Source organism: Stegostoma tigrinum, chromosome 7 (genome assembly GCF_030684315.1).
Source record: "Stegostoma tigrinum isolate sSteTig4 chromosome 7, sSteTig4.hap1, whole genome shotgun sequence".
Taxonomy (NCBI): Eukaryota; Metazoa; Chordata; class Chondrichthyes; order Orectolobiformes; family Stegostomatidae; genus Stegostoma; species Stegostoma tigrinum.
The window spans coordinates 3,186,425-3,258,513 of NC_081360.1; the positions used below are offsets into that span (position 1 = coordinate 3,186,425).

Genomic DNA, 72,089 nt, shown 5'->3' on the forward strand with positions numbered 1-72,089 from the left:
TGATCAATGATGGAATTTGAACTCAATCAATACTAGCATTGATCTGATGGAATGAATGTGAAATGTCTGTCAATGTACTTGCAACAGACAGTTCCAGAACAGGGAGCACATCAACTTTCCAGGGACTCCTGAATGATTCTGTAGTAATCTTTTGCTGATTCTGGAAATCTTTCTTTAGACTGATGTCATGACACATTGAAAATCAATAAAAGGTCCAACTAAAGGAACAACAATGTTGGAAATACTCAACAGATCAGGCAGGTGAAATTAAACACAATGATTGTTTCAACTACATGAAATTTCATCAACATCTTTTTGAAGCAGGATGAATAAGTAGGAAATATAAAAGGTAACTGATTGGAGGCAATTGTATGAGTGTGGAAGCTAAAGTCAAAATCAGAAAGAGAAGTAAAATACTGTGGATACTGCAGATCAAACTAAAACTGAGTGGTTTGGAACTTCCTCAGTTCTAGCATCTGTAGAGATAAACAAGGAATTAATGTATTGACTTCAAAGTCACTCAAAGTCAGCTGAATGTGAAATGATAAATCTGCTTCTCATTTCAGAGTGTGTTTTCAGTTGAGTAGAATAGACTAAAACAATGTAATAAAGTGTGAAGCTGGATGAACACAGCAGGCCAAGCAGCATCTCAGGAGCACAAAAGCTGACGTTTTGGGCCTAGACCCTTCATCAGAGAGGCGGATGGGGTGAGGGTTCTGGAATAAATAGGGAGAGAGGGGGAGGCGGACCGAAGATGGAGAGAAAAGAAGATAGGTGGAGAGTAGAGTATAGGTGGGGAGGTAGGGAGGGGATAGGTCAGTCCAGGGAAGATGGACAGGTCCAGGAGGTGGGATGAGGCTAGTAGGTAGGAAATGGAGGTGCGGCTTGGGTTGGGAGGAAGGGATGGGTGAGAGGAGAAACAGGTTAGGGAGGCAGAGACAGGCTGGGCTGGTTTTGGGATGCAGTGGGGGGAGGGGAAGAGCTGGGCTGGTTGTGTGGTGCAGTGAGGGGAGGGGACGAACTGGGCTGGTTTTGGGATGCGGTGGGGGAAGGAGAGATTTTGAAGCTAGTGAAGTCCACATTGATACCATTGGGCTGCAGGATTCCCAAGCGGAATATGAGTTGTTGTTCCGGCAACCTTCGGGTGGCATCATTGTGGCACTGCAGGAGGCCCATGATGGACGTGTCATTCTAAAGAATGGGAGGGGGAGTTGAAATGGTTCGCGACTGGGAGGTGCAGTTGTTTGTTGCGAACCGAGCGGAGGTGTTCTGCAAAGCGGTCCCCAAGCGTCCGCTTGGTTTCCCCAATGTAGAGGGGACCACACCGGGTACAATGGATACAGTATACCACATTGGCAGATGTGCAGGTGAACCTCTGCTTAATATGGAAAGTCATCTTGGGGCCTGGGATAGGGGTGAGGGAGGAGGTGTGGGGGCAAGTGTAGCACTTCCTGCGGTTGCAGGGGAAGGTGCCAGGTGCTTCTTCCCACCCCAAGCCACACCTCCATTTCCTACCTACAAGCCTCATCCCACCTCCTTGACCTGTCCGTCTTCTCTGGACTGACCTATCCCCTCCAGACCTCCCCACCTATACTCTACTCTCCACCTATCTTCTTTTCTCTCCATCTTCGGTCCGGCTCCCGCTCTCTCCCTATTTATTCCAGAACCGACCCTCACCCCATCCCCCTCTCTGATGAAGGGTCTAGGCCCGAAACGTCAGCTTTTGTGCTCCTGAGATGCTGCTTGGCCTGCTGTGTTCATCCAGCTTCACACTTTATTATCTTGGATTCTCCAGCATCTGCAGTTCCCATTATCACAGACTAAAACAATGGGCTGATTGTAAGAATCTGAGATGGAGGTGAATCCTTTGTTGAGCACGCTGACTTGCCATCATTTAGTGTTAAAAGCTGTATAATTCAGAAAATGAAATATATATCTCTTGAGGTGACATGGTGGTATAGTGGTCAGCACTGCTGCATCACAGTACCAGCAGCCTTGATTTGATTCTAGCCTCCGGCATTTGTCTCTGTGGAGTTTGCATAATCTCTCTGTGTCTGCATGGGTTTCCTCCAGTTGCTCTGGTTTCCTCCCACAATCCAAAGTTGTGCAGGTTGGGTGGCTTGGCTATGCTAAATTGCTCCTCCTGTCTAGGGTGTGAAATGCAGGGCTAGGGTAGGGGTGGGTCTGGATGTGATGCTCTTTGGAGCGTTGGTGCGGACTGGATGGGCCAAATGGCTTGCTTCCACACAGTCGGGGTTCTATGATGAAGTTTTAAATCCAGCAAAAGTTTGGGATGAATCATGTGCTATATCCCTGATTGCTATTTCCTGATCTGCGATGAAACCTTGTGACCATTGTGATGCTGTCAGGGGAGAATGCAGTCTCTTCAGATCTTTACCTGGTGTCCACAGCAGTGACAGATCTCATAATGAATACAGCAACCAAGACATTGTATGAATTCTAATGTAATTTTCTATTTAGTCTTCTGTCCAGTACCCCTGCAAATACATTTAACTCTGTCTTAATTAACTTAGCAACTGACAGTTCAAGTTAGTTCATGGTAACTTTCTCTTTTGCTCAAGTTGTGACCATTTCGTGGCTGAAACAAAAAGATTGCATGGATAGAATCACAGTGGTTGTTGTAGGAACAATGTGAGCTCTGAGATGTGTGAAAAAAAATACCTCTTATCTCACTTATGAACCAGATATCAAGGTTGAACATATCCTGAGGCAGTATACCATGAAAGCAAAATTCTATACTTCTGGATGGACAATATGTGACAAGTTTTACTGAATTGCAACATGTCTTCCATTCTTCCCTATTTCCCTGCTTAGGAATATTTTATCTATCAATTTTGCATGAAGGAGATTCCATGGCCACAGCACGGCAGAGACACAGTGAGACCAAGAAATGGAGAACTGGTGGAAGGTACTCAGACAGCACCTTTTAAACCCACAACCTCTTCAATCTGAAACGACAACAGCAGCAGGTATATTGGAACACTATCAGCCAAGCCACCAGCCATCCTGATTTAGAAATACATCACCGTTCCTTCACTGTTACTGTATCAAAGTAATAGATTTTCCTCCATAAGGGCATTGCGAGTCAACCTACAATTCAAGGACTGCAGTGGTTCACAATGGCAGCTCACCACAGCTTTCTCAGAGGTACTTAGAGACGTGCAATAAATATTTTCCAAACCAACAATGCCACTTACAATCCAGTACAGCAGAGGAGGTGGTCCTTTGGCCCACCATGCCATTCTTATCTAATTCTTTCCATGGTCAATCTCCCTCTATTTTGCACCTGTTCACATGCCTGATTAAATTCTTCCTAGACAGTGCTATTGCATCTGCTTCTCCCACCTCACCTTGGCAGCACTTTTCAGGCACTGAGAACTCTCAGAATTAAAACCTTGCATCGCACATCTACTTTAAACATTACCATTCTCATCTTAAACCTATGCTCCTTAGAAGGTGGCATTTCCACCCAGGGAGAAAAAGCTCTTGACAGTACACCTTATCCACACTTTTCGAAGTTTTATATGCTTCTATAAAGTCACCCTTCTTCCTCCAGTGCTCTGGTGAAAAGAAAACAAGTTTTTACAACCTGTCCTGGTAACTAATACACTCCAGCCCAAGCAATATCCTGGTAACCCCTTTTGAAGCCTCTCCAAAGCGTAACATCCTTCCTATATTATTCTGACCAAAACTGCACACAACATGTGGTCTTAATAAACTTTAATATAGCTGCAAGGTGACTTTCTAAATTTTATACTCAGTTTCCAACTCATGAAAGCAAATATGCCATATACTTTCTTTACCATCTTATTTACTCGTGTCGCCACTTCAGAGAGCTATGGATTTGAACCTCCCAAAATGTAAAACCTCACGCTTGTCCAGACTGAACTTCAAATGTCATTCCTGCGCACAACAGTCCAAATGATCTATGTTCCGCTGTATCCTTTGACAACCTTCCCCATAATCCACAACTCCACCTAATTTCTTGTCCTCTGTAACTTACTAATCAGACTACCTACATAGTTTTGAGAAGATTTGTAGCTCAGGTTGAGGTTCTGGATGTGAGTTTGCTCGCTGAGCTGCAAGGTTCGTTTTTCAGACGTTTCGCTGAATTCCTAGAAGCATGGCATTCCAACCAGAATGCCATCAACAAACACATTGATTTGGAGCCCATCTACCACCCGCTGAGAAAAAGAACAGGAAATGACATCACCAGCCCAAGGAAACCTAAACAGATAAATAGAAAGCGGGATATAACACCAGCGCTTCACCAGAGGCTCACTGATGATGTTACCTGGAATGGTGATGAAACGTCTGAAAAAGAACCTTCCAGCTTAGCGAGAAAACTCAGATCCAGACCACCTACATTTTCATCCAAATCATTTATCTATACGTTAAAAACAACAGAGGTCCCAGCACTGATCCTTGTGGAACACTGTTGGCCACAGAACTTCAGTCAGATAAACACCCCTCCACAACTGTGTCCTGTATGACCAAACCAATTTTGCAGTGAATTTAGCATCTCACTGTGGATCCTATGTGAATTAATTTCTTGGACCAGTCTACCATGAAGGACGTGCTCCAACGCTTTAGTAAAGGCCATGAATGTAACGTCCATTGGCCTAACCTCATCAAATTTTTGTTATTTCCTCAAAAAACGCAATCAAACTTGTGAGACATGATCAGCATAAAGTCATGCCGCCAATCCCTATTATGATTGCAGTCTATTCTACAAATGTTCCTGATAAATGCCACTCTATGGGCTTAAATTGATCAGGTGTAGATCCTCCTGTGTGCCTGGGCAGAAAGGCAAACTAAATCCTCCCAATCAGATTGTGGTCGCAATCATTTTCCACTTCCAAGCTGCATTTATGATTCATATGAGATTGTATGACAACACAGGTCATGTTTAGCGGGGCAGATGTGGGCTAAGTCTGGTTATCAAGGGACTTCCGTGAATTTTCATCTTCTCAGAACTTAGAACAGTACATCACGGGAACTGGACCTTTGGTCAACAATGTTATGCCGAACATGCTGCCAAATTAAACTAATCCCTTCTGCTTGCCCTTGATCCATATCCCACCATTTCTTGCACATTCATATACTTATGGGGCTAAAAGCCCCTTAAACACCCCTATCATATCTGCCTCCACTACCACCCCTGACAGCACGTTCCAGACACCTACTACCCTGTGGAAAAAACTTGTCCCCAACATTTCATTTGAACTTTACCCCTCTCATCTTAAATGCATGTTGCCTAGTATTAGACATTTCAGCTCTGGGAAAAAGCTTCTGTCAACTCCACCTGCGCATCTCATAGATCATTAGAATCCCTACAGTGTGAAAACAGGCCCTTCAGCTCAACAAGTCCACATTGGCCCTGAAAGCATCCCATTTAAGCCAAAACCTGTATAACCCATCTAATCTACGCATCCTTGAACACTACGGGCAATTTAACATGGCCAATCCACCTACCCTGCACACCTTTGGACTGTGAGAGGAAACCGACACAGTCACGGGGAGAATGTGCAAACTCCACACAGACAGTCACCCAAGGACAGAATTGAATCTGGGTCCCTGGTGCTATGAGGCAGCAGTGCTAACCACTGAACCACCGTGCCGCCTGTCATTATTTTATAGACTTCCTCAAAATCTCCCGTCAGCCTTCCTGCTCCAGAGAAAATAACCCAAGTTTTTCTAGTGTCTCCTTATGGCACATACCCTGTAATCCAAGCAGCATCCTGGTAAACCGCTTCTGCACCCTCTCCAAAGCCTCCATATCCTTCCTGTATTGTGGTGAAAAGAGTTGAGCACAGAAGTGTGGCCTCACTAATGTCTTACAAAGCTGCAATATGACATCTTGACTCTTGTACTCAATATTCCTTTCTTCCTTGCACTCTGTGTCAAGTCCATGAGCTTCTGCACTTTCCCACACAGCTCTTTCATTTACAAACTTTATCTCAACATTACCCAGCCCTACAGCTTTGCCATGCCAACTATTATGCTGCACTGTCCCCACATGAAAACCGGGGTGGCAGTGAACAATGATGTATTGCACTTCCACAGTAACCCAAAGAAGTGGCAGGTGGAGTGCAACGTTGGAAAGTGTGAGGTCATGACTTTGGTAAGAAAAATAAAAGAATGGACTATTTTCTAAATGGGGAGAAAATTCAGAAGTCTGAATTGCAAAAAAACTTGGGAGTTCTAGTCCAGTATTCTCTGAAGGTAAACTTGCAGGTTGAGTCAGTAGTCAGGAAGGCAAATGCAATGTTGACATTTATTTTGAGAGGATTTGAATATAGCAGGGATGTAATAGTGAAAAGGCCCTGGTCAGGCCACATTTGGAGTGATGTGTGCAGTTATGGGCCCCATATCTCAGGAAGAATGTACTGGCCCTGGTGTGGGTTCAGAGGAGGTTCATGAGAATGGTCCCAGGAATGAGAAGGTTGCCATATGAGGAACGTTTGAAGACTCTGGGACTATACTCATTGGAGTTTAGAAGGATGAGGGGGGAATCTAATTGAAACTTACAGAATACTGAATGGCCCGGACAGAGTGGATGTTGGGAAGATGCTTCCTTTAGTAGGAGAGACTAGGACCCAAAGGCACAGCCTTAGAATAAAGGGAAAACTTTTTAGAATGGAGACAAGGAGAAGCTTCTTCAGCCAGACAGTGGTGAATCTATGGAATTTACTGCCACAGAGGGCTGTGGAGGCCATGTCATTGAGTACATTTAAGACTGAGATAGCTAGGTCCTTGATTATCAAGGGGACAGGGTTGCAGTGAGAAAGCAGGAGAATGGGGTTGAGGAACTTATCAGCCACGATTGAATGGCGGAGCAGATTTGATAGGCCGAGTGGCCTACTTTCTGCTCCTCTGCCTTATGGGCTTATTAGGTTCTGGTTGAGACATCAAAGTGCAAAAAAGCAAAGGAAAGGCAGAGATATTGTCCCAGTCACTGAGCAGAACAGTCTCAGGTGCTAGGAAACTTGTAGTGTTCTTAGAGCAATAATGTACTCTGTGAACAGGCAAAACTGCATCTTGATATAGTGCTTTTATTTAACTCTGGCTCATTTTGCTAGGTCTGCAAATATCTATTGCTATGGGTAATGTGAGAATTGACTTTTGGACTAAAATGCTCTCTGACTTGGTCATTCGCAGTTGTTTCCCATGTCAGTGAATTGGTATTCAGGTTAAACTCACAGGCCTTGACTTGAGAAAAATAAAGCAGTCACATGCATATCTTTTTGATTCTGGTTGCCGTTGCACTCTAATGAAAAACATAAGCCTTAAATGTGTCAGATCCTTTCCAGGCACACAGCGTTCTCAAAATCTTTCGTTCAATACATCCAAGTCATCCTCATCAAATTCAAAACTATTAAATACTTTGATAGCTTCATCTCTTCCTTTCTTTTGAAACTGCTGTTTGCAATTAGGTAGAGCTGGCGGGTGACTTTGTTTTACTTCCGATGCCATGTTGGATATTCGGGGATGGTGTTGGTGGGAATGTGTGGCATGTACCAGGGATGAAATGATAACATTGACAGCAAGTGCTAAACATGCAGAAAAAGATGAACAGTTACCTTAGAACGAGCATATTTGCAGAAAATCGGGTAAAGCATACACTGACAAAGACGAACAAATGAAGCTGTGTTTAAGGAACAAAAACAAGTTGTTGGAAAAACTCAGCAGGTCTGGCAGCATCTGTGAAGAAAAATCCAGAGTTAACGTTTCAGGTCTGATGACCCTTCCTCAGAACTAGCTGTTTTTAAGATGTGTTTAATGATGGGTGTATCATTCCTGGAAACATTGCAATACCAGCACGATGCACAGAGTGGATGGAGCAAGCCCCTAATTCAACATCCTACTTCAGATATCAAATTAATATAAGATCCTTAATCAAAGGAAATATCAGATGTTAAAGCTGATGAGAACAGTTTTTTTTATTATTGCAAAAATATACTTTATTCAGAGATTGAAATCTTTATGTAATTACACAGTTAATTTAGCTATTCTGATCTATACTGTCGTTACTTACAGACAATAAAATAAACATTGGCATTTGTTTCTCTCTATATTTTTGGCATTAGGACTTTACACGGTGGTCTTTCCCAGCTGCCCCAAGCTGTATTGCATCCCCCAACGCTTAGTCCTGTACCTTGGAATGTGCCAGTCGCCAACACTCAGTTGGAGTCAACGCTTTCAACTGGAAGACCATCAAGTTTTGGGCAGACCAAGGCGCGAGTTTCACCACGTTGATGGTCCTCCAGGCACAGCTGATGTTGGTCTCAGTGTGCATCTTAGGAAACAGACAGTACAGCACAGAGTCTTGTATCATGGAGCTGTGTGGGACAAACCTTGACAAAAACCACTGCATTTCCCTCCAGACTTCCCTTGCATAGGCACAATCCAGAAGGAGGTGTTTGACAGTCTCAACCCCTCCGCAGCTACTTCGAGGCAGTCAGCACAGGGAACCATTTAACAGGATCCACCCTCTCCTCCCAAAGTGTCTTGAGGATGCTACGTGCTGACCACTGCCTGATGGGCTTGTGGTCAAAGGTGTTTTACTTCACAAATTTCTCCATGAAGGACAGGTGATACAAAGCGATCCAACTGTTTGGAGTGTTCTGTGGCAATGAGGCCAAGCCTCTCTTTCGCAACGCCGAGGACAGGTAGAACCTCAATAAGCAGTAACACTTAACATTTGTGTACCGAGGAGCTATGCACAAGGTGGCCTTCACGGTGAGGGTAGCGTTGGGCATGTTTTTCTCCCCTTTGTCCAGTTTTTTTGCATATAATGTCACTTTGCACTTGGTCCATCTTTGACCTCCAAATGAAGTGAAAGATGACCCGGGTGACTGTAGTGGCATAGGTTTAGGGAATAGGCCAGATTGTGCCACATACAACAGCACTGAGAGTACTTCACACCTGATGACCAGTTTTTTTCCCCTCGGTGGAGACAGACCAGTATTCCCGTCTGCCTAGTTTATGCCTCTCTTTGGTGACGTGCTCTTCCCAAGTTGTCGTAGATGCCCCAGCCCCTCCAAACCAAATGGGAATGAAGGAATTGGTTGGCCCAGCTCCCAAGAAATATGGCCTCGCTCTTGCCCCTATTGACATTGGCACTTATGGCCAGTTCAGATTGGTTGCAGATGCTCAAAAGTCTGCTCACTGACTGCGGATCTGAACAGAAAACAGTGACGTCATCGATGTACAGGGAGGCTTTGACCTGCAGGCCCCTGCTGCAATATGACAACAGACAATAGCTGCTGGAGCAGGCTATTCGGCCCTTCGAGCCAGCACCACCATTCATTATGATCATGGCTAATCATCCACAATCAGTATCCTGTTCCTGCCTTATCCCCTTAACCCTTGATTCCACTATCTTTAAGAGCTCTATCCATCTCTTTCTTGAAAGTATCCAGAGAGTTGGCCTCCACTGCAGAGCATTCCATATATCCTCCACTCTCTGGGTGAAGAAGTTTTTCCTCAACTCTGTTTTAAATGGCTGACCCCTTATTTTTAAACTGTGTCCTCTGGTTCTGGACTCACCCATCAGCGGAAACATGCTTCCTGCCTCCAGAGTGTCCAATCCCTTAATAATCTTATACGTCTCAATCAGATCCCTTCTCACCCTTCTAAACTCAAGTGTATACAAGCCCAGTTGCTCCAATCTTTCAACATATGATAGTCCGGCCATTCCGAGAATTGACCTTGTGAACCTATGCTGCACTCCCTCAATAGCAAGAATGTCCTTCCTCAAATTTGGAGACCAAAACTGCACACAATACTTCAGGTGCGGTCTCACCAGGATGCTGTACAGCTGCAGAAGGACCTCTTTGCTCCTATACTCCATTCCTCCTGTTATGAAGGCCAGCATGCCATTAGCTTTCTTCACTGCCTGCTGTACCTGCACGCTTGCTTTCATTAACTGATGTACAAGAACATCTAACTCTCGTCCTTCCCCTTTACCTAACTTGACTCCATTTAGATAGTAATCTGCCTTCCTGTTCTTGCCACCAAAGTGGATAATCACACATTTATCCACATTAAACTGCATCTGCCATGCATCTGTCCACTCACCAAGCCTGTCCAAGTCACCCTGTATTCTCATAACATCCTCCTCACATTTCACACTGCCACCCAGCTTTGTGTCATCAGCAAATTTGCTGATATTACTTTTACTGCCTTCGTCTATATCATTAATGTATATTGTAAACAGCTGTGGTCCCAGCACCGAACCTTGTGGTACCCCACTGGTCACCGCCTGCCATCCCAAAAGGGACCCGTTTATCACTACTCTTTGCTTCCTATCAGCCAGCCAATTTTCAATCCAACTCAGTATTTTGCCCCCAATACCATGTGCCCTAATTTTGCTCACCAACCTCCTCTGTGGGACTTTATCAAAGGCTTTCTGAAAGTCCAGGTACACTACATCGACTGGTTCTCCCTTGTCCATCTTCATAGTTATATCCTCAAAAAATTCCATAAGATTAGTCAAGCATGATTTCCCCTTCATAAATCCATCCTGACTCTGACCTATCCTGTTACTGCTATCCAAATGAGTCATAATTTCATCTTTTATAATTGACTCCAGCATCTTTCCCACCACTGACGTCAGGCTAACCGATCTATAATTTCCTGTTTTCTCTCTTCTTCCTTTCTTGAAAAGTGGGACAACATTAGCCACCCTCCAATCTGCAGGAACTGGTCCTGAATCTATAGAACATTGGAAAATGATTACCAATGCATCCACGATTTCTAGAGCCACCTCCTTAAGTACCCTGGGATGCAGACCATCAGGTCCCGGTGACTTATCAGCCTTCAGACCTATCAGTCTACCCAACACCATTTCCTGCCTAATATAAATTCCCTTCAGTTCGTCCATTACCCTCGGTCCTTCAGCCACTATTACATATGGAAGATTGCTTGTATCTTCCCTAGTGAAGACAGATCCAAAGTACCTATTCAACTCTTATGTCATTTCCTTGTTCCCCATTATAAATTCACCCATTTCTGACTTCAAGGGCCCAATTTTAGTCTTAACCATTTTTTTTATTTTCACATACTTAGAAAAGCTTTTACTATCCTCCTTTATATTTTGGCCAGTTTTCCTTCATACCTCATTTTGTCTTTGCGTATTGCCTTTTTAGTTATCTTCTGTTGCTCTTTAAAAGCTTCCCAGTCCTCCGGCTTCCTGCTCATCTTTGCGATGTTATACTTCTCTTTTATCTTTATACAGTCCTTAACTTCCCTCGTCAGCCATGGCCGCCCCTGCCTCCCCTTAGGATCCTTCTTCATCTTTGGAATGAACTGATCCTGCACTTTCTGCATTATATCCAGAAATACCTGCCATTGTTGTTCCACTGCCATCGCTGCTAGGGTATTGTACCATAGAACTTTGGCCAACTCCTCCCTCATAGCTCCATAATTCCCTTTGTTCAACTGCAATACTGACACTTCCGATTCTCCCTCTCAAACTGCAGATTAAAACTTATCATATTATGGTCAGTACCTCCTAATGGCTCCTTTACTTTGAGGTCCCTGATCAAATCTGGTTCGTTGCACAACACCAGATCCAGAATTGCCTCCTTCCTGGTAGGCTCCAGTACAAGCTGTTCTAAGAATCCATCTCGGAGGCAGTCCACAAATTCCCTTTCTCAGGGTCCAGTACCATCCTGATTCTCCCAGTCTACCCGCATGTTGAAATCTCCCATAACAACTGTCGTGATCCCTTTGTGACAGGCCAATTTCAACTCTTGATTCAACTTGCACCCTACATCCTGACTACTGTTTGGGGGCCTGTAGATAACTCCCATTAGCGTCTTTCTACCCTTAGAATTTCTCAGCTCTATCCGTACTGACACTACATCTCCTGATTCTATGTGTCCCTCGTAAGGGACTGAATATCATTCCTCACCAACAGAGCCACCCCACCCCCTCTGCCCATCAGTTTGTCCTCTTGATAGCACGTGTAGCCTTCAATATTCATTTCCCAGGCCCTGTCCACTTGAAGCCACGTCTCTTTTATCCCCACAACATCGTACTTGCCAATTTCCAACTCAGCCTCAAGTTCATTCACCTTATTTCTTATGCTTCGAGCATTCATATATAATATTTTTAATTTGTTTCTCCCCTCACCCTTCCTATCAATCCCTATTTCACTTGGCCATACTGTGCAATCCTTTCTTGAGTTTTCTGCTCCGTTGATTCTGTTGTCTTTCTTAACTTCTCTTATTCTCACTTTCCCTTTAACTTGATTTTAAATTTCCAGTTTGGCCCCTACCCCCCATTACCTAGTTTAAACACACCTGTGTTGCAGTGGCAAACCTGCCTGCCAGAATGCTGGTCCCCCACCTATTAAGGTGCAACCCATCCCTCTTTTACAATTTATCCTTACCCCAAAACATACCCCAGTGATCCAAGAATTTAAATCCTTTATTTCGGCCCCAGTTCCTCAGCCACATGTTCAAATCCATTGTCTCCCTGTTCCTCCCTCTCCAGCCCGAGGAACTGGAAGCAAACCGGAGATAATCACCCCGGAAGTCCTGCTTTTCAGCCTGCTTCCGAGTTCTCTGAAGTCCCGCTGTAGAATGCCCCTCCTTCCCGACTTCATTAATGTTGACATGCACCACCACCTCTAGGTCTTCACCTTCACCCTTGAAGATTCCCTGCACTCTATCAGTGACATCCTAGATCCTGGCATCAGGAAGGCAACACACCATCCTCAAATCCCACCTGTTGCTGCAGAAACCCCTTTCAGTCCCTATCACTATGGAGTTCCCTATTACCACAGCTCTGCGTGATGTCTGACCTCTCAGCTCTGCGTCTACGCCAATTTTTGATTCGCAGACCTGTCCACCTCTCGGACTGGCAGTGTCGTCTGTCTCGACAGTTTCCAAGACAGCCAACCTGTTTACGATAGGTACTTCCCCTTGGGTCTCTTGTACTTCATTCATGTCTTCCTTCCTCATCGACATCCCTCTTCTCTCTTCAGGTATTCTCGGTGTAATGACCTTGCTGAAGGTCCTGTCCAGAAAATTCTCGTTCTCTCGGATAAGCCTGAGGTCATCTAGTTCTTTCTTCAGGGCTGCAACAACTCCTTCAAAAGCTGAATGTGTACACACTTACCACAGGTATAGGAGCCAGAAACATCATCAGTGTCCCTGACCTCCGACATCATGCACGCAGCACACTGAATCAGCTTGGCAGTCATGTCTTCACCTCTTCAACAGTGCCATAATCTCCTTACTGAACCTCTTCGCTGAAAACTCGCACTTTACTCACCAGGCACTTCCCTCAACCCTTGTTGTTTGCTGTGAGTCTGTGGACTCTTAATTACATTAGAGGAGCAGGGTGGGAGGGAGGCCCTACCGTGTAGGACCTGGGGCCGAGAACCACCTACTTAAATAGCACTCACTTCCCTTCCCAACTGCCTGTCTGCTTTGACCTCGTGTCCGCCCAGTTCCCGCCGCTCTCTATTGCAAAAAGAATGGAATAGTCACCTCTCTCAGGCTCTCATCCTTCCTGATGGACTCGGCAAAGGGCTGTATGCAGCATACAAACAAGGCAGGAGCGAGTGAGTAGCCCTGCCTGACTCCAGATCTGATTGAGAAAATGTTGGTATAGAGCAGTTGGATTCAATTGCAGATTCCCTCCCCAAAGACCAATTTCATAGAACATAGAACAGTACAGCACAGAACAGGCCCTTCAGCCCACAATGTTGTGCCGACCATTGATCCTCATGGATGCACCCTCAAATTTCTGTGACCATATGCATGTCCAGCAGTCTCTTAAATGACCCCAATGACCTTGCTTCCACAACTGCTGCTGGCAACGCATTCCATGCTCTCACAACTCTCTGCGTAAAGAACCTGCCTCTGACATCCCCTCTATACTTTCCACCAACCAGCTTAAAACTATGACCCCTCGTGCTAGCCATTTCTGCCCTGGGAAATAGTCTCTGGCTATCGACTCTATCTATGCCTCTCATTATCTTGTATACCTCAATTAGGTCCCCTCTCCTCCTCCTTTTCTCCAATGAAAAGAGACCGAGCTCAGTCAACCTCTCTTCATAAGATAAGCCCTCCAGTCCAGGCAGCATCCTGGTAAACCTCCTCTGAACCCTCTCCAAAGCATCCACATCTTTCCTATAATACGGCGCCCAGAACTGGACGCAGTATTCCAAGTGCGGTCTAACCAAAGTTTTATAGAGCTGCAACAAGATCTCACGACTCTTAAACTCAATCCCCCTGTTAATGAAAGCCAAAACACCATATGCTTTCTTAACAACCCTGTCCACTTGGGTGGCCATTTTAAGGGATCTATGTATCTGCACACCAAGATCCCTCTGTTCCTCCACGCTGCCAATTTCGAGAGAACATCTCCCATGTATGTGTCTGATATCCCATCAAAGGCCTTCTCCTTGTCCAGGCTGATGAGGTAGCCATCCACATACACACACACGCACACACACACACCCCATTCTGCACGTAGGCGATAGTATCCCTGATGAGCACAAGGCTCTCAGCAACCTTCTTGCCTGGTACGGCACATGTTTGGTCGAAGCAGTCTCTCTGTTTTTCTCCCAAAAGGACAACTACTATATACAATACATATAAGAAAGAATAAGGTGTCCCTTATGCATCCCAAAGATATAACAAAGTCTGACACTGAACTGCATATTAAAGGATAATGTCAGACCATATACCATCTGAACTACAGGGCTGCTTTCTTATTAGAGAGAGGCAACTGATGGTTGTTTAACCTGAGGGACACCACACCTCAGATGAACAGAGAGGTTGTAGAAGTGAGTCAGTGGCAGTAACTTCAAATGGCGTGAGATTTAAATCCACACTTTTGGCAGCATGAAGAAACTTACAAATACTCCGAGACAGTGCCTGGCTTTCAGAACTGCATTCCAGCAAACTGTAGTGTTTCCTGTCATTGGTTGAAAGGGCTGTTTTTATTCCACTGAAGCCCTCAAGACATTGAATAACTATTTAGATGAACACTTGGGTAATGTGTTGGACACTGGGTTTAAAAATGATCTGTTTGATGACTGACAATGGTATAATGGGCCAAAGGCCCTGTCCAAGCTGCTAAAAACTCAGTGACTCTATCATTTTTCAACTGAACAAAAAAAGTCAAATGCTGTGTCAACAAGAAAAGTTTCAAGCGTTGCATGCACTGTCCTTGATGCTTTAGATGTTGGGATTCAGACCTCTTACTGTTGTTCCCTGGGTTTGATTTCCAGTCATGGAATGAAGATTTGTTGTTTCTGTGCAAAATATTAAAATGAACATGAATTTCTTACAATATAACAGCAAAGAGAGCAGCATTGTCAGAGTTAGTGAGTGTTTGACATCAGAAATGAAACCACATTGAAGGAAGTGCTGAAATCCATTGCTTTCATCTGTTCAGATGCAGTACTACAAGAAAAGGTTTGCTCCTTATTGAAAAATACAGTTGTTTTGGCAATTTAATAGGTTGAATGTGGAAAGATTGGTTCCCTTCTAGGGCAGTCTAGGACCAAAATGCCCCATCAGATGGGGTTACATACTTAAGCCAGAGATGTGGAAGAAATTATTCTTTGAGACGGTTGTGAATCAGTGAAGTTCTTTACAGCAGAGGTTTGTTGTGGCTGGCCCATTAATTCTCCTCAAGGCTGAGATCAACAGATCTTCAACCAGTAAAGTTATCAAGGGTTATGGGGAAAAGCAACAAAGTGCAGTTCAGAGTTATCAAATTAGACAAGAGCTCTTTCAACGGTGGAGCAGACTTGATGGTCTGAATTGTCTGTTTCTGTTCCTAACAGGTGGTCTTAATATGAGTTTGCAAAATTCTCTGCAGTAAAATGTGCGACAATGAAAAATGCATGGACCTCCTCAGAACCCTGAGCCGAGGTAAGCTATGCCACGAACAGCACACAAACAATAGTTGATGTGGGTGATTGATCCAGAGTGGTCTGTATACCAGGATAAACAGGAAAACCAGTCTTCAGCACTCACGCTGAGCCTGGCTCCACCAACACTACAGTGAATGTTCACAAACCACTATTGCCCTTCGCTCTTCCTTAAAACAAGAACAGTCCCCTCTGTTCTTGTTTTAAATTGATTGCATGTCAATAAATTGCAGCATTTCTGATGTGGAACTGTAACTTGCAGTGAAGCAATTCTGACTGGTCCACATCATGATTCTGCTTCGAAACATCAGGCAGTGTTTCATATTTATTATTATCAATCTTAATCTTTAATAGGCCATGGCAGTGAAAGCACTGAATCCTCATCACGAGACTACCAGGGAAGCACTCTGTTTGTATCACTCTGGAAACTGTCTGATGCGGCATTACATTCTCCTATCTTTCTGCACATGATCCTCTGAGCTCTGTCTTGGTTTTGTACATTGTCATGGTTCACGGTACACAGGCTATCCAATCATCTATTACATTGCAGTTAGTAATGCATGAGACTTTCTCAGATGGCAATGTACTGACTCTGGACCTCAGTGCTTAGAATTTTAGCAAGGCATTTGATAAGGTTTCCCAATGGTAGGCTTATTCAGAAAGTAAGGAGGCATGGGATTCAGGGAAATTTGGCTATCTGGATACAAAATTGGCAGTCCAATAGAAGACAGAGGGTGGTAGTAGATGGAAAGTATTCAGCCAGGAGCTTGGTGATCAGTGGCATGAAAAGATCTGTTCTGGGACTTCTGCTCTTTGTGACCTTTATAAATGGCTTGGATGAGGAAGTGGAAGGGTGCGTTAGTAAGTTTGCCGATGACACGAAGGTTGGTGGAATTGTGGCTAGTGTGGAGGACTGTTTTAGGTTGTAACAGGACATTGACAGGATGCAGAGCTGGGCAAAGAAGTGGCAGATGGAATTCAACCCGGAAAAGCATGACGAGATTCGTTTTGGAAGGTCGAATTTGAATGCAGAATACAAGGTTAATGGCAGGATTCTTGGCAATGTAGAGGAACAGAGGGATCTTGGGGTCCATGTCCATAGATCCCTCAAAGTTGTTACCCAAGTTGATAGGGTCGTTAAGAAGGTGTATGGTGTATTGGCTTTTATTGGCAGGGGAATTGTGTTTAAGAGCCGTGAGGTTATGCTGCAGCTCTATAAAACCCTGGTTAGACCACACTTGGAATGTTGTGTTCAGTTCTGGTCACCTCATTATAGGAAGGATGTGGAAGCTTTAGAGAGGGTGTAGAGGAGATTTACCAGGATGCTGCCTGGACTGGATGGCAGATCTTATGAGGAAAGTTTGATGGAGCTAGGGCTTTTTTCATTGGCGAAAAGAAGGATGAGAGGTGCCTTGTCAGAGGTGTACAAGATGATGATTTCCCAGGGTGGAAATGACTATCACAAGGGACATAACTTTAAGGTGATTGGCAGAAGGTACAGGGTAGATGTCAGAGGTAGGTTTTTTACGCACAGGGTGGCACGGTGGCTCAGTGGTTAGCACTCCTGCCTCACAGCGCCAGGGACCTGGGTTCGATTCCACCCATGGGTGACTGTCTGTGTGGAGTTTGCACATTCTCCCCGTGTCTGCGTGGGTTTCCTTCGGTAACTCCGGTTTCCTCCCAGTCCAAAGAAGTGCAGATTAGTTGGATTGACTGTTCTAAATTGCCCCTGGCATTCAGGAATGGGTAGCTTAGGTGGGTTACAAGGGGATGGGTCTGGGTGGGATGATCCGACGGCCGAATTGTTGGGCCAAAGGGCCTGTTTCCACACTGTAGGGATTCTTTGAAAAAAGTTGTGGGTGTGTGGAATGCGCTGCCAACAGTGGTAATGGAGTCAGATCCACCTTTAAGCGACTCCTGGAAAGACACATGGATGGTAGTAAAATGCAGGGTCGTTTATCTTAGTAGGATAATAGGTCATCACAATATTGCAGGCTGAAGTGTGTGTACTGTGCTGCAGTGTTCAATGTTCTAAAAGCAGCCTTGCAATCAGAAATGTGCTTGTAATGCCTCATTCCTGTTTGTCCTTCCAGGAACTTGAGGAAGACCATTCAGACAGACAGGAAGCAGCTGACATAAGCAATGTGGCAGATTGAGTGAGGTGAGGCAGTATATAAGTACAGATTGATAGGGAAACAATGGGGGAAGTAACAGGGACAAGGGAGCACTGAACGATTCTTTTCTTTACTGGAACCAGACTCTGATTTTGAAGTCTGCAATGGAACAATATAAGCCAAACGGATGAAATCCTTGCTTTCTGGGGGTTGGTCTCACCTGAGGCCTAAATCACTCTCGAAGCAATATGTCTGTGTGTTTCCCTCTGCTGGCGAAAATGAGGTTGTGTTCCCCAAAGGGGCATGAACAGAGTTTTACCATGTCAAACTTCAGTCCCATTCATTGTATCATTTGAGATTGAAATGTTATAGGGAAAATGTATAGATGGACATTGAAACATTAAAGCACACAAGGCTACAGGCCAAGTGCTGGAAACCACGATGATGGGCTTATTTCCGTGCTATAAAAATGTAAAACTTGATCATTTTGGAGGAGAAGTTTATCTCCAATCGAAAATAAGGCCAAAATCTATATTAGTAAGAATATAAGTGTGCATTTCTACTATCGTCACTGGTGGTCTGGTAATTGTGATTTGGCGCAGTCACTACCATGGCTCAGATTCGATTTCTGCTCAGGGATTCAGGACTTATTGTTCTTAACAGAAATAAAATGACACAGAGCTGTCTCTGATGGGAATTTCTTCAACGTCTCGGGTCAGTTAATGTCCCCGAGAACATCAGAGTCATTCTCCCAGCCTCTTAAAGATGGGGATTTTTCTTTGACTGTCTCTGCTTAGTTGGACAATTCACCTTCATTCTCCTGTCCCCAAAATAAAATTCTAAACATTCACAAAACTGAGACTGGGTTTTTTTTTTGTTTTGTATCCTTTTCATTTCCAGGAGCTGCAGTGATTAGTTTGGTGGATGTGGGAAATTAAACATGAAGTTTGTGGGACTATTTCACCTTCCCCACCTATGATGTTCTTGGTGTCATTTCCTGGTGTGAAACATTGAAAGGATTCTCATTCCAGCAGTTCAGAAATTCAAAACTCATCTCAGCTTCAGGGCAATGAGAAATATTAGTTTGGAAGTGTAAAGAGATTATGAATTGCATTTAAGCCAGGTAGGAATCAAACCTACAATTTCTGGTTCCCTGATCAGGAGCATTATCTCTTGGCCCCTAGTCCAATGCACATGCAGTGCTTACATGCGGCAGAGTTGTGGTTTTAACAGGGACATGAGCAGCAATGGTAACATTCACAGGGTGAACAACCAGCAAAGATAATCACCATCACTGCTTCACTTCAACGGTCCCCACTCTGTGAATCGGTGAGTTTTACTGGCAAAGAAAACACATTTGACCTCAGGAGGCTGCGTTAGTGTCGCCTCTTTTTCTGCTGGATTCATCCTGAAGTTCCTTTCCTTCGTCCACAAGAAATTCTGCTTCTCCTGCTCTTCTATTCTCATCTCCTCATTCCTGGTTTGGTAGGAATAATGAGGTGAGACAGGATAAACTTCAGACTTAGGCGGGGACGGCTGTGGTAATGGCACAGACAGAAGAAGTGATCACCCTCATTCTCTGCTGTCACCATTTATTCATTTTATACCCACATTAAAGATATCACTATAATCCTATAATTGTGGTGGTATTTTTTTCTGGTGGATTAGGAATTCTATTTAGAATTCTAAAGATTCACAATCTTTTGAAGGAAGAAATGTCTCTTTAGCTCTGTCCTAAGTGACAGACACATTACCTGGGGAATGTGAGCCCAGTTCTCGACACTCCAGCAAGGAGGTAGGTGTAACAGCAGAAAGGGGAAATGAGGGATATTGACAAAAGGAGAGTCAGAGAATGTGAAAGGGGGTGAGGTGGATACTCAGTGACCAATAGAGATATATATTGAGGTAGACACTGAAAGGATGAATTCTCCATTCAACATGGCTGCTAACTGACACAACGGAAAAGAAAAAGGCAACTGTCTAAGCAGAGCCTTTCACCATGTCAGGACAACAGATGCAGCATCAGAGCCAATGAAGTCCCTTTATAAAGTTGTAAGTTTGACAGTTGTAAGCTAATGAGAGACAGTGATTTTGATAAATATGCTGATTTGGCAAATAAAGCTGATAATTCCCCTGACATTATAATATAGAAATGCATAATTAATCTGGTACTGACAAATGGTCACTGGACCTGAAACATTAACTCTGTTTCTCCCCACAGATGCTGCCAGACCTGCTGAGTTTCTGTATCAATTCCTGTTTTTGTCCCAGATTTCCTCAGTTCTTTGTTTTATGTTAACCTGAATAACATTTGGAACAAAACAGTTTACCTGCCAGCTCCTGAAAAATCAGACAGAAGTGCTGTCACTACAATAAATTAGCTGAGCTAATTTTCCATTCCCTGACCTGGAGTCAAACCAGGGCCACAGCAGTGAAAGCACCGAATTGTAACCACTAGATCACGCAGTGACAGCAAGCGACACTGTCACGTATTTTCCCATGTGCTGCAGATCAGTTTCTGGTCTTCGAGATTTTACAGAGTGGAAGAAGACCATCCATCTCATTGTATCAGTGTCAGTACAGGTCATCAAACCTCTTCGATTTTAGTCCCAGTTTCCAGCATTTGGTCCATAGCCTTGTGTGCTCTGTTGAGGGTGCATTGTCAATGAGCTTATCCCTGTAATCTCAAACCACAGAACAAATGGGACTGAAGTGGTAAAACTGATGTTAGTACCTCTTGAGGAACTCACCCTCATATTCACCCACAGAAGGAGACGCACAGACACTTCCCCAAGAGTGACAGGGCCCTCAGGATTATACTCACGTCCGCTCTCTGTCCCTATGCACAAGTTTCTCTAACAAAAGGCAGCTTTAGGTAGAACACAGGCAAAAATGAGAACTGTTATTGTGAGCTGGCATATGAAATGGACAGTGAGCTGAAATTGTCCCACAATCTGCTCACACTTTCAATTTCGAAAACTCACCAACCCAATCCCTGCAGCTCCTGGGAATCTGACAGGACAGTGCCTGGCAAACATCCCTCACCAAAAACAACCGACATAAGGCAAATTCTAAACATTTTTATGTCGCATTTCTTTCTGCTTCTGCCCCTGTATCACCTGTAGCCCCCTCTGACCGCCAAGCTCTGAGGCCAGTGAGCTGCTTGATACAAACACAGGCAGATTGTGAAGCCAATCTTTTCCTGGAAAGCAGGGCCAGGGAATATAAAGCACAAGGGATTGAGAAGCAGTGGGTTTGCACACAGCTGGTTAAAGAGATGTCAGTATTGCATCTTCCCATTTTGTCCTGGATAATGATTCCAGAAATATACACAATGCCAGTTATCCCCATTCCAAATGTCTCAATGGATAATATATCTGACAGACAGATCAGGGAGAGTTGATTCAACCCCTTCCTGGCTCGCGTGTATTTTGCAAACATTATCCTATCACTTCACAAAATGAGCTGACAACAGCTGGTCATAGATGTCTCCAACACAGAAAAAGGCACTTAAGCCCTTCAGGTTAGCGCCAGTTGCACTCTCAACCCTAGCCTTTCCAGGCTCAAATCCCAGCACTCGGCTTCCAGCCTCACCAAGGTTTAACAATGTACATGTACATGTAAATGCATCCTAACTCCTATGAAGGTTTCTGCTTGTTCTGCTTGCCAGGCAGCAAGTTGTGTATTCCCACTACTGGCGATCTGGGTGAAATGTTTTATTCCTCCCTGCCTTCTGTGATCCCTCTTGCAAAACAAGGAGACAGGGAACAAATTTCCTTCTTATTTGCCTTCAGCAGTCAACCATAGTCAGCAGAATTCGAGCCTGGGCAGGGACACACCAAAGGATTTCAAGTCTATCACCTTAACAACTTAGGCCATGGCTCCAGAAGCACACAACCCACACTGTTTTCGAGGTCTTCCTCCCTATGGAGCTGATAAAAGAGTGACTCTATTGGTTTGTTTGAATCCAATCATTTCTCAGATTTGTAAAGAGGTAAATTCAGTACATGGTGGGTCTGGTTGTTTCATCCCAATAGATAGGATAAACATTCATTTAAAAACAACATAAACTGCAGGGAAAATCTCAGCAGATCTGGCAGCATCTGTGAGCAGAGAATCAGAGTCAACGTTTCAGAACTTCTTCAGAACTCTGTTTTCTCCCATAGCTACTGCCAAAACTGTTGAGTTTCTCCAGCAGTTTCTGTTTTTGGTTCACATACCCAGCATCCTCAGCTCTTTACGTTAGCCTTTAAAACAACATCAAAACACCTTTGTAGTTTCTGATTGGATAAGATTTCCGTTTGGGGTAAATCTTCCTGACCGCATCAAAAACCCTCATTTGTGTAGGTGAGGAGCATGAACCGCCAAACTCTCAATAAACGGCCAAAAGCACTAACCAGTTGCACTACACGGATTTGCCAGCATGTAGCTTGCATGATTTCTTAAAACAGGCTGCTAGTGAATTCAAGCTTCAGACTGCCTTTTTTGGATGACAGTTGTCCTCCATTAGTTTTACTTTTCCAAACTAAAGTCGGGGACATTTACTGTGGAGACATGGGAACAAACTGGTTCCACCCTCTGCAGACACATCCGTGTCATCGAGAAACAGCTCTCCTACAATCGCGGCTGTCTCCTTTTGAATCTTACAGTGTCCTGTCTATTCCCAAGTTTTCTCATTGACCCAAACCTGAGATGAGACTTGAATTTCTGATGTACAGGAATGAGAATCCTTTCAAGGTCTCAGATCAGTTCATGCCCTGAGAACATCAGACTCTATGTTACAGCCTCTTAAAGAAGGGGCAGGTGTCTTGACTGTTTGTGTCACTCAGAAAGTTCATGCTTCATTCTCCTGTGATTCTGGTACTCAGAGGGTTTCTAAAGATTTCCAAAGCTGTATGCTGGGTTTTCTGTTTTGCTTCCTTAACATTTTTCCACTAAAATTTCCACTTTTAAATCTCTTAACAATCCTCTGCCATGCACCATATCCAGGGATGTGGAAATCCTGTTTAGTGGAGAGATTCCTCAGGCCAGGAATGTTCTCTTTCAAGCAAAGAAGGTTAACCAGAGATTTCTTGGGACTGTTTATAATGAAGGGGGAGGAAGTGGTTGAGATGGACGGGTTGCTGATCAGGAGAAACTGTTGCCACTGACCAGGGTCAGCTAACAGAGGATTGAGTTTGAAGATATTTAATGAAAAATAGCATTTATGTATAGAAATAGTAGGAACTGCAGATGCTGGAGAATCTGAGATAGCGAAGTGTAGAGCTGGATGAACACAGCAGGCCAAGCAGCATTTCAGGAGTAGGAATGCTGATGTTTCAGGTCTAGGCCTGAAATGTCAGCTTTCCTGCTCCTCTGATGCTGCTTGGCCTGCTGTGTTCATCCCGTTCTACAACTTGTTATCTCAGCATTTAAGTAGATATGAGTTTTCTTCTGTCCACCTCCTGACCATGTGCTGCTCTCTTACCAGATTAATTTTTCCACAGCAGGTCTAGCAATATCTTGAAAAGAGAAACAGAGTGAAGGTTTTGAGTATGATAAGATTCTGGTTTAGAGGTTGTGTTTCCTGAATGTCAACAAGCGACCAGACCTGAGAAAATGTGTGCTTGTTTGGACCGGATTTTCTAGCATTTGAGCAATAACCCATCCAGCAGGAAGTAATTTAAAATCTACAACATGTAGAAACACAGCCAGTGGGATTGAAATCTCTGTGGGGAAGCCCTGATGAATACCTAATCCAGCATCTTAACCACTTGGCCGTGACTGTCAACCCCAACGTGGCAACTAATATTTCTCATGGAAGGGTTGCAATAGGAAAGGCTTTTCCTGTCCACGCCATGACCCTAATATTTACTGGAACCCTGTATTTGATCAGATTGGATGAGACTGCTGGGAGATTGATTTGAACTAAATACATTGATGAAAGATAGAATGGATGGGAAGAATCTGTTTTGACAAGTGGAGAGATTAATGATCAGGACAATGAATCAAGGAAAGAATGATGTCCTTGTATTTTTATAGCGCCACTCGCCACCACCTGAATCACAGCCAATGAGGTACTTTTGAAGCAGATTCATCATCGGCAAATCTAATGTGCAAATCAGGGCAGTGTGTTTTACCAAAGGTCAGAAAAGAAATCATTTCAAATACTCACAACTGCCGCTGGAGATGCTATTGAGGTCCTACCTAACTTTAGGTGTTTGATCTGCGCTGATTTACACTTGTGTAGTCTCAGGGGAAGGGGTTGCCCATTTAAGACAGAAACGAGGAGGATGTTCTCCCATTCAGAGGGGAGCAAATCTGTGGAATTCTATACAGCAGAAAGGTGTCAGGGACAGGTACATTCAAGGCTGAGATAGACAGACGTTTAGTCACTTAGGGATACAAGGGCCATGGAGATAAGGCAGAAGATTGATGTTGAGGATTACCAAATCAGCCATGATGTCATTACACCATGTAGCTGACCTGATTGGCCAAATGGCTCACATCAGTTCCAATATCTTAAGCGTCATTTGGAAAATGCTAGAGACCATTGTAAAGGAAGAAACAGCAGGACTTTTAAAGAAATGATTACATTCAAACTGGGTCAACATGATTTGTTGAAAGGGATGTCATAATTGACAATTTTGCCAGAGTTCTTTGCTGATATTACAAGCAGAGTTGATCAAGGGAGCCAGTAGATGTAGTGTATTTGAAATTTTAGAAGGTACTGAGTAAGAGGCCATATAATAGTTGGTGGGTAATAAATGAGCATGGCCTCCCCATTGTTTAATTAACAGAACACATAGACTTGGGATTATTGGCTATTTTTCAAGTTGGAAAGATGCAATTAGTGGCATGCCAGAATGGTCAGTCTTAGGGCTTCAATTATTTATCTCTTTATTAATGACTTAGAAGAAGTACTAGAGTGTAAAGTGTAATGTGTCTGATTTTGCTGATGATGCAACATAGATGGAGAGCATGTTGTGATGAGGACATGGGAACCTGCAAAGGGATATAGGTAGTTGAGTGAGTGGGCAAAAATTTGACAACTGCAGTTTCATGTCGGGCGTGTACGGAAAAATCTTTTGTACGAAGAATCAAAAGGGAGATGACTATTAAAATCGAGAGAAACTTCCAAAAATGTATAGTGCAAAAAGATGGCCTCCTTTTCTAATGCTCACAATAAAAGAGATGGTTTCCCAGGAAAGGACTGAAACTAAGTAACCTGTAAATGAATCGGCGACCAAGATATGTCTTGTGTTGTTCTATGGGACATATTTGACATCTTGTTTATAGCTCTCTAAACTTTATTTACAATGGAGCTGGGTGTTGGTGAGGGGGGTAATTAAGGTCAGCATTGATTATTGCCATTTCTTTAACTCTCACACACAATATTTTTTCTTGTACCTTTCATTGCACATTTCGGTTACTGTTGGTGGGCCTGTAGAATACACCCACTGGTGACTTATTTCCCTCACTATTCATCATTTCTATCCAAACAGATTCAACATCCTTATCTTCTGAACCAAAGTAATCTTTCACCATTGTACAAATGTCACCACAACCTTGGCATTTCACATGCAAGTGTATGTCTTCTTGCAATATTAAATGATCATTTACTGAAACAGGGGGGAGGCAATAGACACTGCCGTGACTCAGATTCAAGTTGAGGTTGCTGCAGTACATCTTTCTTAAATCCAAAAGATCTGTTACCCACTCTGGTCAGTGGAAATAATTTCTCACTATCAGCTTAATCAAACTGCAAACCCCACCCCCAATATTATAAATAGTGCCAAAATTGTCAGTTGGTAGGTGGAAACATGGAAAGTAAAGAAAACAGAAAACCCAGTCTCCAGCTTCTTGAATCTTTCAAAACACTTTGTGAACCAGACACAACGGACAGTGAAGGGTGAAATGTCCAAATCAACAGAGCCAGTCAAGGCATCCTTCCCTTTTTTAAGATGATGAAACGTTGACTGATGTTCTCGGGGTCATTACCTGATTTGAGACATTGAAATAATCAGGATTCCTTGAAAAGATCAGGAATTCAAACAGAATCTCTGCTGCAGCGCCAATCAGATACTTGGAAGCAGACAAGAGGTGGAAAGGCTCGACAGAAATGGCCGGGTTCAGGAGAGCTCATTCCCGGTGTCACGGATGTCTCTGCAGTGGGGTGATATCAGACTGTTTCTGTGTCTCCAGAGTGAATGCCACAGTCTTTATTTTGTAAGAGTAAAACTCTCAGAGTACAGCTGTTTTCTTGTAAAATCACAACCAGTCTGAAACTCACTGAATCATAACTTACAGAAAATGTGCCAGATTCGCAGTCACCATCCCTGAATATGTCCTGTTTCACGTACATGACAGACCCAACAGGGATGCTGGCACGGTGTGGTACAGTCAGGAGGAAGTTGCCTTGATGTTCTCAACATAGACTCCAGATATCAATAACTCTCACCCATTCATTTAAACACAGGTAAGGAAACATCCTGCTGATTGCCAAGTACTCTACTTCCTTGGGTGAAGAATCAATTCTCCTCCATGTTGAAGAGCACTTGGATGGAACTCTGGGGCTGGTAAGAGTGCAAAATGAATTGGTAATTTCAGTGTTCATCATCCAGAATGGTCCGGCAGCAACTGGTCGAGTCCTAAAGGACATAGGTGTTTAATTGGGTCTCTAGGTGGTGAGAAAAGCGGGAAGAAAGTAACATGCAAGACCTCATCCTCACCAATCTGTCCTCTGCAGATACACTGGCCCATGACAGTGATGGCAGGAGGTGACCAATATGTAATTCTTGTGGGGACGAAGTCTCGCCTTCACACTGTGGATATTATTCATTTTGCTAAATTGAACAAACTGTGAACAGATCTAGAACACAGGTGTGGGGACCTATGAGTTGGTGTGGATGATCAAAAGCAGCAGAATCAGACTTGAAAGATGACACAGTTATTGCTTGTCACTGGTAGAACAGAATTGGAGTGTATGGGTTTGAAATGTTGCTATTCATGTGTTTTTCTCTGTTTACCTTGAGGAAGAGCAAATCATTATCGGTTTTGTTTGAAACCAAGAGCTATTATGAATACTGTATGGTTGGTTAATTGTTTTCATGTTGGGTTTGATAGAATATTTGATGCTTGGGCCTAAACGTACAGGGTATTTGCAAATTGTCAAATGATTGGAGAATATTTTCTTGTGGCTAATATTCTTAATGATGGGTTGGAAATGTGAAAATTTCAATTCATAAAGTGTTTTGGTTAACAATTGAACATGTTGGCTAAATGCAGCACAGAGACTGGTGTGAAACAAACATTTAAAATCCCCAAAACCTGGCTGTCAGTGAGTTCAAACTTCCAATTACAACTACCGAAATGACAATTTTGCGTTATCAGTTTTACTGTTCCAAATAAAGGCTGGGGCACACGTTGTGGAGACACGGGAACAGTCTTATCTCAGCCAGTACAAACACCACCTGGAACTAGCTGTGTGTGTGGATGCCTTCAGAATGATTCTGAAGCCTGTCTACAACTTCCTCAGTTAAATTTCAAGTGTGAATTATGTCTGTTTTCAGTATAACGAACTGAATTGGCCAAATGGAGTCTTTTTCTGCAGTAATCGTGCTGTGATTTCATTGGAATATCATTGCTTTAGGCATTTTGAGGGTGGATCAAGCAATAAGTTTAAAACTCAAGGGCTCCATTTCAATGGTGTCGACATTGCTTCTCATCATTTCGGACTTTAATCAGCTGCCCACAGAAATCATTATCTACCTTGATGGGTATTGAACTTTGAATGAGAAGAAGGGAAGGTGCCTCGAGCTGTTTAATTTGGAGATTTTGTATTCACATGAAATTATTGCACTTAGCCGTGCAAATGCTTCCTGATGCAGGCCTGTCTGACTCTCAGTGAGATTTTTTTAATAAAGTGTCCCCGGAGCTTCCAGCTGCATCATGACATCATATGGCATGAGCAGCAATTGGCCTTCAGCTGTTCTGATGCAATAACGGTGCTGGTTCCTGGAACATGAATTTGAATTAGTCGTGGGTCATATGGTACTGAATCATACAATTAAATGTTATTACACTTCAATATATTTACATTTCTTCATTAGAACCACAGGGACTTCAATGTCTGGTCTCAGGTTTAACAACTCTTGGGATTTCACAGGCGGCATCCAGATCTACCTCGTGGCTGGGAAAAGGCTTTCACTTTTGAAGGTGCAACATATTTCATCAAGTGAGTGGAATTTATTGAATGTTTTTGTTCCTGTTCTGTTTGGTACTGATGGTTTTCACCTGTCCTTTTCTTTCTCTACCTCCACAAATGGGTGTCACCCCTCAGCACTTTGGTTTACAGGTCATTGGGCACATTGTTGGGGTATCCAAACTCTGCTGCCAATGGCCCATTCACACATCACACTGACGCACATCTCCCCTAACCCTACATCACTTTGCCAATGCTTCAACTTTGAAAAAAATCCTCATCTCTCCATGGCTTCCCTGTTCCTTTTCTCTGTAATTCCCTGAAGTCTCTAGAACCCTCCCAGTTCTCTGCCTTTTGCCATATTCTTGTTCCCTGAGCTCCCCAATTGCAGTTACTTGACCATTGAAGACTATGCCTTCAGCTGTATAGGAACATGGCTGTGGAACTCCACACCCCCATCACATCTCTACCCGACCCAAGGCAATCTTTAAGTCTTTCTCTTTTTCTTTATTTCTTCAGCCAGAGAGTGGTGGGCTTGTGGAATTCATTGCCGCAGAGTGCAGTGGAGGCTGGGACGTTGGATGCCTTCAAGGCAGACATCGACAAATTCTTGATCTCAAAAGGAATCGAGGGCTACGGGGAGAGGGCAGGAAAGTGGTGTTGAGATGCCCATCAGCCATGATTTAAATGGCGGAGTGGACTTGATGGGCTGAATGGCTTTACTTCCAGTCCTATGTCTTATGGTCTTATTTTATAGAATCCCTACTGCGCAGGTAGAGGACATTCGGCCCACCGAGACAACACCAACCCTCTGAAGACCATTCCACCCAGACCCCTAATCCCACATTTACCATGGCTAACCCATCTAGCCTGCACATCCCTGGGCCCTATAGATGATTTACCAAGACCAATCCACCCTAACCTGCATATCTTTGGATCACGGAAGGAAACCAGAGCACCCAGTAGAAGTCCACACAGGGGAGAATGTGCAGATTCCACAAAGACAGTCACCTGAGACAGCATTCAAACCCAGGTTCTTGTTGCTGTGAGACAGCAGTGCTAACCACTGAGCCACTGTACCACCCAATGATCTGTGTTGACCGGTGTTGTTGCCATCTGTATTAATATCTCACAGTGGCTTCAGTTGTTTTCGTGGCACTCCTGTGAAATCACATGCATTAAATATGCCACATAGATGTTAGGTTGTTCTAAAGCACCAACTGCCCATCTACATTATTTCAGCTAACACTGTTAAATGTTGCTGGGCTATGTTACATAGAATAGAAATGAGGAGCAGGACTAGGCCATTATGGCCTTCAAGCCTCCTCTGCCAATCAATAGGATCATGACTGATCGTCTATCTCAATGCCAAACTCCCACTTTATCTGCCCATACCGCTTGTTGCCTTTAAAATCTAGAGATCAATCTGTGACTGTGGAGAAATCACAACTGAGCCCAATCTACAAGTGAGGTCTTTTACAAATGAAAGGTCAGGTTTTGGAATTAGGGTTGGATGATGGCGTAAAAGGATGGGTTGGTAAACTTGCAGATGACACTAAAGTCAGTGCAGTTGTGGGTAGTGCAGAAGGAGTTGCAGGTTACAGAGGGACATAGGTAGGCTGCAGAGCTGGGCTGAGAGATGGCAAATGGAGTTTAATGCGGAAAAGTGTGAGGTAATTCACTTTGGAAGGAGTAACAGGAATACAGAATACTGGGCTAATGGTAAGATTCTTGGTAGTGTGGATGAGCAGAGAGATCTCGGTGTACATGTATATAGATCCCTGAAAGTTGCCACCCAGGTTAATAGAGTTGTTAGGAAGGCATAAGGTGTGTTAGGTTTTATTGTTAGAGGGGATTGAGTTTCAGAGCCATGAGGTTATGTTGCAGCTGTATAAAACTCTAGCGCAACTGCACTTGGAGTATTGTGTACAGTTCTGGTTGCGCATTTTAGGAAGGATGTGGAAGCATTGGAAAGGGTGCAGAGAATGTTGCCTGGTATGGAGAGAAGGTCTTATGAGGAAAGGCTGACGGACTTGAGGCTGTTTTCATTAGAGAGAAGAAGGTTAAGAGGTGACTTAATAGAGATGTACAAGATGATCAGAGGATTAGATAGGGTGGACAGTCAGAGCCTTTTTCCTTGGATAGAGATGGCTGGCACGAAGGAACATAGCTTTAAATTGAGGAGTGATAGATATAGACAGATGTCAGAGGTAGGTTCTTTACTTAGAGTAGTAAGGGCGTGGAATGCCCTGCCTGCAACAGTCATAGACTCACCAACTTTAAGGGCATTTAAATGGTTATTGGATAAACATATGGATGATAATGGAATAGTGTAGGTTAGATGGGCTTCAGATTGTTGCACTGACCTGTGAAACCATCGAGGGCCGAAGGGCCTGTACTGCGCTGTAATGTTCTATGATTCTATACTCATATTAATGATGTTCGTGACGGGTTTTCTTCATGAAATTGGAGAAATATTTATTCTTAGTAGCTGAATTTACTGAACAGCATCCAAAGAGAGAGTAGAATCTCGCCATTTGTTTCTTCCCTCTCAGATCCTTTCTCTCTCATTGTATTTGATAGAGTGTTGAGAATAACTCCTCGATCCACTCTGTGAATCAAGTTCCCCAGTGTCATGCAATATCAGGCATGATTCATGAAGGAGAAAAGTAGAGGATGAGGAGACTGAAGTTGAGACAATGAAGTAGAGAAGGGTGGAATGAAGAAGATAAAGGGTCAGGTAGACAGGCAGAGACAGAAAGAACAGGAATGGAGAGAGAAAGAGAAAGGAGGGTGGTGGTTTAACAGAGAAAGAGCAGTACCCTTTGACCTCCTTTGTCAATAATAGTTCAAAATCATTGCAGTGCTATCATTTCCTGCACGTGCGAACTTGTGGTGTAAAGGTAGCCATCTGACTCCAGATCAGAAGATTGCATGTTTAAATCACACCAGGCTCATGCTGCTCACATACAAATATGTTCCCTGAAGCCCTATATTACGTCGGAGGTTGTTGGTGATGATACATGTTGACCAAAGTCTATTTTTTCTGTGGTTTTTGATTGCTGTCAAAGTTTCCCTCTCAGTTTTACATGGGAACAATGTTTCACAGATGTGTTGTGCATTGTTTGGGTAAATGCTCAGCTCCCTCTGTGTGAGAAGTAAAAGACAAACTGGTCATCATGGGGCTCCCTGTGGACAGCTGTATTGATACTTTACCAATTAATCTATAAACATCCAACTTTATGTTTCAATCTATCAGAAGATTTCAGCCCCTCTTCTGTGGTAGTAGAGTGATAGTGAGTTCAGAAAGAAATGTTTCCAAAAAAAAGCAATTCCTTTTTTCTCACTGAACACAGTTGCACTGATCTTTATTCAACAGCAGGAGCAGAATCCACAGTGTGACGGCCCCCCTCCATGTTCACGGTGAGCCTGAATTTTATAAGCTGTATCGAGTGCAGGGAGACAGAATGAGAAGAAGACGTTATTGAAACTCTTTGCTGCTTTTAATCTCAGGAGAAGAGTGAAATGTACTTCAGCTTGAGCAAGTCTCAGCTGGCTGAGGGCTGGGCACCAGTTTGTGGCAATGGCTCATTGGTCTAGAGGTACGATCCTCACTTTGGGGATTGAAAATCGTGGATGTGTGTGAGGTCCCAGGTTTAAATCCCAGACAAGACCTGATTGTGTGTCTTCAGTTTTGCCAAATTGCCCAATCAGCTTTCCAAAATAAGACTGTGTTTAATGAGGTCAGACTTCCTGAAGTAGAGATGGAGCAGAGGTGCCATTGCAGCAAACACAGCAAAGGGAAATATTTATTGAAAGGGAAAGAAACGTGCCTCATGATGTTTACCCACGCAATCCGGCATTGGATGAATCCTCTATAAAAAGCCAGTGAAGTTGAAACACATTAGTTGCAGTGTGTTCAAGGCTCAGGGTCCCCTGCAGTAATTGCCCACGCTGTTTCAGACAGCCGTGTCGTTCACGTGACACAGAAACTTATGAATAACAAGAGGATCACAGCAAAAATAAATCGAATCAAATCAACTCAAGGATCAACCTATCACAGACAGCATCACAACATGGACACCATTATTAAGACAGATACCACCGTTCCTGAAAAAGGACAGAGAAATCCAAGTGACTGAGAATCGCAGTGGGCTCAGTATGCTGGACGACTTCTTTCTGCATAGTAATGACTCCATGAATGAGAGTTCACTTGGATTCTGTTAATCTGGGACTGTTGGTGTTAGATATTAACCCTTGCAGGGCCGCAGCAAACAAACTGACTCCTGTGTTGCAAAAGTCTGCAGGATTGCTATGTGAAGATGAATTTTGAACACTAAACAGGCTGCACAAAAAGAACTCATATTGATTCACTCGAGGAAAGCGTCTCCAGTGTTCATTTCTCTCTTTCCCAGCAGTTTAGCATCTTTCTCTGTCTCAGATGACAGACATTTGTTGGAAGTTCGCAATCAAAATTGCCAATTTCCAGCACAAACATGTAACCGTCAGCCCCCTCAAGTATTTGGGAAGGATCAGAAAAGCTCATGTGCACTTCCCTCCCCCAGTACTGCTGTTAAATGGCAGAAAATGGCTTAACAGTCCGCCATTGGAGAGTGCCCTCTCCCAGGGCAAGAGATGAACAATACCATCCTGGGACCAGACAGACAGAATGATAAGATTTTCTTGAAACTCTCCTCTGCTTCACACCTGATTCCATGGTAGAAATGCAGGGGTTTTATTGGCTCATTGGTCGAAAAGTATGATTCTTGCCTATGGATTTGTATAATTAGCATGTGAGAGGTCCCCGATTCAAATGCTGGATGAGCTGTGGTTGCTTGATCCTGGTTTTGCCAGCTCGCCCAATCAGCTTTTTGAAAAATGCGTGGTATTCATGAGGTCAGACTTCTGGAGCAGAGGTGTCATTGTAGCAAGCACAGTGCAGCAATACATGAATTGAAAGTGAAAACAAGTGGTTCAGAATATTTGCTCAGGCAATCTGACATTGAATAATTCCTCCACTTGAATTATCGCAAAGATTTGGGCTGGCATGAGGAAGCAGGGATGCAAAGTGATTGGACAGAGCGCTAAACAGGTTCATGTGAATGGTGCTGTGTACAAGGAATGTCAGCAATGAAGAGATAGATTGTAAACTTACATCAGTTCTCCTTGAAGAACAGAAGGGTGAAAGTGGGTCTGTTTGAAGCTTTCCAAGTTGTTAGGGGTGTACGCAGAATCAATAGAGAGAAAATGCTCTCATGCCTGAGGCAGAGATCGGAAGTAATTCAGGAAAGGAGTAGAAGTGACAGGAGGAAGAGCGTTTTCAAATAGGGAGTGGCTAGGGTCCATAATCACTTTTTGATTGTGACAAAAAGGCAGTTTCAATTCAGTTGTTGAAAAATCAATTAAATTGTTCTGTTAAAAGTATCAGTGAGTTGCAGAGAGAAGTCAAGAGAATGGCGCTAAAAGATAAGATTTACAGCTGGATGAACACAGCTTGGCCTGCTGTGTTCATCCAGCTCTACACCTTGTTATCTCAGATTCTGTGGCATCTGCAGTTCCTATTATTTCTGGCGTTATAAGATATACCCATTTAATCATTTTAGAGAATGGACAGCACTAACAGGGGTTGCATAGTCTCTGTCTGCCCCATGATAAATTTGTGGTTCTGAGTGAAATCAATGTTAGACCAACAGAATGTGAGAAGTTAGGAAAAGGTTATATTTACACAATGGGACTCGTGTACAACAGAATATTGCACAACACGCACATGTCACAGGGAGGAGTGTGCTTTCTGAATCAATGTAGGAAAATACTGCAAAGTGTTTTGTGGATCAGACACAGTGCATATTACCATTCAAGTCATGCCAGAATAAGAGACCCAGCGATGGCCAATCGGTCTGTCGTAAATATATCTGCTTAGGTCAGGGGTGGGTGCAAAAGATGCACAAAAATTGAAACACATGATAGATTTATCCAGCTTTGAAGTTTTTCCTAGAAGAAGATACCTGAGGAAGATATCAGGTAAAGCTATTGACTTCTGCTTGCAGGACCAGCAAATGCATTGTACATGCATAGGAAACCTTTGATGTATTAAATTCCGGTCGATGGACCTAACATCCTTTAACTAGGCCATGGTGCTATAGAAGGTAGTATGTCACTGCCTCTAAATGTTGTCCTGTAGCGAGTCAAATACTTAGCTGCTCATCAGGGTTACATGCAGAAAATTCATTTTTCCAACATGAGGGGACTCTTTATACAACAAAGGTTATATAAAGAACCTTTTCACATAAATAATCACACTTCATCTTAGTGTGTTTTGTGTCTCCTTGGTGCTTTATTTGCCATTGTTCTTGCACTGAAGGTGCTTTGCTCCTTCTGCATGTCTCTGTTTGCCTGACTTTTACATTCTGGGTGGTGTGACACAGTGGGATTGTGAAGACAGAGTCAGGCTGCAAAAACATGTGTTCATCTTCAAAAGCAATGGAAAAATAACAAAAACAATGCAGGAAATGTCTCCTTAAATCTCTGCCATTGCACCTAGACTGAGCCAACTCTTAACCTAATTTTCCACTTCATTTCAGACCTGACTTCGTACCATTGCCCTTTTAGGTTTTACACACTTTTAGATCCAACCTTCTCTCCTTCAAAGTAAATGTGAAACTCAGTAATACTAAGATCACTATTACCTAGTGATGCCTTCACTCTGAGGAACAGCCAGGGTCCAAAAGACTGAAGATGGACACTTTGAAGTTTTCAAGAAGATCTGTAGCTAGGGTTATGGATGAGGTTGTACCGATGAATGTGAAGGATCTCATACCCAAAACCAGCAAAAGCAGTTTTATATACAAAATACCATGCAAGGACTGTGAGAAACACCACATAGGCCAAACCGGAAGAAAACTCACAGTACAGATGCACGAACACCAACTAGCCACCGAAAGAAGCCATGAATTCGCACTTGTCTCACTACACATGAACAATGAGGGATACAAATTCAACTGGCAGAACATCCATAATTGCACAAGGCAAACAGAGACACGCCAAGGAATTCTTGGAGGACTGGTGTTCTAACCAGAACTCCATCAACAAACACTTTGAATTAGACCAGAGATAGTAGGAACTGCAGATGCTGGAGAATCTGAGATAAGAAGGTGTAGAGCTGGATGAACACAGCAGGCCAAGCAGCATCAGAGAAGGCTGATGTTTCGGGCCTAGACCCTTCTTCAGAAATGGGGGAGTGGCCTCCTGTACATCAGGGAAACCAAGTGGAGGCTTGGGGACCGCTTTGCAGAATACCTACGCTCGGTTCGCACTAAACTGCACCTCCCAGTCGCGAACCATTTCAACTCCCCCTCCCATTCCTCAGACAACATGTCCATCCTTGGCTTCCTGCAGTGCCACAACGACGCTACCCAAAGGTTGCAGGAACAGCAACTCATATTCCGCTTGGGACCCCAGCAGCCCAATGGTATCAATGTGGACTTCAAAAGCTTCAAAATCTCCGCTCCTGCTACTGCATCCCAAAACCAGCCCAGCTTGTCCCTGCCTCCCTAACCTGTCCATCCTCCCACCTATTCCCTCCTCCCACCTCAAGCCCCACCCCCATCTACTACCTACTAACCTCATCCTGCCCCCTTGATCTGTCTATCCTCCCTGGACTGACCTATCTCCTCCCTACGTCCTTACCTACTCTCACCTTCAGTGGCTTCATCCCCACCTCATTGACCTGTCTGTCTCCTCTCCACCTATCTTCTCCTCTATCCATCTTCTATCCGCCTCCCCCTTTCTCCCTACTTATTTCAGAAGCCCCTTCCCCTCCCCCATTTCTGAAGCAGGGTCTAGGCCCGAAACGTCAAGAGTTCCTGCTCCTCTGATGCTGCTTGGCCTGCTGCATACATCCATCTCTACACCTTGTTATTTAACATTGAATTAGACCTTGTGTACAAGCCATTGAGAAACAGAACCAGAAATGGCACCAAATGCTCCAACAAACTAAGGCATAGAAATAACAAATGGGAGGAGCACTAGCGATATTACCTCAGCACTAGCGCTATTACCTCGCAGGGTGACGAAACGTTTGCACCCAAATCCAACAGCCTGGCGAGCATGTCTACTACCTCTCGGACACTTTGGCTCCATAATTAATAACAATACACCGCTAGGCATGGTGAGTCGACGTCTGGTTTACAAGACCAACACCTTCCCACTTGGCCAGCACTCCCTGCTGCGATGGCATTTATGAATTTTCCAAACCACTGCATTCGATCAGTTTGGTAACCATGCGTGAGATTGTTTGAAGCAGTTGGAAAAGTAAGGTAAACTGATAAATTACATGACATTTAAATGCAGAGTGCGATGGAAGAGAGGAAACAGCAAATAGTCATGTTCAGACAAATTTGAATGCCATTGTAAATGATTCAGGAAATGTTACCATCCTTCGACATGATAGTGAAGAGTTGGGTCTTATTGGTTTATAGTTCAGCGTCAGTTGGAGCATTGTATGTAATCCTTGTCCTCAATCTTCACCAAAAATGTAGAAATTAGAAAGGACACAGTGATTTTATTGGGATATTGGACAGAATACAGGATTCTATTCATGAGATGTTGGAAAAATTGCAAAAGCTGAACCTGAACCCGGGAAATTGGGAAATAAACTAACGGAGATATTCTTAATGATACAAGGTTCAGACTGTCTATATAGGAGGAACATTACCTCTTTCAAGTGAATCAAGACCAGAGAGGTCAGAGATTCAAAAGTATCGGTGAGTGATGAACAAAATGTTGGAGCAGAGTTTCCTTAACTTAGAGAGTTATTTAAGTCGGCAACGATTTTCAAGAAATAAAGGTAGAAGCTGATTCCAGAGTATTTTAAAAAACATATCAGCAAACATACAAGGAGTGAATTTAACAAGGGGAGAGAGTCTGTAGCCAGTCTGACAGAGGTGTGTGGTGCGGATAGTGGGTGGCAGGGCCGGGCAGGGCTCATAGTTCATAGAATCCCTATAGGGTGGGAACAGGCCCTTCAGCCCAACAAGTCCACACTGACCTTCAGTGCATCCCACTCAGACCCATCCCCCTATAACCCACCTAATCTACACATCCCTAAACACTAGGGGCAATTTAGCATGGCCAATCCACCTAGCCTGCACATCTTTGGACTGCAGAAGGAAACCGGAGCACCCAAGAGGAAACCCACGCAGACATGGGGAGAATGTGCAAACTCCACACAGACAGTCACCCGAGAGTGGAATCAAACCCGGGTCGCTGGCACTGTGAGGCAGCAGTGCTAATCACTGAGCCACCGTGCCACCAAGGAGTCTGGATTGGACTGGAACAAGGAATATCCCAGTACCCCACAAAGAGACAGGCATAACTGGGGTCCACATGGCCACTCCTCTGACTTGTAGAAAATGATGGGAGTTAAAAGAGAAGTTATTGAGGTTGAGGATTAGCTCGGCCAGGCAGACGAGGGTGTTTGCTGGTGGGGACGGTTCAGGCGTTTGCTGCAGGAAGAAGCAGACAGCCCTAGGACCATCTGGTGGCAGATGGACATGTAAAGGGATTGCACGTCTACTGTAAAGAGTGGAATATTTTCTTCAGTTTGACCAATTTTTCTAATGAACCTATTCGGAGATGTCATTCTACACCTGTGGATCAGGTGGGACTTGAACCTGGGATTCTAGGTCCAGGCTTAGGACCACTACCACTGCATCACAAGAGTCTCACACATTATTGCACGACGTACTACTGATGACCCTGACCAACACTGGAAAGTATCCCTTTGCTCTGTGTGAGGTCCACAATGTGAACACGAACTGAAGTCAGCATTACCCTCAGGGACTCAGGGTCATTTTGATCAATCTAATACCATCCCTTCAGATAAGACTTAAATTATACATCAAGTTTCTGTGAGACAGAGGAAACAACAAAATGCTTCCTTTCAGGCCTGCTTAGTTTCTTCAACCCTTTCTGTTTTTATTCAAAAATGTCAATATTGAGTGGTGTTTTGACAGAACTCAACCACACAATTCATGAAGTTGTCACAAAGTTAAAGAATTAAATAAAGTTCTCAGAGCCCCCAAATTACTTGATGTTTCATATTCTAGTTGATATATTAAGTATTTACGCTGAGGAAGAGTCCCTATTTCTGTCAATAAATGAGATTCTAGGTGCAGGTAAACAGTTAAACTAAATGACAACCTCTACAACTTAAAACTCTCCAATCGCTTATACACAGAGAAAATACATGTTGACGTATTGAGAATATTGAGAAACAAAATATAAAATCAGTTCCATCATCTTTGTTCACAAGATTTATGACTTGGATGCTGACAAATTTGCAGATGATAATAAAATAGATGCAAAAATAAGTTGCAATAACGGAATTTTACAAATTTTAGAAATAGATATAAATAGATCAGTTGAGTGGGCCAAAGTTCGTCAGATAGAATTTAATCTGGAGTTATGTATTTTGGTCAGAAGAATAGAAAGGCAACTTATTGTCTAAATGGACAGAAACTTCAAAGAGACTTGGTGTGGTGGGATCTGAGTGTCCTTATACTTGAATTGCAGAAAAGTAATACACAGGTACAGCAGGTAATAAGTAAGTCAAGTAAAATCTATTGGAAAAATAATTGTGTATAAAAGTATGGAAGTGCTGCCATAACCAAACAAGATTTTAATGAGTCCACAGATGGAGTATGGCATACAATTTTGTTCCTGTTACTTGTGAACGGATATAATTGTATTGGACACAGTTCAGAAGAGATTCACTCGATTCATTTCTATAGATGAGGGGTTTGTCTTATGAAGAGAGATTTCATAGAATCCATACACTGTGGAAACAGGCTATTTGGTCCAATATGTTCACACCAACTCTCTGCAGAGTATCCCACCAGGTCTAAACTCCCTACCTGATCCCTGTAATCCTGCATTTGCCATGGTTAACATGCACATCCCTGGACACTATGCAATTTTTTTCATGGCCATGCTACCTAACCTGCATATCTTTGGACTGTGGGAACAAAACTGGGGCATGCAGAGGGAGAGACTGCACAGACACACAGAGAATGTCCAAACTCCCCACAGACAGTCGCCTGAGACTGGAATTTAACCTGGGTACCTCAGAAAACAATAAAGTTGGAGAATGTGAAATATTATGATACGGTATCCAGTAATATAAAAGAAGATTGCAAGAGTTATTACGTACATGTAAAAGTTAAGAGAGAGGAAAGAGTGGATGTTATGCTGCTGGAAAATAAGGCTGGAGCACCAATAATGGGCAACTAAGATATGGCAGAGGAACTGAATATATACTTTACACCAGTCTTCATTAGTGGGAGACAACAATTGCATACCAGAAGTTCAAAAAGTCAGAGGACAGAGGTGAGCATAGTCGCCGTCACTAAGGAAGAGGTAATGGGGAAGCTGCAGGTTCTGAAGATGGATAAATTGCCTGGATCAGATGGACCTACACACAAGGTTCTAAGAGAGTAGTTGTAGACATTATGAAGGTATTGGTAATGATTGTCCTGGAATCACTGGAATAAGGGAGGATCCCAGAGGACTTAAAAATGGCTAAAGTATCATTCCTGTTTAAGAAGGGATGGAGGCAGAAGACAGTAAATTCTAGGCCAGTTAGCCTATCTTTGGTTGTTGGTAAGGTTTTAGGCTCAGCATGACTTCAAGGGGAGGTCATGCTTGCCAAATCTGTTACAATTACTTGAAGAGGCAATGAGAAAGTTATAGCAAGAGGAGCCAGTGAATTGATTTCCAGAAGGCCTTTGACACATTGCAACACAGAAGCTGCTAAAAAGATGTGTGAATGGTGCTTGGGTGTGGATTTGTCACAGGTAAAGGATTAGCCGACTGATAGATTGCAGACAGGTGGATAGATGGGTCTTTTTCAGGAAGGCAGACAAAAGTCTGTGTTGGGACCACAACTGTTCACGTTATACATAAGGATCTGGATGGAGGAAAGGAAGGCATTTTGCTAACTTTGCAGTTGACACAAAGATAGGTGGAGGGACAGGTAATATTGACAAAGAGGGCAAACTGCAGATGGACTTGTAGACTGACTGGGAGAGTGGGCAAAAAATATGGCAGATGGAATATCACGTGGAAAACTGAGGTTGTGTACTTTGGTAGGAAGGATACAGGTGTAGACTATTTTCCAAATGGGGAAAGACTTCCAAAATCTGAAGCTCAAAAAGAACTCAGGAGTTCTTATCCTGGATTCTCTTAATTCTAACGTACACATTCAGTTGGCAGTTAAGAAGGTAAAAGCAACACCAGCATTCATTCAGTGAGGAACTGAACAGAAGAGGAGGAATGCATTGCTGAAGCTGTATAAGGCCTTGGCTGTATTGCATTTGAAATTTTGTAAGCTTTGGACTCCATATCTTAAGGAAGGATGTGCTGGTCTAGGAGGGGGTTCAGAAGCAGTTTCCAAGATCAATCACAGGGATGAAGATATTTTCATATGAGGAGGGGTTGAAGTCTCGGAGTCAGTACTCAATAGAGTTTTGGTGTTGGGGGGGGATACACCAAGACTCCAGGGTGGAGGGAATGTGGAGAAGATGTTTTCACCACTGACTGACTGATGGGCAAAAGTCACAGGAAAGGGATGACCCTTTACAACTTACATTAAGAAAAATTTATTCAGCCTGATGGTGGTGAATCTGTGGAATGTATGCCATAAAATATTATGCAGCCAATTGGAATTGTTCTTTTTAGAGCAAAGAAAGTTAGCTGTAGATTTCCTGGGTCTATTTATAATTATGGGGGTAGGAGCGTTGTGGATGGGTGAGTTGATAGAACATAGAGTTATACAACAGGGTAACACACCCTTCAGTCCAACTTGTTCGAAAATATTGTTACCAGATAGATGGGATTGAAGATGGTGAATGAAAAACAACTTTGCAGTTTATAGAATGAGTACAGAAAATGCTGGAAAAACTCAGCAGGTCTGACAGCATCTGTCAACAGAGAAACAGCATTAACAGTTCAAGTGTATTATGATTCTTCTTTAGAACATGATTTTCTGAATGTGAAGAAATGAATCAACCTGAGAAAGTATGGGTGTGTTTCGATGGCTTGTCTGGTGTTTCAACTATGACTAACTGAATGGGAACTCATTTAAAAACTGCAAGGTCATGAAATGCACTTAGCACGATTCACACCTGTGCTGGTAAACCTCCATTGCTTGTCCGATCCATGAATTTAAATACTTGGCCACAGTTACCACCCTGCCCAGTTAATTTTTTGGAAGACAGAAGGAAAGGAAGCAGGGAGGGAGAGAGGGAAGAAGGAAGGAAGAAAAGGATGGAGAAAGGAAAGATTTTCTTTTAACAACCAAAGACAACACAAATTGTTCTACAGGCATTTAAATATATTGTTGAGGTGATGCAAGAAAAATGGCAGGAGATGTGTGCAGAGCAGCAACGTACAGAACTAATTAAAAAATAGTCATTTTTTGAATGATACTAAATTAGCAGCAGATATTAGCCCTGTTTCAGTGGCAATGGGATATTTAAATTCTGTCTCAGAATTTGGATTCAGACTTTGATCTCATATCCGAAGAAGCATCACCAATAGATTAACATTGCTGCAGTACAGATATATGAGTGTTGAATTATGTGCCTTACATCCCTTAGCTGTTGCAACTAACCACGCGTTGAATCGAGAATGAGAGTGCTCCATGATGAGTCACATCAATTGAGGTTGAACAGCTTGCAGATGCTTTCCTGGTACTTTGCATTTTAAAGCAATCTGCAAGCTTGGCGAACGGACTGAACAGTACATTCTTGAGATCCTCACGGAACCTGTTCTGGGATACTGCATAGATGAAGACGTTGTTGCAGGAGCTGAGTAACTGGAACATGTTGGTCGTCTCTTGGAAGATGTAGGTTAAGTCATTGAAATTCAATTTGTTGAAATATGCATCACTTTTAATCTTTTCATAGAGGAAATGTCCAACATCAATGGCCCAGAGCAGCAGGAAACTGAGAGAAATGGTGAAGAGCAGAACAATGGATCTCTTACGGTTTGCCATCTCGGGGTCTGTGTCATTCTCAGCACCTATAAGTTTCCTACGGACTTTTCTGGTCTCTACGATTTGTCTTACAGTCAGGACATTGAGTATCAGGATGATGAGAAATGGGAGAAAGGGTGTTAAGATGTGCTCCATCCACTCATAGGCCTGCCAGACAGGTAAAGTATAAAAGATAGACTTTATGCCACAGAACCAGGCTACCCCATCCAAGATGTAGAAGGGCTTGTAGATAGTATACAAAGGGAAATTTTTGACACAACTTAGAAGAAAGATTGCTCCTATGACAAGCAGCGCAGTTTTCTCTGTGCAGTATCTGATCCTCAAGCTCTGAGAGCAAATGAACACAAAACGATCTATGGTAAAGGCTGCGGTTATCCAGACTGAGCCATCCCGGCTGCAGCGAACCAAGATTGTGGTCAGCCTGCAGACAGGGGTTGTGGACAGGACACTGTTGCTAAAGTAAATGCGGCTGATCCGGTTCAGGATGCAGCCAGTGATGATAACAAGGAAATCTGTCACAGCAATCGCCATTAAATAGTAGGTGATGCATCTTGGGAGTCCACACCGTCCTCTGGATAGGATTAAAATTGCCACCAAGTTTGCTGTGAGAGACAGAGTTTAATAGATTACTCAAGTATGAAATATAATGAATATCATTATGTGAATGTTATCCAAATAGATATTTCCAAGTTGATCCCAAGCACCACCTACTGCCTCACCTGATCTGACAATGAAACTCTCTTGATCCATTACCGTGGCATATCCAGACTCTGACTATCCAAAAGTCATTGGTATGTGTGTGTGCAATAGTCGGAAACAATCCTTATTGATACATAGAACCACTGGCCCAGTACACCTGTGCTCACTGACTCATACTAACACCATGGGTGGCAGTTTCACAACTGTAATAATCTCATTGTGTATGTTATTAAAGACCTCATCATTTGCTACACCCTACCTTTCAGCATCGCATTATTATCTGAGATTTGAATAATTCTCCAATTCTACCCTCTTGTTTATTCCATATATTTAACACTCCAGCTGTGATGGCGAGGCCTTTAATTGTTGAGTTGAAATTTCTGCCCTCAACAGCCCAGTCTCTATTCCCTTGTTCAGGTCACTCCTTGTATCTTAACTTTTTGATCATCGTCTTCTTTGTTTTTTCCAATATGTCTTTGTGATGTTCTGTGTAAAATCTGTTCACGAAACCTGTGAATTTCCTGCCATTCATATTGCAAGGTCAGAAGAAATAAAGCACCTCCGCGTGCTCAAGTATGAACTAGAACTGAAAGGAGAGGTTGAACATTATAGTAAAACCATATCTTGTCAATGAATAGTAAAGACAATTATCCAAAATAAATGTCAAATGCAAAAGGAAAGCCAACAGCATCAGCCAAAATCCTTAATAGAATAAAATCAATTTTATTTTTACTCACTTCTGCGAAAAGTGTCAATAATGAATTCCTAAGACTATTTGAGATAGTTGCACAATTGTATCATATAATCCTTACAGTGTGGAATCAGCCCATCAAATCTACACTGACCCTTTGAAGAATATCCCACTCAGACTCAACCTTACTGTGTTCAGTTTTGGTCGCCACATTACCAAAAGGATGTGGATGCTTTGGAGAGGGTGCAGAGGAGATTGACCAGGATGTTGCCTGGTATGAAGGGTGCTGGCTATGAAGAGAGGTTAATTAGATTAGGATGATTCACATTAGAAAGATGGAGGTTGAGGGGGGACCTGATTGAGGTCGACAAAATCATGAGAGGTATAGACAGGGTGGCAGCGAGAAGCTTTTTCCCCAGAGTGGGGGACTCAATTACTAGGGGTCGCGATTTCAAGGTGAGAGGGGAAAAGTTTAAGAGAGATATACATGGAAAGTTCTTTACGCAGAGGGTGGTGGGTGCCTGGAATGCATTGCCAGCGGAGGTGGTAGAGGCAGGCACAGTAGCGTCATTTAAGATGTATCTAGACAGACACATGAATGGGCAGGGAGCAGAGGGATACAGATCCTTGGAAAATAGGCTACAGCTTTAGAAGGGGATCTGGATCGGTGCAGGTTTGGAGCGCCGACGGGCCTGTTCCTGTGCTGCAATTTTCTTTGTTCTTATTCCTCTAATCCTGCATTTCTAATTACCAATCCACCTTGCCTGCACATCCTGGACGCTATAGAAATTTAGCATGGTCAAGCCACCTATCCTGCATGTGTTTGGGCTGTGAGAGGGATCCGGAACACCTGTAACAAACCCACACAGACACAGAGAGAATGTGCAAACACAAATTGCTGCCCGATGATGAAACTGAAGCCAGATCTCTGGCACTATGAGGCAGCAGTGCTAATTAGCAAGTTTGCAATGTAGATTTGTTTAATCCCTGTACATAACAGTTGATTATACTGCATTCAACACAATAACCATTCTATCGAAATTCACTCTTCAATAGGTGGAAAATACGTCAGGGGTAGACCATTCGGCCCATTGATATTCTGCCATTCACCTTGTTCATGGCTGATCTTCTTCATCAATGTCAAAACAATCTGATCAGCGCAGGAAGATGCACTTTACTACAAGGCTATACCATGTTTAAATATGATATCCAATCTCTGAATTTATTTTAGTTTGAAATAACTAATACTTAATAATATAACAGATTACTGTTCAGACAATGCTATTCGTCACAATACATATTTTCATAATCCACTAATAGAAATGTGTGACATGATAAAGTTAATATAATCAATTCGCCCTAATATAGTATAATATGTAATAAACTACAACAAACAACTGAAAATATGACGTTTTGTCCCCGGTTAATGACCCTTACATTTAGAGAAGGGCCGAATCTTAGAAAAATTGGAAAGGGGAGGAGACACGTTTTGTGGAGATCTGCAAATAAGTAAATACATCCTTTGCGATTCATTTCTTACCTGGCACTCCAACAACAGCGATTATGAGATAGCTAATGGCGTAGAAGAGTCCTTTTGCAGGTCCGTGCATGATCCGTTAGAAACTAATGCAATTCTCCAAGCTATGCTGATTAATTTTGCAACAGATTCAAAGTTTCCTTCATTTATATTTTTCTCTGAGAAGTCTCCGGAGGACCAATTAAATTGCGTCATACAATTTAATATTAGATCAATGAAAAACAGATGAATATACTTTTCTTTACAGCACTGACAAGAGAATGGTTCTATTACATTTGCGGGCGGATAACTGACAAGGAATTCTGTGGTCCTGTCCTCCCTAGTCACACTCAGGTTGTCCATCAAAGTGCCTGACAGCAGACGCAGACCGTAAATCCTATTTGTACCCAATGCAATCTGTTATTATTTCCATCACATTCCTAACGATTTTAGCATTTAGAACGTCAGATTAAGTTTATATTTAGTTGATTGGTGACATTACTGTTTAGATGTACGGTTTAAACGTTGGAAATAACTTAGTAAAAACGGATGATTGTTCAGATGGAACAAAATGAGCCCAACACAGGAAATTCTGTGCAAGGTGTGAAATGCGGAGCACTTTATGTGTCCTCCCAAACCACATGCAGAAAATACATCGGAATGATCGAGAATGAAATCCGAAATTCTAGTGAAGGAACAATAGGGAACTATCCTGCTTTAACGTAGAGAGACTCTGGTATGGGGAATACTGATTGAAACATAACTTAGAATTGAACACAGAGTCAAGAACTGCAGGTGCTGGAGTCAGAGACAACACAGTATGGAGCTGGAGGAACACAGCAGGTCAGGCAGCATCAGAGGAACAGGAAAGTTGACATTTCGGGTCGGGACCCTCCTTCAGACCCAAAAAGTCAACTTGCCTGCTCCTCTGTTGCTGCCTGGTCTGCCGTGTTCCTCCAGCTCCATACTGCGTTGTCTCAGAAATTAACTCACCGAGTTTAAGGAATGGAGAGATGGCTGATGCAATGTGAAAATATGCGGGCTCTAAAGTGGTAATAACAGAGAGAAACTAATTCCACGAGACACTAATAGCGCTGTCTACGCTAACATTTATTGCCATCCCCAGTTGTTATTGAGAAAGGAATGATGACCAGTGCAATAAACTTGGTGTGGGTACCCAGTGAATGTCCTTACAGGGGGATTTGACCTCGCGATGCTGAAGCAACAGGGATATATTTCCAATTCAGGTTGGTGGTAGCTTGCATGGGAAATAACAGGTGGTTGTGCTCCCTTGTATGTGCTGCTCTTGTCCTTTGACATGAAAGTTATGTTGCGTTTGGGATGTCATCGGAATAACCTTTGATGAATTTTTGCAGGGTAATTTGCCGATTAAACATACCGCTGCTGCAGTGAAAACAAAGTCCGGTGTGGCTGGGAATTTGGAAGTAACCAGTCTGTGCTGGAGAAACTCAGCAGATCTTTCAGGGTTTGTAGAAAGAGAAACAAAATTCAAGTTTCAAAGTTCCTCTGATTTTTCTTCACAGATGCTGCCTGACCTTCTGACCTTTTCCAGCAATTTCTGTTTTTCTTTCTAATTTTCAGAATCCACGTTTTTTTTTCCGGTTTTTCAAGTTCCATGACTGCATTGACTCTATTTCTCACTCTGTCACAATGACACCTCTCGAAAACTGGAGAACAGTATCTCATATTCTGCTTCGGGAGCCGACAGCCCAATGGCCTGAACGTGGATTTTACCAATTTCAAAATCTCCCCACCCTCGGCCCTATCCCATGACCAACCCTCACTCTCATCCCTGTCTCCATGATTTGACACAACCTGTCCAATTTCTTTCCCACCTATCCTCCACTCCCACCTCAATGACCAACCCTGACCACTGACTACATGCAGTCACCTATCACCATCCTACCTACCTTCCCTAATCCCATCTCTCCTCTCTATTTATTTCTGAGCTCTCGATCCCCTCCCCGTTTCTGAAGAAGGGTTCCGACCCGAAACGTTAGCTTTCCTTATTCCTCTGATGCTGCCTGGCCTGCTGTGTTCCTCCAGTTCCACACTTTGTTACTTCTGACTCCAGCACCTGCAGTTCTTGCCATATCAATACAATTGACTTATTTATCCTGCATGTCATCAAGATTCTCGTGTGTTGTGGAAGCCGTGCACTTCCACAGAAGTATGGCATGATACATCATATACCTGACTTGTGCCTTAGAGATAGTGAACCGTCTTTGTGGAGTCAGGAGTTGAGTAGCTCATGGATCATTCCTAGTCTCTGACCTTTACTTGATGTCACTGTTTTTAAATGAGTAGCCCAGATTAGTTTCTGGTCAATGGTAGGATTCTGAATGTTGATCATGAGAGATTCAGCAATGATAACACTGTAGAATATCAACTGATGATTGCTTGATTTGGTGCAAAATTGAATTCTCTCCTGTCTTCTAATGTTTCCTACAGCAAGGAAAGAAGATCCACAAGTCCACTGTTTCCACACTGGTCATCACACATCTAGTTATTCTAATCTCATTTTGCGGTAATTCCCATAATTTCCATTTGGTCCATAACCTAGTATAGAGCTCATTCAAATACTTTTTTTCCCGCTTCTGCCATTCTTATAGGCAGTGAGTTGCGGATGCCCTCTAGGTGAGTTTATTTCCTAAGTCCCCTCTAAACTTCCTGCTTCTTACTCTAGAATTATTCGCATGGATTACTGACACCTTTATTAAGGAGAAAGGATTAATCCTATTTACCTATCTCTGTCCTCATACATTTCCTGCACCTTAATTTGGATTTAATTACAATTAATGTGAATAAAGTTTATATTCATTGCAGTTCTCATTGAGCAATAAGAAACTGAATTACATTTGCACACTCAAAGCGACATACACAGTCATACAAATGGAAAATATTGGAGGTCTGAGGAGCCACGTATGCAGAAACAAAGCAGTCACCTGTCATCTTGCCCAAGTTTTGTTTCCCTTTGCGGCCTTATGTTATCATCCTGGTGAACGAACATGTGTCAGATTTCCAGCATCCACAGTATTTTGCCTTTAAATAGAAGATTTGTGCTGGTGGGTGACTCGTTTCCCATTGTTTGTCAAGTTTGTAATTCAGTTTGTGTTGGATACTGGGGCAAACCTGGGAATTGAGAAATGAGAAGCCGTTTGGTTTTGTGAAGGGTAGGTCGTGCCTCACAAACCTTATTGAGTTCTTTGGGAAGGTGACCAAACTGGTAGATGAGGGTAAAGCGGTTGATGTGTATATGGATTGCAGTAAAGCATTTGATAAGGTTCCCCACAGTAGGCTATTGCAGAAAATATGGAGGCATGGGATTGAGGGTGATTTAGCGGTTTGGATCAGAAATTGGCTAGCTGTAAGAAGACAGAGGGTGGTGGTTGATGGGAAATGTTCATCCTGGAGTTCAGTTAATAGTGATGTACCGCAAAGATCTGTTTTGGGACCACTGCTGTTTGTCATTTTTATAAATGACCTGGATGAGGGTGTAGAAGGATGGGTTAGTAAATTTGCAGATGACGCTAAAGTCGGTGGAATTATGGATAGTGTGGAAGGATGTTGCAGGTTACAGAGGGACATAAATAAGCTGCAGAGCTGGGCTGAGAGGTGGCAAATGGAGTTTAATGCAGAGAAGTGTGAGGTAATTCACTTTGGAGGGGGTAACAGGAATACAGAGTACCACGTTAAATGGTAAGATTCTTGGTAGTGTGGATGAGCAGAGAGATCTCGGAGTCCATGTGCATAGATCCCTGAAAGTTGCCACCCAGGATCACAGGGTTGTTAAGAAGGTTTATTAGTAGAGGCATTGAGTTTCGGAGCCATGAGGTCATGTTGCAGCTGTACAAAACTCTGGTGATGCCACACTTGGAATATTGCATACAGTGCTGGTCGCCACATTATAGGAAGGATATGGAAGCATTGGAAAGAGTGCTGAGGAGATTTACCAGGATGTTGCTTGGTATGTTGGGAAGGTCTTATGAGGAAAGGCTGAGGGACTTGAGGCTGTTTTTGTTAGAGAGAAGAGGTGACTTAATCGAGAATACAAGATGATCAGAGGATTAGATAGGGTGGACAGTGAGAGCCTTTTTTCCTTGGTTGGTGATGGCTAGCATGAGGGGACATAATGTTAAATTGAGGAGTGATAGATATAGGACAGATGTCAGAGGTAGGTACTCAGGGAGTAGTAAGTAGAATGCCCTGACTGCAACAGCAGTAGACTCGCCAACTTTAAGGGCATTTAAATGGTCATTGGATAAACATATGGACGATAATGGAATAGTGTAGGTTAGATGGGCTTCAGACTGGTTTAACAGATCGGCACAACATCAAGGGCCATAGGGCCTGTACTGCACTATAATGCTCTATGAGAAAAGAATAAGCTCTCGGGGAAGAGTGACCTCATGGATAGAATTCTTCTTTAATTTGGAGAGTGAGGAACCCTTCTGAGACTAGATTACTGAAATAAAGGAAATTGTAATTGTATGAGGTGTAAGCTAGCTGTGTTGAATTGTGCATCAGTCTTTAAGTGCGCAATGGGTGGTAGGTAATGACAAACATTTAAAGAATGCATGGATAAGCTACAAAAATAATCCATGCTAGTCTGGCATAGAAACAATTAGGGGAATGTGATCAAACCATGGCAAATAAGGAAAAATATGGTCAGTATCTAATGAAGAAGCATAGAAATTGGCAAAGTAAAACTAAAGACCTGAGAATTTGGAACATTTTTGATTTCAGCAAATGGAAACAAAGAGATCAGTTAAAAGATAGAAAATAGAAAATGACAGTAATCTTGCAAGGACTATAGAAACCAATAGTTTATTTGAAAAATAATCATTCATAGGATGCAGGTGCCACTGGCCATGCCAGAATTTATTGCTCATCTCTGACTGCCCAGAAGGTTTTTTGAAGTCAACTGCATTACTGTGGATCTGAAATCACATGTAGGCCAGACTGGGTAAACACGGCAGTTTCTTTCCCTAAAGGACATTAGTGTCCCAGGTGCGTTTTTCATGATGATTGACAATGATTTCATAGTCATCGTTAGATTCTTGATTCTAGGTTGATAGTAGAAACTTCAAAAGGTCTATGAGGAGAAAAAGATGAGTAAAGCTACATGTAGGCTCACAAACAATGGAATATATAATGGGGTACAAAAAGATGGCAGACCAATTCAAGATATAGTTTAGTTTTGTCTTCACAATGGAGGAACACACATAACATCCCAAAACGATGGAGAATCACAGGCCTCATGGAATTGAAAGAAATTAGCAGGGAAAAGAATCAATCAATCAATCAAAATAGGGAAACTAATGGCATTAAAGGCAGATAAATTGCCAGAGCCTGATAACCTACATCTGAGTACTTGAGGAAGTGACCCTAGAAATAGCAATTTGCCGGTGGTGATCTTCCAAAATTTTACAGACTCTGGAAGAGTTACTTTGGATTGGCTGTAAGCTGACGTCACTCCAGTATTTAAGAAAAGAGGCGGAGAAAAAATGTGGAATTAGCATGGCATTGATGTTGGGAAAAATGCTCGACTCCACTATAAAATGTGTAATAGCAGACCATTTTGAAGATAGTGCTAAGATCATAATAGAATGGACTTACAAAGGGGAAGATAAGATACTTTTGAAGAATTGTGCGGAATTTTTCTGAGGGTGCAAGAGGTAGAGTGGACATGAGGGAGCCAGAACATATGGTTTACTTGAACATTCAGAAGACTTTCAATAAGGTTGCACATAAGAGCTCAGCATGCATAGAATTGGAGATTGTGTACTGAAATAGGCTGAGAACTGGATAGCAGGCAGGAAGCAGAGTGGGAAGAAAGGGGTCTTTTTGTGAGTGTCAGGAAGTGAATAGTGGAGTACTGCAGGAATCAGGGATAGTTTGGGCCTCAGCTGCTGTGAGTTTTTTGAGCAAATAACCAAAACGATTGATGAAGGCAGAAAGGTAGACATTTTCTACTTGGACTTTAGTTAAAGCCTTTGATAAGGTTTCACATGCTAAACTAATTAGTATAGTTAGGTTATGTGGGAATCAGGGTGACCTTGCAAATTATGTATGAAATTGGCTTCTTGTTAGGGGACAGAGGATGGTGGTGGAGGGTTGTCTTTCCAACTAGAGGCCTGGTATTCCACAGGGATTGTTACTGGAACCACTTTTGTTTGTCATTTTTATAAATGCTTTGGATGAGAATATCGAACATTTGTTTAGTAAGTTTGCGGATGAACCAAAATTGGCGGTGTAGTTGACAGTGAAGACTGTTATCCAAGATTTCAACGAGATCTTGATCATTTGAATCAATGGGCTGAGGAGTGAAAGATGGAGTTTTATTTCAATAAATGTGAGGTGGCCCTGGGTAGTTTTCTTGAACAGAGAAACCAAATAGGTAAGGCAGATGAACTCAGGCTATGGTTGGGTATATGAAACTGGGCTATCATTGCTATTACAGAGACTTAGCTCAGGGATGGACAGGACTGGCAGCCTAATATTCCACGATATATAAGATAGAGGGAAGTCAGAAAATGGGGGAAAGAGAGGAGTGGAGTGGCGGTTTTGATTAGGGATAACATTATGGCTGTACTTAGGGAGGATAATCTTTGGAATATGCCCAACAAAGCTATTTAGGTGGAACTGAGAAGAAGACAAGGGATGATGACCATATTGGGATTGTACTATAGACTCCCCAGTAGTCAGTGGGAAATTGAGAAACAAATTTTTAGGGGGATCTCAGTAATCTGTAAGTATTTAAATAGGTTGGTTATGGTTGGGGACTTTACATTTCCAAATAATGACTGGGACCGCCATAGTGTTAAATGCGTGGATGGAGAGGAATTTGTTAAGTGTGTACAAGAAATTTTCAGATTCACTGTGTGGATGTACCTACTAGAGGAGGTGCAAAACTTGAACTACCTTTGGTAAATAAGGCAAGGCAGGTTACGAGGTATCAATGGGGGACCACATTGGGGCCAGTGATTATAATTTTATTAGGCTTGAAATAGTTTTGGAAGTATAGAAGTTAAAGTTCTAAATTGGAGGAAGGCCAGTTTTGACAGTATCAGGCAAGAAGTGTCAAAAGTTGATCGGGGATGGATTTTGCAGGTAAATGAGTGACTGGAAATTGGAAGACTTCAAAAATGAGTTAACGAGAGTCTAGGGACAGTATGTTCATGTTAGAGTGAAGGGCAAGGCTGGTTGGTGTGGGGAATGCTTGATGACCGGAGAAATTGCAGTTTTGGCCAATAACAAAGAAGGGAGCACATATCAGATGTAAACTGCAGAGCTCAATTGAACCCTTAGAATATAACGGCAATATGAGTATACTTAAGAGGGAAATCAGGAGGGTAAAACGAGGACATGAGATAGCTTTGGCAAATATGGTTAAGGAGAATCCAAAGGGGCTTTGTAAATAGATTAAAGACAAAAGGGTGACTGGGGAAATATTAGGGCCCCTAAAGATCAGCAAGGCTGTCTATGTGTAGAACTGCAGGAGATAAGGGAGATATCATACAAGTATTTTGCATCAGTGTTTACTGCGGAGAAGGATATGGAAGACATAGAACGTGGAGCAATAAGTAGCGACATCTTGAAAAATGTCCATATTACAGAAGAGGAGGAGGTGCATGACGTCTTAAAATACATAAATGAGGATACTACCCCGGGATCTTTCAGTTGTACCCTATAACTCTGTGGGAAGCTAGGGAAATGATTGCCATGCCCCTTGCTGAGGTATTTGTATCGATGGACATGGGTGAGGTGATGGAAGACTGGAGGCTGGCTAATGTATGTCACTTTTTAAGAAATGTGGCCAGGAAAAGTCAAGAAACTATCGACAGGTGAGCCTGACATCAGTGATGGGCAAGTTGTTGCAGGGAATCCTGAGAGATAGGATTTACATGTTTTTGGAAAGGCAAGGACTGATTAGGGATAGTCAACATGTCTTTGTGCATGGGAAATCATGTTTCACTAGCTTGGTTAAGTTTTTTGAAGAAGTAAAGAAAAAAATGGATGAGGGCAGAATGGTGGACATGATTTAAATGGACTTCAAGTAGGCTTTCGACATGGTTCGTCATGATAGAGTGGTTAGCAAGATTGCAGGGAGAACTATCCATTTGGATAAAGAACAGGCTTGAAGGTAGAAGACAGAAGATGGTGGTGGGAGGTTGCATTTCAGACCGGAAACGTGACCAGTGGTGTGCCACAAGGATCAGTGCAGGTCCACTGCTTTTTGTCATTTATATAAATGACTTGGATGTGAACACAGGAGATATGGTTAGTAAGTTTACAGATGACGCTATATTTGGAGCTGTAGTAGACAGTGAAGAGAATTACCTTAGAGAACAACAGGATCTTGAACAGATGGTCCAAACAGTTGAGGATTGGCAGATGGCATTTTATTGAATAAATGTGAGGCACTGCATTTTGGATATGCCAATCTTGCCAGGACTTGTATTCTTAACGGGTGTGTTACTGAACAAAGAGTCCGTGGAGTGCAGGGTAATTGTCTTTTGAAAGCAAAGTCTCTGGTAGACCACGTAGTGAAAATGTGTTTGGTATGCTTGTGGTTTATTGGTCGTAAACTGACTATAGGAGCTAGGAGACCATTTTGCAGCTGTCTAGGATATTGTTTAGGCCACTTTTTGAATATTGTATTCAATTCTGGTCTCCCTGCATTAGGAAAAATGCTGTTAAGTTTGAAAGAATGCAGAAAGTATTCACAAGCGTGTGCCAGCGTTGGAGGATTTGAGCTATAGGGAGATGATAAATTGGCAGTGTTATTTTCCCTCAGGGATTGGAGGTTGAGGGGTGACCTTACAGAGTTTTATAAAATCATTGGGAGCATGGATAGGGTGAGCCAAGGTCCCTTTTTCCCTATGGTAGGGGATTTTGAAGGCATTGGTTTAAGGTGAGAGGGGAAGGATTTAAAAGGGGTCTAAGGGGGAACCTTTTCACAAAGAGGGCGGTTTATATGGAACGAGGAGTCAGTGGATGTGGTAAAGCTTGGTACAATTAGAACATTTACAATGCCTTTGAATGGATACATGAATAGAAGGCGTTTAGAGGAATATAGGCCAAATACAGCCAAATGGGACAAGATCAGTTCAGAATATTTGGTTGGTACGGACAAGTTGGGCAGGATCTGTGGTATAACTCTATGACCCAACATAAAGAATAACAGATATTGGCAGTGATATACAGAGTGAAGCTAACTGAGGTGCTGAACATATAGAATAACAGTTACATGTAAGTGACTTACAGATTTGAATCTAATCCAGGGGTTCGGTCTAGTTTATGTGTAGAATAACAGACACCGTGGAGTGAGTTATTGGCTGAAATCTATTGCGAGATGAGAGATAATTTATATACAGAGGAACACATACTGGGTGTGAGTTACAGATAAGATTATAATCGTGGGGTCCAGTTAGATTTATATACAGATTAAAGGTTATTGGGGAGTGGATTGCAGAACTGGCTTGGTCATAGAAAATGGAGAGAAGCAAGGAAAGGGTTTTTTTCAGAATGGAGATCGCTAACTTGCGGTATTCCACAGGGATCAGTGCTGGTTCCTTTGTTGTTTGTAATATAAGTAAATCATCTGGAGGAAAATGTAGGTGATCTGACTAGTAAATTTGCGAATGACAACAAAATTTACACAATTGTAGATAACGAGGAGGATTGTTAAAGGATACAGCGGGGTTTACATATATTGCAGATTTGGGAAGAGAAATGGCAGATGGAATTAATTTGGACAAATGTGAGATGATATATGTTGGATGATCAAATTCAGGAGTGAATTATACAATAAATGTCAAAAACCTTAGGAGCATTGATATATAGAGGTATCTGCGCATGCAGATCCACAAATCTCTGAAGTGGCAACAAGTTGGATACAGTGGTTAAGAAAGCATACAGCACGCTCACCTTCATTGGCCATGGCATTGAATATAAGAGATGATGGGACATGTTATATCTGTATAAAACTTTAGTCAGGACACATTTAGAATATTGCATGCAGTTCTGGTCACCATATCACCAGAAGGATGTGAATGCTTTTGAGAGGGTGCAGAGAAGGTTTACCAGGATGTTGCCTGATCTGGAGGGTTTTAGTTACGTCGAAAGGTTAGATAAGCTCTTATTACTTCCACTGGAAAGACAGAGGCTGAAAGGTGTCATGGTAGAGGTCTACAAAATTATGAGATGCATAGATAAGGTGGATAGTGAGATGCTTTTTACCAGGGTGGAAATGTCAATTTCAGAAGGACATAGTTTCAAGGTGAGAGGGAGAAAATTTAGGGGAGAAGTGCTGGGAAAATGTTTCAGAGGGCGGTGGGTGCCTGGAATGCACTGACAGTGGAGGTGGTAAAAGCAGGCTTATTAGCAATGTTTAAGGCGTATCTTGATAGACACATCAATGGGAGCTGAATAAAGGGATACAAATCGTGCATGGACAATGATTAGTGGATTTAAATAAGAATTAGGAATTGGTACAGGTTTGGTTGGTGAGCTCCTCATAATCCTTGATTCCCTTCCTGATCAAGAGTCTATCTACCTCAGCCTTAAATATTCACAAGGACTTTGACCCCACAACTGTCTGTGGCAAGGAGTTCCAAAGACTTGCAACCCTCTGAAAGAAGAAATTTACCCTCATCTTAGTCTTAAATTGGCCCTTTTATTGTGAGACTACAACTTCTGATCCTGGACTGTCCAGAAAGGGGAAACATTCTCAAGATTTATCCTGTCAAGCCATGATGAAGTATAAATGATTCCATGAGATCTGCTGTCTTTTTAGTGTACATTTAAAGATTTTGCAGAATGAGAGAGGAAATAATGTTTTTTTCAGAAACTAAAATTGTTCATTTAGAGTATCTACCCAATACTGACAGTGGTGATTTGGAGTCAAAAATCTGGAGCAAACATCATATCAACACCTGACTAAATGATACCTCGTTCTTGCACCCAGCCTGTCAGAATGTTCTGCTCTTAGTATGCAAAATCAAAGCCAATGTGATTTCACTATTATTGGAATTGAAATACCCTTTATTACCACATGTTCTCAAGTACTCGAGTACAGTGCAAAGTTTGCAATTTGCCCTATTTGCATCCAGAACTGAACTATGAAATACGTACATCTCAGGGCCAGTTATTTTCTGTATCAGTTAGTTATCTGAACCACTTTTGCCAAAGGTTGTAGCACATAGAATTTTGTAAAGTTAACTACTGTTGTAACAGCTGATCAACAAAATGCCTGCTACGCAGCAAATAGCAAGAAACATTTTATTAACCAACATCTAAGGAACATGTGTATACCAGTTAGTCAAATATTCTGGACTATTAAGAAGTCCACCTAATCAATGCAAAAACACTAAGTAATCGCATTGTAGTGTAGAAGGTATGCACATCACTGTTGTACTTTATTTGCAGCATAAATAAATAATAATGCAGTTTGTGTGAAATAAAACTTACCAACAGAGACCCTTCTAACTCGCACCCTCAAATAATACTCTGAAATTGCACGAGAGCGCAGTATTTGAGGAGAAATTGACTCAGAATTGAATCAACTGTTGATGTCTTGTGTGCCCATTTAATTGAAAAAAGCATGTATATTTACATTGAAACAAATTTTAAGGAAGTATAGTAATTTAACAGAGTAATACAGTAAATGGTGCAGTATTCAAGGTAAGGAAATTCTGCTGGCTTATTGAGAGCATGTATTCATAAGGTGCTGGTTAGAACAAAGTTTACAGTCCTAGTAAAATTTAATTGTTAAGGAACAGCAGCTGACAACCATCTGAAAATGGTGAAATTTTAAGGTAATAAATTTCTAGAATCAAAAAGGTTAACTTAATGGTAACCTGTCAATTGTGTGAATTCCCATTTGGTACTCATCCCCTTTTATGAAGTGAATCCGCCAACCTCACCTGGTCTGGCCTATATGTGAATCCTGACACATAACAATTAACTCTTAAACATCCTCTGGACAGTGTGAATGGATGATAAATGCTGCCCCAGCAATGTGATGTGGTGACCCTGTGAACAAACAAACAAAAAAAAATCCAATCCATGTTGTTACTTTTGAACTCACTGATGTTTCATGGAGCTGGAATCACTAAGTGAATTTCTTCCTACATTCAGAGCAGGTAAATGGCCTCTTCACAGTGTATTCACTGGTGTACAGTGAGGGTTGATGATGTCCTTAACCCAGCCCCACAATGAAAATATCTGAATGGACGTTTCAACAGGCTTGATGACTGGGAGAAGTCCTTCCCACACTCTCAACAGGTGAATGGTTTCTCCCCAGTGTGGACTCACTAGTGAGTCAACAGATAGGATGACTGAATGAATTCCTTCCCACGCTCAGAGCGGGGCAACAGCCCACTTCCAGCGTGAACCTGCTGGTGAGAGGACTACATGAATACCTTCTCACACATGGAGCAGCTGAACAGTTCTCCCTGGTGTGACTGTGCCAATGTGTTTGCAACTTGCGTGGATAATTCAAGCCCACCGATCCACAGTTTCTTGTCACTGTGGCATTGGTCTAGCTTAAAGTTACATGATTGCTTGACGTCTAATCCACCAGAGTCTGTGCACAGTTTCTCTTCTCTGTGAATGGTGCATCCACCTAACATTCAAAATTTGAAGATGTCCATCTTACATTAAATTAAGCAATCCTATCAGATTACCTACTGTGTGAAAACAGGCCCTTTGGCCCAACAAGTCCACACTGCCCCTTGAAGCATCCCACCCAGACCCATCCCCCTAAACACTGCAGAAAATTTAGCATGGCCGATCCACTTAGCCTGCACATCTTTGGACTGTGGGAGGAAACCAGAGCACCCGGAGGAAACCCACACAGGCTCAGGGAGAATGTGCAAACTCCACACAGTTGCCTGAGGCTGGAATTGAACCCAGGTCCCTGGCGCTGTGAGGCTGCAGTGCTAACGACTGAGCCACCATGCTGCCCTCCATCCTGTGAGAGTTTTGGTATGTATCTTGACTGCACATCCTCAATTTCTAAAACACAGTGAAATTGATTTGAAACAGAAGAAAAAAAGAGAGAAAACGCACAAAAGAAAGGCAGCTCAAGGGGATCAAGGGGAATTGATCTCACAATGGGGGGCACAGCTGGCACTAGGGAATGGTGACCATAGAAATTGCCAGATTATCCTTAAATCACCAACTGGTTCACTCACATTCATCAGGGATGGGAACCTGTCATCCAGTCAGCACTGTCACAAGTTTCTATCACCAATTTGAAGAGAGATGATTGAGAATAGTCCATGGGCTTTTTATATATTCAGTGGGAGAGGCGTATCCTCTGTATAGCTACGTGAAGGGGTTTCTTCTTTGCTGTGTTGTTCATTCAATCATAATCCAATCAATTGAAAATAACCCAAAAGCAGCAACAAAATCCAATAAAGTGGAAATAGAATGGGAAATGTCAAGCTATCTAATTAAATCAGAATGTATGTCCCAGTAACTGCGAGACATTCTTCAATCTGTAACACGATCTGTAATCTGTTTTTGGATGCAATTCCAAATCTTATGACCTCCAACGTTGCAGCAGTTAAAATGGGAATGCTAAGGAGACTGGAAATAAACAATCCCAGATATTTGTGCAGCTGAAAGGGATACAGGCTAACGTCACTATTAGTGCTTATTTCATTCCAGACAACAGCTAGGGGCATATCCTTTCTGTATCTACAGTACTGGGCCCTTTAAGAATTTTGTTCATTCCAAAGGTTTTGTTTTAGATGTGCCAGAGAAGACAGTTCCATTTACCTCAATCTCTCCTGAGAGGGCATTGTTGCTGTTAAAATTCAATTCAATGATGTGCATTACTGTCTAGGTAATGGACTAGAATTGGCCAATGAGAATATAAATTTACTGTGTGAAATATCTCAAATTGCATTGCCAGATTGCCACACATGAGGGGCTTTAAGAAAAAAAAACAATTTACGGGCAGTTGAATGTCCGAGGGCCTACTGTTGAGGGGCAGCTTGTTTCATTACAATGTATTGTTAGACCTGACTTTACACTGGCTCCAAAGAAATGGTCAGAGCACCACAATTGTCATTGAAGTTGGTTACGAATTTCCTAAGAGTTAAGGGTCATAAATAATGGAGAAGGTGCCAGTTCTGTTGGTAAGATGTGCAAACCTGTTCAAAATGTTGCTAATTTACTTCCAGGAACACAATGAGAGAAGTTTATATTACTGAGATCTTTGCACAAACCAAGGTTCAGGAGAACTGAAGGGAGAGTTGGAGTTAGGGATCAGAAGGAGAGAAAGCCGTAAGTTAACAGGTAGCTAAAGAACTTAGGCCCGCTCAGACTCTTTCCTGTAGTGTTGTCTTTGCTCCTGAACTGCTTGGGAAATTTGCTTCCACTCAGTGACCCAGACTCTTTTACACCTTCTTTATCAGGATGCCTGCTTCATACCATACCCTTGGCTGCACTAGAAGCTGGATGAACACAGCAGGCCAAGACCCTTCTAGGCCCGAAATGTCAGCCTTCCTGCTCCTCTCATGCTGCTTGGCGTGCTGTGTTCATCCAGCTCTATACCTTGTTATCTCAGATTCTCCAGCATCTGCAGCTCCTACTATCTCTATAGTTTTAGGCTGCTTGTTTGAACCATTGGAGAATGTGCAGAGGCCAGCTGTTTAAAGGAACACCATCCCTCTCTGCTATTGTCATTTCAAGGACAGAGACCTTGTGTGAGAGAAACTGATGTCAACCTGGACAGGAGGCATATCAGATCTTGAGCAACAATTAACAATGTGGTAAGTTAGAAACTGTTCTGAATTCCTCCTGCAATTTTATTACAGCAATGATTGACATAAACTTTTTTGCAAGGAGAGGGTTCATAGATAGGAAGCTCAGACTTGTCATCGAACTAATTTGAGAGTCACCCAATTCAGCAGGCCCTGATTGTTATCGATATTATGGAAAGGGGAAAAAAGCATTTCCAGCCCAGAGAAACCCATGTTCTGTATGTGATCAAGGATTCAACCGGTCATGAAACCAGACCAGGGCAAGGCCATGTAATGTGGGGATTGTGGAAGGAATTCATTTACACCTACCAACTGGAAACTGACTGACATAGTCACACTGAGGAGAGGTCATTCACCTGCCCTGCATGAGGAAAGGGATTTACTCAACCTTGCAACCTGCTAAAGCGTCAGAGAGTTCACAGCGGATTTAGACCTTTCACCTGATCTGTGTGTGAGAAAGGATTCATTCAAATTACCCATCTTCAGAGACATTAGTGCATTCACACTAGGGAGAAGCCATTCACCTGCTCCAAGTTGTGGGAAAGGATTCACTCAGTCCTCTGACCTGCTGAAACAACAGCAAGCTCACTCTGGGGAATGACTATTCACTTGCTCTGAGTGCGGAGAGAGATTCATCATCTGCTGAGACATCAGCAAGCTCACACAGGGGAGAAGTTATTCAAATGCTGTGTGTGTGAGAAGAGATTCAGTGGTTCATCCTGCCTGCTGAGACATCTGCGGGTTCCCATTGTGTCGAAGCTGTTTACCACTCTGTGTGACAAGGGATTTGTTGAGTCTTCAAAATGACACATGGGGAAGTTGTCATTCATCTGTTCCGTGTGGGGAAGAGTTCAGATATCAATGCTGATTCCACAGTTACTGTTCATCAGATTCAGAACAGGACATTGTTCATCATGACAGTGTTGGAGTATCGATGTTATTTATCACAATTACTGGGTTTGAGTTGACTGAATTTATATCAAACTTTCTGGAGTTCAGGATATCTTTTGTGGGCAGTCAGCCTCCAGAACAACAATGTGACAATGAGCAGGGACAATCTGTTTTGAGTGAGGCTGGTTGGGGAAAAAGGTTTCACAGCTGGATATCCTTAAAGAAGGTGCATGCAGTGTCCATCAATGCTCTGAATGCCTTTAGAGAGAGGTGGCACACCAGGGTTTACAGTGCTTTATTTCCACCTCCAACTCTTATTTTGATTGAGAACATTCCCACTCCCTGTACTCCCTCCGTAACTTTTGATATGTTGCACTGCCCACAGTAGGATTTGCTTGAAAGAATTCAATTGGTTACACGAGTGTTTTGCTTGTGATAGTTATTTAATGAACATAAAACAAAAAAGAAGTCATGGTGATTCTGGTGGTAGGAAAGTCACTCAGCTGTGCATGATAACACTTCTGGGTAGGAGAAAAGATTTTTAATAAAGGCTTCACAGGTGGCAGAACCAGAACTGAAAAACAACTAAGTCAAACCAAAAGATTGGACAGAGGAGGGACATTTCCCTGGCTTTTGAGTAGCTGTAAAGTGATGGTGTCTGGGAGTAGATGGGATTTTGTTTTACAGGACGGGTGAAAACTTTTCAACTGGATTATATTTGAACAGCTTTGTTTGTTTCATTTTCATTTTATTTATTATAGAATAAACTTCTATTTTATTGTTAAAAATAAATCTGCACATCTTGTGTGTTTGTTTCATGAAACACCATCATGTTAAACAAAATACAAAATGATCTATTTAACCCGAATTCATCATGAGACCTGATGTGTCCAGTGGAAATATCTGTTGTGATCAAATGCTTCACCTGAGCTGTCCCCAGCTACATCACTGAAGACTGATTTGGTAGTGCAGTCTCCTGGAGAAACCCTACCCTGCCTGTCTTTTCCTATCCTGGCTCCCCTGCATACTTGGAATCAAAAAGGAGGAGTGGGAGTTGGCCATTTGGCCTTTCAAGTCTGCTCTGCTGTTCAGTGTGATCATGGTTGATTATTCAACTCTGTTCTCTGTTCCTGCTTTCTTCCCAGCCCCTTTGATCCTTTCACTTGTAAGAACTATATCTAAGTTCTTCTTGAAAACATTCAATGTTTTAGCCTCACTGTTTCTGTTCAATGATATTGCTGTCTTACAGTGTGGGCATAGGCAGGGTTGATGTCATGGTTCTGCCTCTTGGAGAATGCACTCAGCTTCCCTCACCATGCTGCATTGACATGAGCTGGATTTGAGCAACTGAAGATACAAAGCAGGCAGAGTTGCCACTTCAAAAAATAACATTCACTGGACATGGGTATCACTGGCTAGGCCAAAATTTATTCCCCATCTCTAGATACCATTAAGAAAATGGTGGTAAACTGCCCTCATTTGAGGTCCATTTCATACAGGTTGACCTAAAAAGCTGTTAGGGAAGGAGTTGCAGAATTTTGAACCATCGACTCTGAAAGACATTGAAGTCAGGATGGTGAGTGAGTGGCAGAGACACTTTCAAGTGGTTGTGTCCCATGTACTTGCCACCAGTAAACATTATCCCCTCCAGATCCCAATATAAATAGTAGACAATAGCCACGCAGACCCTAATATAGACAGGCGACAATATTCACCTTATGCTCAATGGAGAAAAACAGAGAATATCCACCCAGAACCCAACAGGAAATAGTAGACAGCACTGACTCTGCACAACTCAAATCTGATCTCTCAAAAGTCTCTGATGTTGGACCAGTTTAGCAATTATTCAACAGATCAGAGGACTGCTGGCATAAATAAAAGGGAAGAACCACAAGGACTATTGATATAGGAAATTGCTGAAATGGGTAAAAGAAAAAGGAGGAAGCACCCAGCCCTGACTTATTCATCCACAATAAAAGTAAGAATGGATAGAAGACAGCCAAGTGGGTTGATGCTTGGCTGCTGTGGCAAAATCCAACCAATTATAAATAGATACCTTTAAGTGACATGGTCAGCCACGCTAAAGATCACATAAGTACCAGCGAAGTTTGGTACTTTGGCAGCATCAACTCCGGAGATGAACCAATGTGTCAGGAGCATGCTCTTCAAATGAGACATGGTGATGGAACCATGCAAGATGGATCAGACTGTGACTAGCCTTCCTTAGAGGTGGGGAACCTATATCTCCATGCAACATATAAATAGATTCGGCAAGTATTAAATAAAGTTGTAAACTCAAAGTCCAATTATGCAAATATTATTACCAATATTCACGGGACCCTCCAGGGTGCATGCCCAACAGGAGGTATGATAAACAAAGAACATACAGATTGAATGGAGGTCCTTGCGATGTTCCGAGATTCAGAGGGACCTTGCTGCACATGTCCATAGATTCATGAAGTTGTCAGCACAGTTAGACATGACACCACCCTGGGGGCAGGGGGACCCATATCCAGGTGGGGAGAATTGCTAGAGCTACTCAACAGCTAGTCTGGCAGAGGTGTGGGACCCTAAACTGTTGTGATGCAAGAGAGAAATTTGAGGTTGGTTCAGAAGTTCAAGAGAGCAATTTGTATAGACAAGGCAGGCAAGAGCATTGTAGGCATTGAGGAAAAACTGACAAATGAAACTGTATTTATTTCGATGCAAGAGACATGACACTAAGGCAGGTGAACTCAGGGCATGGATGCAAACGTGGGACTGGGATATCATCATAGGACTTACAGAAACACAGCTGAGGGAAGGACAGGACTGGCAGCTTAATGTTCGAGGATACAGATGCTATTGGAAGCTCAGAAGAGGAAATAAAAAAGGAGGGAGTGGTTTTTCTTATTTGGGACAACACCACATCAATACTTAGAGAGGGCATTCCTGGACAATTGTCCGGTGAAGATATATTAGTTGAACTGAGAAATAAGAGTAAGAATGATTAATAAGAATAAGAAAACTTTGATACAATTGTACTACAGGCCCCCAATAGTCAAATGGAAATTGAGGAGCAAACTGTAAGGAGATTTCAAATATTTCAAAAAATATAGGGTGCAATGGTAGGGGATTTTAATTTTCCAAACCTAAACTTAGACTGCCATAGTGTTACATCCATGGATGGAAGAAATTTGTTGATTGTGTTCAAGAAAACTTTTTAAATCAATATGTCAATGTCCTTAATGGAGAAGGGGCAATACATGACCACCTTTTGTGAAACAAGGTTGAGCAAGCGACTGAGGTATTGGGGGGAGGTGGGGGGAGCAGTTTGGCAAAGTACTCACAGTTCTATGAGTTTGAAAGTAGTTGTGAAAGACATAGACCTGGTCCACAAAGTAAAGTTATAAATTGGGGCATGGTCAATTTTGATGGTATTAGACAGAAACCTGTGAAAGTTGATTTGGAAAACTACTTGGTAAAGGAACGTCTGGCAAGTGGGAAGCTCTCAAACCTATGTGTCCAGACTCAGCATGTTCCTGTTAGTGTGAAGGACAAATATGAGAGAAGTAGGGACAACTTAATGACTGGTAATGTTGAGGCTCTGGTTAAGAAACGGAGGCACACCTGGATCAAGTGAATCCTTTGAAGAGCATAGGGGGTGCAAGAATTCACTTAAGTCGGAAATCAGGAAGGCATAAAGGAAACATGAGATAGCTTTGGCAGATAATGTTCACAAGAATCAAAAGATTCTACGAGCATATCAAGGGCAAAAGAGTAAGTAGAGAGAAAATAAGGTCCCTTAAAAATAAATGAGGCCATCCATATGATCCATAGGCGACGGGTGAGATTCTACATGAATATTTGAAATGAGAAAATATCGTGGAGAAAGACTAGGGAATTCATGGAAGCAAATAGTGATGTTTTGGAACGAGTCCACATGACAGGAGAGGAGATTCTGGAGGTTTTAAAACACACAAAGGTCGATAAATATCCGTGACCTGATCAGTGTATCTCAGAACATTGTGGGAAACTGGGGAAGAAATTGCAGGGACTCTAGCAGAGATATTTATATCATTGACACCCACCTGTGAAAATACTGGAAGACTGGAAGGTGGCTCATGTTGTGCAATTATTTAAGAAAGGCTGCAGGTGAAAGCCAGGAAATCAAAGAACATTGTAGGAATTTTGTTGGAGGTGATTCTGACAGGATGCACATGCATTTAGAAAAGCAAGGACTTATTATGGATAGCCAAGCATGATTTTAGACGTGAGAAATTGCATCTCAAAAATTTGATTGAGCTTGTTGAAGAGGTGACTGAGAAGATAGATGAAGAGAGAACAGTAGATGTTGTCTACATGGACTATAGCAAGGCGTTTGGGAAGGTGCCATATGGTAAACCAATTAGTCCAGTTAGATCACCATGAGATCCAGGAGAGCTAGACAACTGGATACAAAATTGGCTAGACAGTAGGTAGAGATTTGTTGTTCCGACGTGAGACCTGTGACCAGTGATGTGCCATAGGATTGGTGCTGGGTCCACTGTTGTGTCTAATTTTTATGAACAATTTTGGTGAGAATATATAGTCACAGTGATTAAGTTTGTGGATGAAACAAAAATTGGAGGTGTAATGGACACTGAAGGAAGTAATCCAAGAGTACAAGGTGATCTTGATCAGATAGGCCAATGGGCTGAGAAATGGAAGATGAAGTATAATTATGATAAATGTTGGATCTTGGAAAGACAAACCAGGGCAGGACTTATACCATTAAAAGTAATTGTCGAGCAGAGAGACAGATAGGTGCAGGTGCATAGTTCCTTGAAAGTGGCATCACAAGTAGGCAGTGAGGTGTTTGGCATGCTTACCTTCATCTGTCAGAACTTTGAGCACATGAGGTGAGACACCATGTTACAGCTGTACAAGACATTGAGAGTATTGTGAACAGTTCTGGCCATCTCCTGTAGGAAGGATGTAATGAAATTGTAAAAGGTGTGGCAAACTTTTATGAGGATATTACTGATAGTGGAGGGTTTGAGTTATTAAAACAGGCTGAATAATCTGGGCGACAAAAAGGGGACATGAGATAGTTTTAGCAGATTAGGCTAAGGAAAGCCCAGAGATTCCACAAGCAAAAATCAATGAAGCCATCAATATGGAGAATGGTAGGCAATGAGAGAGATCCTAAATGATTATTTCACATTGGAACATACTGTGAAAGAAGACAAGGAAACTCGGGGAATAAATTGTGTTGTCTTGAAAATAGCCCACATTGCAGGAAAAGAGGTGCTGGAAATCTTACAATGCAAAAAGGTAAATGCCAGACCTGATTGAGTGTATCCCAGGACATTGTGGGAAACTAGTGGAAAAGATGTGAGGACCCTAGCAGACATGTCTGTGCCCTTCATGTTTCCCTCAAGCATAAGAGAGACAGTGAGATGTGACCTTAAACAAGTCTGTAAAATAACGAGAGTACAGGTAAGGTGAAGAGCCAGGTCTTGCCTCCAAGATTGGGGAATCTAAAACTAGAGGGCATAAGTTTGATGTGAGAGGGGAAAGATTTAAAAAGGACCTGAGGGACAATATATTCCACACAGTGGGTGGTGCATATGTGGAATGAAGTGCCAGAAAAAGTAGTAGAGGCAAGTATAACTACAACATTCAAAAGACATTTGTGCAGGTAGATGCATAGGAAAGCTTTCAAGGGATGTGAGTCAAACACAGACAGATGTGATTAGCTCAGTTTAGCAAACCTGATTAGCATTTACATGTTGGGCTGAAGGATCTGTTTCCCCACTGCATGACTCTATGAATCCAGCTACTGAAGGAGGAGATGACCAAATATGGCATGTTATGGAGACTGAAGCAAGTTACAGAGATAGGGATGATAGTCAGGATTGGAGCATATTTCAAACATATGCAGGAAATGTGAGTTGGGGGGGTGGGGTGATGATAGTGGTGGTGGTTGTTGGGGTTGGGGTTGGTGGTGGTGCTGGTGGGGGTGTGTGTGGATACAGAGATAGGAACCTGTATAGAATTTGGAATTACTGAAAACACTGGCCCAGAAACTCCCACACAGGACTATTTGTGTGCCAAATAGGTCAAGCAGCAAGTGATAGACAGAATTAAATGATTTCACAATCCAAGGAACAGATCTAAGTTCTGCAGTCCTGCCACATCCAGTTGAGAATGGTGGTTAACAATTAAACGAGCCACTGAAAGAGGAGCTCTTCAAATATCCCCATCCTCAACGATGGAAGGGCCCAGTACATCATTACAAAAGATCTGGCTGAAGCAATCTTTGGCTAGAATTAAGGACAGAAACTGACCTTACTATTTCTAATTATTCCCTCATTACAAATTAGTCTTCAAGCAATATTATTCACTCCATATGATATTGTGAAACAACTGGAGGCACTGGATATCACAAAGACTTTAGGCCCTGACAATACTTGAAAATTACACTGAAGACTTGTACTCCAGGCCTTACCTCACACTTAGACAAGCTGCTGCAGGACAGCCACATCACTGATATCTTTCCCCACAATGCAGACAATTGCCAGCTCTATCCTGTACACAATGTGAGGACAAATCCAAAGTGCCTATCACCGCTCCAATCATCTTTTGTTGATCATCAAAAGTGATGGAAACTGCTTTTAACAGAGGTATCAAGCAGCACCAGTTCAGAAAAATCTGTTCATTAACGCTCAATTTGAATTTTGTCAGTGCCATTCAGATCCTGACTTCAATACAGCCTTGTCCCAAACATGGACAAAAACATTGATTTCCAATGGTGAAATGAAAGGGTTAAATTTAGACATCCAGGTGGTATTTGATGTTTTGGGGTATAAAGGTGCCCCAGCAAAATTAGAATCAATCGAAATTGGCAGGCAAACTCTCCACTGATTCGAATAATACCTAGCATAGGAAGATGGTTGTGGTTGTTGTAAGTTAGTATTCTCTCGTCCAGACATATCTGCAGGAGTTCCACAGGGTAGTGTGCGAAACCCAGTTCCGTTGCTTCACCAACAACATTCGCTTCATCATACAGTCAGAAATCATGATTTTGGTTCATGATTGTACAATACTCAGCATCATTCGTGACTACTTAAATGCAGAAATACTTCATATTCAAATCCAACAAGACCTGGAAAATATCCAGGCTTAGCTGGTAAGCGGAATGCAACATTTTCCCCAAATAAGTGCTAGGCGATAACATTTCCAATAAGAGATAATCTGACCACTTGACATTCAGTAGCAATACCATCACCGAATTCCACAACTATCAACAATCCTGGAGGTCATCATTAACCAGGAACTCAACTCAGCCCACCACCTAAATACAGTGGCTACAAGAGCAAGTCAGAAACTAGGAATACTGCAGCGAACAACTTAGCTCATCTGGTTCACTACTTTCCTTTAGGGAAGGAATCTACCATCCTTATCTGATCTGGCCTACATGTGACTCCAGACCCACAGTGATGGGCAATAAATGCTGCCCTACCCAGCATCATCACGTGAATGAGTAAAGGATTTAACTCTTGAAACATGGAGACTCAATGGCTGCAGTATTCCATTTTTAAGATACATTGCAGAAATTCACCAAAGCTCCCTGGTAACACTTTCCAAATACATGACCACTTCCACCTAAAAGGACAACGGCAGAAATTCCCCTCTAGGCCACTCACCATCATGACTTGGAAATAAACCATCGTTTGTTCACTGGCTGGGTCAAAATTCTGAAAATCCTTCACCAAAGTTTCTAAGTCATACTATGTACATCACATCAACTGCTGCAGTTCAAGAAGGCAGCTCATCACCACGTTTTCAAAGGCAACTAAACATGGACAATAAACATCCGCCAGCAACGCTCATGCTCCATGATTGAATAATAAAAAGTCCTTTCATGTTGGACCTAATTTTTGTCAACTAAACCAGGCAAGTGATAGAAATGTCATTTATAGAGAATTTCAGTCATATTTTGTGTAGTCATGGAAATGGACAAAGATAGGCTTAAAGTAGAGATATGGAATTGTGGGTGGCTGATTTTAGTATGGTAAGACTTTACCTAATCAAAGTGGGCTTGGAGCTGCCATGTGTAGGAAAACTTACATCAGAGCTCTGGGAGTTTTTCAAATCAGAAGTAATGAATGTGTCAGGTCAAAATATTTCTGTCATGCAACAGTAGCAAACAGAAACAGCAGGAGTAAATGAGGAAAAATCAAATGAAGCTTATGGCAGCCAGTGAGGATCCAGAAAATCAGAAGCCCTACAATGTACAAAACATGCATGGTGTTATTTGCAAAAATAAATGAAAAAACAGAAGAGGATGATTGACAAAATAGCACTCTGAAGTATCATCAAAGAAAGGCATTTTATGAGTATATTAGTAGCAAGAACATAACTTGTGAAAAATGATCACCATGAGAAAATTAAATAGTTAACTGTAGTAGAGTCTGAAGAGTTGGGTTTTGATTTGAAACAGTACTCTACATCTTTATTCACAGCAAATAAACACAAAAGAGGTATAAAAAGGTCAGGTAATGAAATTGTGAGATAGTTGAAGAAATTTCAACTGAAAGAGAAGAGGTTTTGCTGATTTTGATGGGCATAAAACTGAACGAGATCCAAGTTTCAGATCCCAAGTCAAGGAGGTATATTGAAGGCGTCCTGACATGTATTTTGGAATCAGCTCTTCCCAAAATATAGACACCTGAGGGCGGGATGACAGTTAATGGGTACCGTTATTCAGCGTTTATAGTCAAGTTCAACTTGGGAAATGTAGGCTGTTGAATCTAACATCTGTGGAAATTATTGGAAAAGAAATTCTGAGGTACGGTATCAGTCTCCATTTGGCAAGCCAAGGATTAATCAGTAATAGTCAGCATGACTTTGATTGGTGTAATCTAAAATCTGATGGGATTTGCGCCATTTTTCAGAGGAGGAGACTGTATGGATAAATGAAGGCAGTGCAATGGTTGGAATCCACATGACTTCAGCAACGTTTTGATAAAATCTCAGTGGGAGACTGGTAACCAATTTGAGTTTCCATGGGCTCCACGGCAACTTGGGAAGTTAATTTGAAATTTGTTTCGTAGCAGAAGATGATTGTCAAAGGTAGTTTTTGTGAATGGAACCCAATGCCCAGTGGTGCACTGCAGGGTTTTTGTGCATGGATTCCTAGATATTTTGTAGTGTCCACCAATGATCTACATATTAATATAAGAGGTTTGCTCAGTAAGTTGACAGATGAGGTGAAAATGTGTGGTGTTCCAAGTAGTGAAAATTATAAACCCTGGTCGACAGAGCAATATGTGCGGGCTTGTCTGTTGGGTAGAGCAAAGATAATAGATACAGTACTCTGAAACTTGTGTACTGAAATACTTTTGGATTACTGGTAAGTCAGGAGAACATATGATGAATGGTTGGACGCTATAAAACTCTAATGATGATATTCTTTGGTGTGATGTCCAAAGATCCTTGAAGGCAATATGACAGGTTGATAACGTGGTTAAGGAGGCAAATGAAGTACTTGATTTTATTCATCAAGATATTGAGTGCAAGAGCAGTGATGATATGTAAAAGGTGTTAGTTAGGCCCCAGCTAGAATGTTTGTGAGCAATTCTTTTCTTCACACTATTGGAAGGATGCGATTGCCCTAAACAAGGTACAATGGCGATTCTCCAGGATGTAGCCTGGGCTGGAACTAATCAGTGATGAATTGATTAATTGATTGATTGTCATATGTACCAAAATACAGTGAAAAGCCTGGTTTATGAGTAGTAAAGCTAGATCATGGTAAGCAAAGGATGTACAGAACAAAAAGACTTAGATTGACGCATGCAGTTCACATTGCACAGGGCATGAGATAGGCGAGACCAACCTTAGCAATATGAGCATTTTACTAGTTACGCTTAGTTTGTGTACCCCCGTGCAAGGAAATCAAAGAATAGACCTGATTAAAGTAATAACATGATGAGGTGCACCAATAATATAGATAACAAAATAAGCTTTGTCTTCAGCATAGCAATCAATAACATGGACTCATAGTATTCAGACGAAGGGCTAAAGATTCATACAGTTCTTAAATAAGTTTTTAGTTTTTTACACAGTGAGTGACGGCTATCAGAAATTCACTACCTGATAGGATGGTAAGGTGGCACTTAGTTCATAGTTTAAGAGATTTTTAGATTATCATTTTATATAGCATAGCATATGAGGCTACAAGCCATACATTACAAAATAGGTCGACAGTAGGTCCTTGATGGTCAACATGGACTGAATGGCCCAAAGACTTCTTGAATCAATAACTCCATGACACATACACCAGACTGGGTAGAGATGGAAGATTTCACTCCCTGTGGGATATTGGAAAACAGGTTAGCTGTTTTAAAACAGCTAAAGATAGTTGAATTATCTCCCTTGTTGGGACTAGCCTCCAACTTATGATTCATTACTTAATTCCAATTCGAAGGTCAACACTGAGAGGATTTAAACATAATCATAGCGCAGTTGGAGCCTCTGAGGTAATTTGCAAAATGACTTCAGCACTACTCCTATCTCGTTTTAATAAAAAATTAAAGCCAACAGTAGGGCAATGGCATGCAACAACAATTACCACTGCATTAAATATCATGTACAGAAAAAACACAGAATAATGCATTTGTAAGAGAAACCGCTTATTGAATTACATCTACAGACACAGCTGGGAAAAGAGGACATCTTTTAACAGCTGTCATAAGTGAGGGAAAACACAGTGAAATATAAGAAAAGATAGGTCCCCTTAAATTTAATAAAGGATATAATAATAAGCCCAGTTTCAATTTCTATAATAACATGTCATCATGAAGTAATAATAATTCTAAACATTAACAACAAAATCTCATCATGGATAGTCCTAAATCCTTTGATAATATCTACTTTTTGATTGTCGAATAAGTAGATACCCACCCCTTTGTTTTGAAATGCCTATAACATAATGAACAAGTCACAGTCAGGAATGTTGAAATAATGAGTCTGTTTACTTCATTAAAAATCAAACTACTATTAAATGCAAGGACTTTGAAAACATACAGTTGATTTTCCCTTGTTAGAATATTATGTGTTAATTTTCACACGCAATCATTTTAATGGCGATACTATAACTGTGCCTATGTTCTACAATAGAATTGAGAGACCGAATGACCTATTCACATTCCTTATAGCTTCCATTGGCTTTCTCCTGTTACTGAAAA

The 72,089-nt window shown here is 42.3% G+C and overlaps 1 protein-coding gene, 1 long non-coding RNA gene and 1 pseudogene across 2 annotated transcripts; 1 reads left to right on the top strand and 2 right to left on the bottom strand.

Moving 5' to 3' along the window:
* Window positions 1-7,805: 7,805 nt before the first annotated feature.
* On the bottom strand, window positions 7,806-7,982 carry LOC125454524 (U2 spliceosomal RNA; annotated as a pseudogene).
* A 9,745-nt stretch (window positions 7,983-17,727) lies between these two features.
* On the top strand, window positions 17,728-43,599 carry LOC132209804 (uncharacterized). The gene is made up of 4 exons (XR_009445906.1): window positions 17,728-18,086; window positions 26,498-26,597; window positions 28,131-28,255; window positions 42,187-43,599. It is a non-coding gene; the product is annotated as an uncharacterized LOC132209804 (long non-coding RNA).
* On the bottom strand, window positions 40,521-45,480 carry LOC125454267 (probable G-protein coupled receptor 139). The gene is made up of 2 exons (XM_048534865.2): window positions 45,206-45,480; window positions 40,521-42,877 (listed from the first exon to the last, which is right to left on the bottom strand). Exons 1-2 carry the CDS (start codon window positions 45,273-45,275, stop codon window positions 41,874-41,876), a joined length of 1,074 nt encoding a protein of 357 aa, XP_048390822.1. The 5' UTR covers window positions 45,276-45,480; the 3' UTR covers window positions 40,521-41,873.
* Between the last annotated feature and the right edge of the window lie 26,609 nt (window positions 45,481-72,089).

Excerpts from the sequence above, each read along its gene's own strand:
- LOC125454267 (XM_048534865.2), bottom strand. The coding sequence starts at position 45,275 with ATGCACGGACCTGCAAAAGGACTCTTCTACGCCATTAGCTATCTCATA. Across the intron at positions 42,878-45,205 it reads CGCTGTTGTTGGAGTGCCAG|CAAACTTGGTGGCAATTTTA; the intron begins GTAAGAAATGAA and ends TGTCTCTCACAG.